Raw genomic sequence first — 72,089 nt, forward strand, 5'->3', positions numbered from 1 at the left:
AAAAGCTGGTTCATCAAAAAGGTAAAACTGACAAAACTTTATTAGCCAGACTTAGAAAAAGACATAAAATTAGAAATGAAAAAGACCATACAACCGGTAGTACAAAAATACACAGGATCGTAAGAGACTATTATGAACTCTACGCCCGAAATTAGATAACCTAGAAGAAATGGACAAATTTCTAGAAACAACCCACCAAGACCGAATCAAACGCAAAGAGAAAATGTGATAGACCCATAATGAGCAAGAGATTGAATCAATAATTTAAAACCTCCCAGTACAAAAAATAATCTAGGACCAGATGGCTTCATTGGCAAATTCTAATAAACACTCAAAGAATACCAATCTTTCTCAAACTCTTCCAAAAACTTGAGGTGTACTTGAGGTGTAGGGAATACTTCCAAACTGTGCTTAACAGGCCAGCATTATCCTGGCACCAAAGCAAGATAAGAACACAACAAAAAGGAGGTGTCTGGGTGGCTCAGTTAAGCATTCAACTCTTGATTTCGGCTCAGGTCATGATCTCAGGGCTGTAAGATAAGAGCCCCGCACAGACGCTGGGCATAGAGCCTGCCTAAGATTCTCTCCCTCTCCCTCGCCTTTCCCCAGCCCCTGCTCACATGCACGCTTTCCCTCTCTAAAAAACAAAACACAAAAAAAGAACTATAGACCAATATCCCTGATAAACATAGATATAAAAATTCTCAGCAAAATATTAGCAAACTAAATTCAAGAACACATAAAAAAAGATCACACACTGGGGCTAAATGGGATTTTTCCCTGGGATGCAAGGATGGTTCAACATACACAAATCAATACATGTGATACATGACATTAATGTAATGACATGATCATCTATACATTTGACAGAATGCACATCCTTTCATGATGAAAACTTTTGGCAGACTGAGTATAGAAGTAACACACCCCAACATAATAAAGGCCATGTATGACAAACCCACAGCTAACATGATACTCAATTGACAAGAACTGAGGGGCGCCTGGGTGGCTCAGTTGGTTAAGCATTTGCCTTCGGCTCAGGTCATGATCACAGGGTCCTGGGATTGAGCCCCGCATTGAGCTCTCTGCTTGGCAGGGAGGCTGCTTCTCCCTCTCCCTGCCGCTCTGCCCACTTGTGTTCTCTCTCTGTCAAATAAATAAATAAAATCTTAAAAAAAAAAAAAAAAAAAAGAAGAACTGAAAGTGTTCCCTCACATCCAAATCAGGAAGGAAGAAGTCAAACTGTCCCATTTGCAGTTACATAATTTTGTATATGCAAAATCCCAAAGACAAAACCAAAAAACTGCTGGAACTAATCAGTGATTTCAGTAAAGCTGCAGGACATGTGATCAATGTACAAAAATAAGTTACATTCCTATACCCTAATGATGAAATATCTGAAAAAGAAAATTATCCCATTCACAGCATCAGAAACAATCTATTTAGGAATAAATTTAATCAAGGAAGTGAAGAATCTGTACAATGAAAACTGTTAAGACTTAGCTGAAAGAAATTAAAGACACAAACAAATGGAAAGACATCCTGTGTTCATGGATCAAAAAGTTAGTATTAACAAGTCTATACTAGCTAAAGCCATCTACAGATTCAGTGCAATCTCCATCAAAATACCAATGACATTCTTTACAGAAACAGAAAAACAATCCTAAAATTTGTATGGAACCCCCAAATAGCCAAAGCAATCTTGAGGGAAAAGAACAATGCTGGAGGTATCCCACTTGCTGATTTCAAACTATACCACAAAGCTACAGTAATTAAAAACAGCATGGTGCCAACACTAAAACAGACATACAGGTCAACAGAACAGGGAGCCAAAAACTAAACCCGAGTATGTAAGTCAACTAATATTTGACAAGGGAGCAAAGAACACCCAATGGGGAAAGGACAATTCAACAGATGGGTGTTGGGAAAACTTACTATGGATAATAAACACAGAGCAATGAAATTAGACTCCTTTTACCACTCACAAAAATTAACTTAAAATGGATCAAAGACTTATAAACATAAGACCTGATACAATAAAACTAGAAGAAAACATGGGGAAGAAGCTCTTCAACAATGATCATAGTAATGTTTGAGATATGACCTCCAAAGCACAAACAAAAGCAAAAAAATCAACAAATGGAACATCAAAGTTAAAAGTTTTTCACACAGCAAAAGAAGTAACAAAATGAAAAAGCAAGCCACAGAATGGGAGAAAATATTTGCTAATCATATATCTGATAAAATGTTAATATCCAAGACATATAAAGAACTCCTACAACTGGATACAAAAAAATGAAAGAATCCAAAAAATGGGCAGAACTAAACAGACATTTTCTAAAGATGTCCATCCACATGGTCAATAGGTACATGAAAAGATGCTCAACTTCAATAATCAGCAGGAGAATGCAAATTAAAACCACAAGGAGGGATGCCTGGGTGGCTCAGTCTGCCTTCAGCTCAGGTCACAATCCTGGGATTGGGGTCCTGGGATCAAGTCCCTCATCCGGCTCCCTACTCAGTGGGGAGCCTACTTCTCCCTCTGCCTGCAGCTCCCCCTGCTTGTGTGCATGCTCTCTGACAAATAAATAAAATCTTTAAAAACACAAAAAAACACAAGGAGACATCACCTTCTATCTATTCAAATGGCTAGCAACAAAAAGACAAGTGCAGCAAGGATGTGGAGAAAAGGGAGCCCTTGTGCACTGTTGGTAGGAATATAAATTGGTTCAGCTACTATGGATAACAGTATGGAAGTTCCTTAAAAAAATTAAAGAACTATCACATGATCTAGTAATTCTACTTCTGGGTATATATCCAAAGAAAATGAAACCACTAATTCAAAATGATAAATGTATCCCTGTGTTCACTGCAGCACTATTTACAACAGCCAAGATATGGAAAGAACCTGTGTCCACTGACAGATGAATGGATAAAAAAATGAGGTTATGTATACACACAGACACACACACACAGAAATATTCACTCATGAGAAAGGAGGATATCCTGTCATTTGTGACAACATAGATGGACTTAAGGCACATTATAGAAGTCAGATAGAGAAAGACAAGTGCTATATGCTGTCACTTATATGTGGAATTTAGAAAGGCCAAAGTTGTAGAAACAAAATAAAATGGTGGTTAGCAGGGTACAGAGGTTGTGGGGTCAAGAACAGATGTAGTTTCAGGGTACAAATTTATAAGAAGTAGTTAATATGCCCTAGAAATATAATGCCCAGTACAATGAATAAAAACAGCAAATTGTGTTATTAAATTCATCCAACTTGCTAAGAGATTAAAACTTAATTATTCTGACTTCCAAAAATAATTACCAAATATAATAATTATGCGATAGAGGTGCTAATTATTGCTCCAGTGGCAACCGCATTATGATATATAAATGTATCAACTTAACATGTTACAGACTTTAACTTTCCTTAAAAGCAGAGGCCTGTGTGGTTGGTCAATTATCAGCACAAAGAAGTCACTAAAAAGTGTTTTTGTTAAATGAAATAATTAAGCAAAGGGATGGCTACACAATACTGAAGATGCTTACCAACTTTTAGATATTAAAAATGTTAATAAAACTTATAAATTTCATACCTACCAAACTCAGAACTTTTTGGAGAAAAACTCAAGAAAGCTAAAACTCAGCTAGTCTCAAGATTATCTGGCAAAGCATAATACATGAAAAGTAAATCACCCATGTATGCTAGAGATCTCCCTTTGGAAGAAGGGCCCTATTATTTATAATATAATTTTACATGTGGTTCTTGATTCATTAAATACTCTTAGGGTTCAGGTTTTAAAAAAGTCTTTCCTTTGTAATTTGATGGAACATCTTCCCTAACTTTTCACAAATGAGAACCCATCCAGTTTCACGTAATTGAAAGAAAGAGTTGGTTTGCATAACACACCAATAATTTTAATGCTTCTTTCACCCTGTTACAGTGACGTTATTTGCCTATGTACTTAGCCTTTCAATCATCCATATCTAAGTATACAGAGATGCACAAAATCGTTCCAAAGTTCAGATGATAGTAAGGCCAACTTACATGCACAAGACTTTACAAGACAAATTCATTGCCATGAGCCTATTACTTTCATTCAGTCCTGCAGACTCCATCCCTAATTCTCAATCGCCCACATGCCCTTTAAAGGTCCTTACCAAGTATGTTAGTGGCTCCACTGAATAAAAAACTGAAAACCTACTATCTTTCCATGATAATTTGGTCATCTGATACTAAGGAAAGACTAATAAGCAAAGGGCAGTTACAATTTTAGGTTTCGCATGGTGACTTAGATGTCTTTAGATGACTTGAACTCATGCTAAAGGGTTTAAGGACTTAGGAATCAAAGTTCCTCAATTTAAAATCTAATTTCACCATTTGCTACTTATGTGACCTGAGGCAATGTATGTAGTTTTCCTTTGCCTCTGCTTTTCTATCAGTAAAATAGGAGTAATAGTATATAATCATATAGAGGTGTTCTAAAATTAAATGAAAAGCTATTAAAAACACTTGAAGTGCTTGGCAACCTCTAGGTGCCAAACTCTTGAAGGATAAAAAATTAGCTATAGGGGCGCGTGGGTGGCTCAGTTGTTAAGCATCTGCCTTCGGCTCAGGTCATGATCCCGGAGTCCTGGGATCAAGCCCCGTGTCGGGCTCCCTGCTCGGCGGGAAGCCTGCTTCTCCCTCTCCCACTCCCCCTGCTTGTGTTCCCTCTCTCACTGTGTCTCTCTCTGTCAAATAAATAAAATGTTAAAAAAAAAAATTAGCTATAGTTTGGTCTACAGTTTTGAATTACTTGTAACTGATACCTAAATTCCTAAGCCTCAACTGCAAAATTTTTGTAATCTAACCTAATCACAAGTGAATTATATGGTCCTGTTATTAGACACTTTTCCTGACGGTTTTAAATTACCTGCCTGAAAAACTGAACTAGAATTCCACCTAAGTGAATACATTTCAGTTCTAATATTCCTTATCCTGATATTGGCTTTCTGCTTCCTTAAATTTGTTCCTCCCCTCTGCCTCCAACTCAGGCTTTTCCTGCTAATAATTTAGGGAGTTTTATGGGGGTGGGGGCGTGTCCTGGAAGGAATCCTTAAGGTATCAAAACCAGTCCAAGTTGGCCTCTAATATGAAGTGTGCAGTCTGAGATCAGTCTATTAGAATCTAGCTCTCATTAGTAGGGAGCCTTTTAAAGTTTTACACACAGTTGTTAATTTCAAGAAACCCATTAATTCTAATAAGCCCAATGTAGCAAACGTTTATAATTTGTGGATTTTATTTGGTGACACACATAATCTTTACATTTTCCTCCACCTTAAGAATATACCATGCCTAACTAAATTGTTTAATCACTGAACCGACAATCAAGCAAGAGATAGTCTGTGGTGAATTTATGTTGTTTTGTCACCCAGCAGCTTTCTTTCCCCATTCTGCCAGCAAAGAACTTTTCTTTCATACAGGGGACTCCGTACAGGTGGTTTGGGTGGCACACACTGCATATTCAGGGTGTAAGTCTGAACAATCTTTTATTGGACAGTATGTACCCAAAATACCACCAATGAGAATGACACTTGACATCTGTGGTTTTCTCAATACAACCCTAAGAAAATCACCAGACAAATCCCAAGTGAGGGTCATTCTACAAAATACCTGGCCAGTCAGTACTCCTCAAAACTGTTAGGGTTTTGAAGGAAGTCTGAGAAACTGTCAAAACCTAGAGGAGCCCAAGAAGACATGATGACTAAATGTAATGTGGTGTCCTAGATAGGATCCTGGAACAGAAAACGACATTCGGTAAAAATTAAGGAAATCTGAATAAAGTATGGACTTTTGTTAATAAAATGTATCAATATTGGTTCATTAATTCTAACAAATGTATCATACTAATGTAAGATGTTAATTATAGAGAAATTGGATGTGGAATATATGGGAACTCTCTGTACTATCTTCAGTTTTTCTTTAAATCCAAAACTGTTCTAAAACAGAGTAAATTTAAAAGAAATTAAGTTGATAAGAAGAAAAAAACTGCAAGCCTAATCACACTTCCATGCTGCTAGTACAAACTTTATTGTACATCAACATTTTTCTGCAAATTTTTGGGCCCCATTCCCAGAGTTTCTGATTTAGTAGGTCTGAGGTTGGGGACCCAGAATTTACATTTCTAATAAATTCCGAGACGTTGATCCTGCTAGTCTAGAAATGGTATTTTGATAGCCACTGGCCTAGCCTAGAAGATGAAATGATCCCTTGCTATCTGTCCTATATTTACAGTATTATCTGTCTTTCCTATGCAGGCATCTTATGTTGCAGACACTTTAAATTATGTAATTGCTTTAAGCAGGTCTCATACTAATGGGGAAAACAAAGACAAATCTGATGCTGTTTCATTACACATTTTTCTAACATGCAGATATGAATTCCTATCTGTAAAGCTACATACAGGATACATACCATTATCAAAAAGACAATGGAAACTTGTTTTTGAAACTGAGGATTCTGAAACTTCTTTGGAGGCTGTTGAGAGAAACTAGAGATCTAAGAGTTGTCAAATCACAAATGATGAGTTTGTAATCGAGCTATTATTATAACTAAAACCACTCAGACAAAAGGACTACATATTTTATTTTATAAACTTATTTTCTAACAAAACATATGAAACTAAAAATTTGTTCCTGGTAACCAAACACAGTGTTACCAATTTTCCATGCTATGTGCCAACGTTTTATGGAACTTATTAACTTAACTGACAGACAAAAGCAGCACAGAGTAGTTAAGAGCACAGAACGCAAAGCAAGGCTGCTTGAGCTTGAAATCTCTACTCTCTATAAACTCATGAGCTTTGACTTAGGCAAGTTATTTAACCTATGCAATAAATCACTTTCCCCACCTATAATATAATGATAGAACCTACCTCATAGAGTTATCATTAGGATTAAATTCATATTCATTAAAGTCCTTAGAACAGTGACTGGCCCATAAGAAGGGCTGTGGATCTTGATATTTACAAGAGCCAATCAATATGCCAAGCACTATACCAGAAAATGGAGATACTATGGTTGGCCAAAACACAGTCAAGGTTATTGTCCATCTATAAGAGTATACAGACATTAACAAATCAATCATACAAATAAAATATGAATATGGAACTGTAAACTGTAATAAGCATTTGAACGAAAAGATCACACTGTTTTAAAAGCATTAACACTACTACACTCATCTAGTCTCATTTGTGGAGGGTGACAGGAAAGTACTACAGGTTCATGGATGTTTCCCTCTTCCAGGCTTAATAGTACTCTTACTTCAGTTAGCAAAGTCTTAAAGATAATTTAACAATCCAATCATTTGAGCAGTATACCTGCTTGATCAAAAAGAAATGGAAACCAAGTTATTTTGACACAATTTTTAATCAACATAAAAATGTTTAAGGCTGGGCGCCTGGTGGCTCAGTTGGTTAAGCGACTGCCTTTGGCTCAGGTCATGATCCTGGAGTCCCTGGATCGAGTCCCGCATCAGGCTCCCTACTCGGCAGGGAGTCTGCTTCTCCCTCTGACCCTCCCCCCTCTCATGCGCTCTCTTTCTCTTTCAAATAAATAAATAAATAAAAATCTTCAAAAAAAAAAAAAATGTTTAAGGCTGGAAGTTTTATTTCACTTTAATGGACATTAAAGGTGGCCTACTAAATTAGAAAACTAAGAAAGGTCATTAATTAACATTTAATTAAAACATGCCCTTTAGAGAAACTGTTCTTGAAGGAATTCTTCAAAACTAAGAATTATATAAAAATTTAAAATCAAATAGTAACTATGCAGAAGAAAAACACTGCAAGCTCAGTACTTCAGACATAATACTATGTGTATAAAGCCCCAGGCATCTACACCTAAATAAAAAAGGCAAGTCATGCAACAACTCCAGGTGAGTTTAAGTTCTAAGATACTTAGGCAGGAAGGAAGTAATCAGGTAAAAAATCAACTGCCTATCAACTCAACAATTTAAATAAATGAAAGGAAATATTAACAAAACCTAAAAACAAGCTAGACTTAGCTTGCATTTCAGATCTGAGGCCACAGAATTATGATATAGGCAAAAGAATAAAAACAATACCAAATATGAATGCCTAATCAAAATTAATATGCAATAAAACAAAACCCTGTTAATGTTCTGACAACTTACAAATACCTGGTAGTTATAAAAAAAAAAGAATATATAATCAAATGCCTTAAAAATGGTAACAGAACTCATAAATGAGCTTTTAAAAATGTACTCTGGGTGTCAGATTGGGGAATGGCTGACTTTTTTTTTGAAAAAAGCAAGGAGTGGCAGAGCAATACCCCAAAGTCATCTTAAAATATTTTCAACAAGTCTTTAAGGTTTTCTTCACCCTTAAATGGTTAAAGAATTGTCTAAAGAAAACCAAACAAGTTACACTTAATAAGAATTAAAATCTCTAGCATAAAATGATAAAATAGATCATTAGTCCTTTGCCAGTATATGGTCACAAGAAGTTACATCACTGACCTATATAAACATGGCTCTCTAAGGTAGGCTGATTTCAATTTATATTTTTAATGGTTTACAAGTTACTGTCTGAAATTATTACAAGAAAACTAGGGTAGGTTTTAAGAACTACCCTTCAAGTGTTCCACTAAAAAAAGATGGTCAAAATCAATGTTCTGCTTTAGGTAGTAGTATTGTACCTACTGTACTAATTCTTAGTTTTGTACGTGTTCTATGGTCACATAAGATTTTAATACAAGGCAGGGCGCCTGGGTGGCTCAGATGGTTGAGCGTCTGCCTTCGGCTCAGGTCATGATCCCGGGGTCCTGGGATTGAGTCCCGCATCGGGCTCTCTGCTCCTTGGGAGCCTGCTTCTCCCTCTGCCTCTCTCTCTCTCTCTGTCTCTCATGAATAAATAAATAAAATCTTTAAAAAAAAAAAAAAAAGATTTTAATACAAGGCAAAGATTACTATAGAAAATAAGACTTCTCTAAGTACTTTTTTTGCAACTCTTATAAATCTAAAATTATCTCAAGAGGTTAAAAAAAATAAAAGCTCAACTCTTAGGACCTTACTACCTTTATACTAGCAAAGGTACTGAACAAGAAAAAAATAGTATTTTCTATTTCCCATGTTGAGTTTAAGCTGTCAGATTAGTTACCAAGTGTATAATAAACTTAGTTTTGACTGCTTTGCTACAAGTAAGTACTCTGAATGCTGAGAAAGACAAAGCATATTTCTAGAGATACAAACTTGACATTTTTAATTTTCTCGACAGTTAAAGTAACACATATTCTACTGAATAATAACTCTTTCCCTTCATGTACGAACCTAAGATAAAAATATTTAGATATTTATTTGGGCAACAAATCAGAGGATCATTAAGAGTAGAGAGAAAACAGAATGGTCACTAATCACTAATGTAACTATATAAGCTACATCTCTCACACAGGCACACACACACACACAGTTAGTGCTTTGTAACTAACTCTCAGGTGAATAATCCACTTGCTTTAAATAATAGTTCAACTGCATGTAACACATTAAGACACTGCTTAGGGGAAAAAAAGTCTCAAGAAGAAAACATTAAAAAAGGTGTATTAATCATTACTTCAAATCAAATCAAGTATCAACCTCTCCCCTAAACAATAAACAAGACTTTATGTCTCCAAATGAACCCAGGTCTTTAAATTATGAAAGATAATTTTTAAAAATTTAAATACAACCCCAAGTACTAGAAACTTACATACTCTATTTTGGCCCAATTGTACTAAAATGTTTACATGGCATGTCATTAAAATACCATGTGTCATGCAAGCCCAGTTGCCAGATTTTTTATGTCTTTATTTGTAAGAGCTAAATCATTTAATAATTACTTAACTACCTTTAGTAGTTATTTGCTAAAAGGATAGTTGAGTGAGACATACTCTTTATTAACCTACACTTCTAAAACTGTACTTATGCAAATTTTTGTTATAAGAATAAAAAAAACACTAAAGGGGCTTGGGAAATAATTATTTTAATCTACATTAGCATAATTCATACCCAAATTTCTTAAGTCCTGCCAAACTTTTGGCCTTCAAAACATTTCTTAATTTTAGTTTTCTTGGTGAGCTCTGCATTGCCTCAAAAAGTAAACTATCTTTAATGGGTTCAATTAGCATAAACAATCTAAGTCTCTGATACCTGTATCCAATGAAGTGTAATATATAATCAACATTGTATCACCTAGAATTGTCAAGCTGTTCATGAAAGCCTAAAACAAAACTCCAAAAGAATTCAGCTATTTTATTTAACATGTAATAGATATTTCTCATAAAGCAAAGCTTAAATATTTCATTTTTTGATACCGTAATGTATTTCCATAAGCCTTTAAATCTATGGTTTTATACATACAGTTTTCCATCAGGGAGGCCAGATATTTATATATATATATAATATATATATATATAAAATTATAACATATATATAAATTTCTCTTTACATGTAACTAATTAAAGATTTTAAGAGGGTGTAGGTTATGAATCAGGTACAATTTAGTCATAACACCATACAAAGACCTTATAAAATAATCAGGAAACAGATATTTAACATTATTGCTTAGTCTTAATAAAACGGCAAATTTTAACCAAATTGATACCTCTCTACTCTTATTTATAATGTTTTCTATACATTTAAATCATAGCACTTGGCAAGTAATATAGGTGCTGATATGTTTTAATTTAATTAGCTGTAAACAAATTCCAATTTGTTATTCAATGCATATATTCCCCTTTAACTAGCTACTACACTACCTCAGAATTATTCCTCCTAGAAAAAGTAACCTTCCCTAGGATAAAACAATGCAGAGCTTCATCTCCTTCTTAAAGATTTTCAAGTATTATAGGAACACAAACTAATGAAAAAACTAATTAAAAATCTGACATTCCATCTTGTTTTACTAATTATGGGATAATAGAAAAGAGATGTGAACAAATGTTTTTTTACCCTTCTCTGCTAAACATAATATTATACCAAGAAATACTGTAACTGTTTATGAGCTACTTTCTAGCTTTTCAAGTATAGGACATAACTACAGTTCTGCCAAGTGAGGAGAAATGAATAATCAGACTTAGGTAACTCAAAAAGACGACGGGAGGCATGAAAAGATAAACTGACTTTGGCTTTTAAGAACCTACCGTTGACCCTGAACTGCCAGATTCAACAACAGCAACAACAACAATGACAACAAAAGAGGACAGCAGCAAGCCACCATTTTACCACATAGTAAGAATTCTGAAATAGGCAATAACTTTCTTTCCCTGTCATCTCATTCTGTTGTTTCTTCTTTTTGTTTTTCCTGCTTTTTGGTAACAGGCAGTTCAAGGCTTGCCCATTGCATAGCTTCAGCTTTTCTCATGGTGATCTCAATCTTTGTTGCAGTCATAGTTACATAACTTCTTGTTACATCAATCACCTGCAACGTAGCAGAAAATGACGGTAAGCCTTGATGTTGTTTTTTAAGTCTTAGGGGAAAATATTGGTCTTGTTTATGCTAATAATCACAACTCCGAGCTTCTAAGGCCATTTTTATACCCAGATTTAAAGTTTTTAAAAGAATTAATGGTAAGTTATATTCCTACTTTGCATCATTGGTTTCTAAAGTATGGTCTTTTTACTGTACAAATTGGGTTTTTAAAAAAAGTATTAGAAAAAATTCTGGATTCATCGATACTTACACCCCATAATTTCACATTTTGATGAAATTCCTTCTCTCCTTCAAATACAATGTGCACATTTAACTGAAAAACACAGAAACCGATCAGACCCAAATTGAAGGAATAGGATTTAAAACAATGATTATAAAAATAAGATACTGATATAAATCATTCAAGCTATTTCAACAGACTTCCAATATTGTGTATTTTTTTTGAGGAAACCATTAACAGAAAATTTAACTTGTCATTTCATATTGAGAACGAGGTATTGTATTATTTGATAAATCTAAGCTACCATAGTATCTCCAGAATGCTTCAGAAATAATTCATTATGCAGAAATTTTCATTTAAAATAGTTTCTGACAGTAATTTCAAGCATTTTTTCCAAATGGAAAAGATTTAAAAATCTTAAAATTGACCCAAACACAGTATTTATAATACATTAATATAGAGAATAATGTATGAAGACAATTTTTTCTCAAAGACATTTAGTGTACTTACCAATGTACTATTTGCTTCTACTTGGCTAAGTTCTGGAAGTGAATTTTTAGCATATACTGAAATGGTGACCTCACCCCCAGTCTGATGCCAGTCATGTCTACATGGAACAACTTTTTTCCCCTATGAAAGAAAAACCTTATGAATTTACCAAGTGCCACATAACCTCTCAAAAAAAGAGGAATCTGAGCCAAATAATTAAAAAAAAAAAAAAATTTACCGTGTGCAACTGAGCCCTTAATGTTTTTAAGGGCAAACAACTTCAAAAATTCCCAGCTAATGAAGGTTTAAACAATAAACTGTATCACAATAAAGATAACCTTTATAGTCTTATGGCTGAGAACACGCTTATTCTTCCATTTGATTTTTTTCTTTAAGGGCCATAGCATTAATATACACTGAAAGAACTCCTACTAAATTTTATCCTATTTTAACATTTCTGAAATCCACTAAGCACAGTCATAAAAACGTTCTATGAAGACTAAAATAAGACATTTGCTTAGTGAAATAATCCAGAAAACATCTTAACCTCATGCATAGAAATCTTCCATTTATTTTCTGTAAGTTGGAATCTGACTACAAATTGAAATTTCCAATTTCTACAAATTGGAACTAAGTGACTACTTACAGCTATCTGCTATCTGTTAGAGAATAGTTTATTTTCCTCTAATAATAAAATGAAGAAAAAAGTGGTAATTTGTGGAAGTAATGTTTTGGTTATTATTATAGAAATAACTATTACCTACAAGTGGAACATGGCTTTATCAAGGACTATTTAAAAAAGAGACAAATTCTGATTTGTTTTGTAAATTTACGAGAGCAACTTAGTTACATAATGCAGGAAACTGTGAGACATTACTGTTGAAAATGCAGTATTTACATTTTGGTATAAATATGCTAATAGAATTTAAATTACTTACATCACTTACATTTTTTGCCCTTAGCTACTAGCTCAGACACTTAATACTTGATAGGCGTACGCATTAAAATATAACAAAACATTATTTCATCAAGGGTTATACTCTGAAAACTTCTGCATATAATAGAAAACAACATTTTAAGCTAAAACTTCCAAAATTTTGGTCCCTGGAGAAAATACAGGGAGACTTTACTAAGTCTTTTTGTTAATAAAACATTCGTGCCAGTTTTGTGGCAGATGAATTATAACTTGAAGGACATATTTATAATACCAAAGCATGTTATTAAAAATCAGAAACTATGTTAAAAATCAGAAACTATAGAATACTTAAATGTAGAATGAATCCCTAAAGCAATCTGAAAATTTACAATTATTTTATAAGTTAAAAGACACATATAGTGAAAAGGTTTGTTGTTAGTGGGGTTGTTATTGCCAATATAGCACATAAAACTAATACATTATAAAATACATTACAATAGCTAAGGTGCACTTACTGAGCAATAAATTGCTTGCCTTCTTACAATTTAATGGGATTCTGGACACTTATTTGCATAGTCTATGTCTTTTTAAAAAGCTATCCAGTGAAGCTGGAACCAAAGCTTTTTTGGTTGTTCTGATAAACTACCCCGAAGCAAGCAGAGGCATTCAAGACAACTGGAACAAGTTTGCCATCCTTCTCTTTGGCCGCTAGGTGGAGTGATTTTGCATTGTAAATGGTTGCATGAAGTTTTAAGTGGCCAGAAGAGAATCCAAGGTCTAAGTGATTAATATCATTGAAGGAATAGAAAAATGATTTTAAAAAAACAAAAAGTGGGAAGAGCCTATGGAATTACAGAAACACATGCTTCAAATTTGGCAGAGGCTTTAGTATTTCACAAAAGCCTGTATATTTGCATCATCATACACAATGGCTACTTGGGATCAAAGACAGTGCTCTGGGAGCTTGACTCAATTTTAATTTTTAGGCACATCAAACCTTTACTGTATGAGAGACAGAAAAACTTTTTTTTTTTAATTTCTTAAGAAAGAATAATTTTAAATCTTAAAAAAAAAAAAGACAGATAAATATATCCCAATATGTTATTATGAAAATGTTACTTACAGCATCCTTTTTAGTCCACATGTGTTTCCCTGTTGTACAGCCCTCTTGGGCTAAGAATGTATTGAAATCAGAAGTTTTTTTTCTACAACAGCTCCAGTATTTCATCCTTTAAATTATCATAGAAAAACTTCAGAAATAAAATCTTACAACCACTTAAGTCCAAAAGTACAGTGACAGTGTGATTTTAAAAGATAAATGTGTGCAACGTTAGTATTCTACAAAGTGTCTAAGTTACTAAACAGTTAAAACTTTCAGAAGACTAATCATTTTAAAACCAGAATGGCATTTATTGTAGTAACTCTGGAGCTCCTCAGTAAAGATGCTTAAAACCATCACAAAATTCCAAATCCACTTTTCACTAATAGTTTTTTTCACTAATAATTTTCACTAATAATTCCAGTTTCCTCATAAAGCTCCCAAAAAGTGATACAGACTGGAAGATTTTAACATGGTACTGCATTTCTATAAACCACAGCACAGTACGGAAGAGGGGCTAGATCTCAGTGAGGGCTGCAGAAAGTGTGGATTTTCTTGGATGACACAATATTGGTGTCTTAGTGCCCCAGGGCCAAAAATTCTAACTGTCCAGCAATGCACAGAACAGTCCTTCAAACTAAATAAGAGTAACCACCCATTGAAAAATAAGGGAATAAGGAAAAACATGAGGTTTGAATCACAATGGCCACTCCACTGTAATAATTGTTTCAGTTTTCTCATATGTAAAAAGACAAAGCCCATATTCTAGGTTATTCTAAAGATTATATGACAATATAAGTAAAATACCTAATAATGCTGCATGGCAAATAATGTTTATAGGCATATTAACTTTTCTAACCTCTACCATGAAGTTTTAATTAGTCATGTATAAGTTACCCTTCATGAAAAATAGGTACTCCAGAATGATATACACAGACTTCTTCTAGACTCTGTGGACCCTGATATGTCTAAAAGAGAAAAAAGAAGAAAAAATTAGCTTCACATCTCAATGTCATATTTCATAAACATTTGTAGAACTGGTGACCTCTAAGAACTATGAAAATGCTCAAGAAATAGCAATTACCTAGAATATTCATAAATTCACCCCAGGCCATTCCAATAAGGAATGAAAAATGATTCCTTTTTAGATACGCTTAAGTATTAGTTCCCTGTGAAAAAGGCAAATAGAAAAGTAGGCAATGGGATCTATTAAGATGCTTTCAGACTTTCAGGTACGAGGTCACAATTCAAGCATATTCAGGTATTTAAATTTATAGGACAATACTGAAACCAAGGAATTAGTATTCTCAATGGAAATACAGTTACAGCATGATTTATGTGTACAGGAAACTCTGTGTGGGTATTACAAATTAATAAAGCAATTCTGGAAGTTCTACAGTGCTGTTGACTTCTTATCCCTAGGAAGGGTAAAATGAGCTGCAGACCTATAAATATATCCAGGGTTTGTCTGGAAGATCCGGGCCCCATTGCTGCTGTAGGTGAAGGCTCTACAGATGAATTCACAAAAAGTTATGTTAATAAAACACAGATGCAGCCAGTAGTATATTTTTTACTTTGGTATTTATAGCAACCACCTACAAGTATAGAAAATAAAATTCTGTGTATTTACTTTTGGTAAATCCAAATACTGCCTGTGTACAGCTCCTAAAGAGATTCCATAAGCTCATAAAAATCAGTTATGTTAGATTCTGATTTTTTATCACTATTGCCCCCTCAACTCCTACTCTTCTTCCTACCTTATTTGATGGCACCATATCCATGTTTTCTATCATGAAATCCTGTCAATTTAGTTTGAAAATATCAGTTTAATTTGCTCACCTTCCTCATGATCACTAGCAGATTTTAGACAATAAGACTATACTAACAGATTCTAACTCTTTTCTATCCCTTCCATTTCTGTACTCTACTCTCTAACTAAAACATCACTCTCTTGTAATAGTTCTTTAATTAAATCTACCTCACACCTTACACAGTTATCAGTTCCAGGTGGTTTGTGTATTTTAAACGTGCCTCTACATATGAGAAAATATTCATGGCCTTCAAGTAGGCAAACGTCTTAAAAAGAATATGAAGAACAGTAGCCAAACAAAATGGACAAATTGGGTTTCATTAAAATTAAACAGCCTCTGTTTATCACAAGTTGTTATTAAGACAGTGAAAATGTATAGTGTCTCTCTCTGGTTAAAAAATAAAAAGAATTCCTAAAATCAGTAAGAAAAAGCCAACTGATAGAAAAATACATAAAAGATTTCGGACATTTCACAAAAGAGAATATCCAAGGGACTAATAAACATACAGAAAGGTACTCAACCTCATCATCAGGAATGTGCAAATTAAAATCACAATGGGAACACTACACACTAACCAGAATGGCTAAAATATAGAAGACTGATATTACAAAATGTACCAAGGTGTAGAACAAATGGAAAGCCTCATATACTGCCGGCAGATGTGTAAATACAACCATCTTCAAAAACTATGAGGAAGTATTTGTTAAAGCTGGACACAGACACACAATGATCTGGCAATTCCATTTCTAGTCATATACCTAATAGAAATGTATCCACGTGTCCCAAAAGTCAGGCACAAAAATGTTCAATAGTAGCATTAAACAAAAAAAGTTAAAGGATAATAAAAAGGTAAGCTGACTGGCAACATTCACACAGCAGCACATTTTAAAACAATGAAAATGAACAAACTATGGCTACATGCAACAAAGATAACTCTAACACACATTTCGTTAAGCCAAGGAAGACAGGTGCAAGAATACCTGGTCTACGATTCTATTCACATTAAGCTCAAAAATAGGCAAAACTACTCTATCTTGATAGAAAAACATGGTTACTTTTGGGAGGAAATAATAAATGGGAGAAGGTATAAGGAGGGCTCTGCTTTGTGAAAATCCCTTGAGCTATAAATTTACTTACATCTGTATACTTTTTGATGTTATATTTCAATGAAAAAGATCAAATAATGGCCTCTCTAAACTACATCATGTGAGATCTAACTTTCGAGCACTATAAAAGCCTTTAAAGATCTGGTCCCTACTTCTCTCTTTTAATCTCCACACCAACAAGTTTTATACACTATTAACCGTTTCTTGTTTGCTGTATACGGCTATCACCTCTGCTTGAGGAATCCTTTCCCTTTTTGTCCATTTATGGAATTGACATTCATGTTTCAAAATCGATCTGAAATTGTCTCTCTCTGATCTTCCTGCACCTCCACCCCAGTACTCAGTCACTCTCTTCTATCTACTACTTCTACCTTACATACATGTAAATCCATTTCCATTTCCATCCCTAAATAAGCAAGGTGATCTCAAACTTAACATGAAGGAAAATTACAAACCTTGCTCCCCAAACCCTGTTTTTTCCTTCTTGGTTAATGGTGTCACCAGTCACCTAGCTGCTGGAGCCCCAACTCCCCTCCACTTAAAGTTCATTAGCGGGCGCCTGGGTGGCTCAGTTGGTTAAGCGACTGCCTTCGGCTCAGGTCATGATCCTGGAGTCCCGGGATCGAGTCCCGCATCGGGCTCCCTGCTCGGCGAGGAGCCTGCTTCTCCCTCTGACCCTCCCCCCTCTCATGTGCTCTCTGTCTCTCTCATTCTCTCTGTCTCAGATAAATAAATAAAATCTTTAAAAAAAAAAAAAGTTCATTAGCAAGTTCTGCTAATACTTCCAAATAGTATTCATTCTGCATGATTTGTCAGGAGCCAGGCAGGCACTGTTCTAAGCATTTAAGATACAGCAAAGAACAACAAAAAAAATTCTGTCCTTGTAAACCTCGTATGAGTGGAGGAAGGGAAGGGAAAATTAGATCATAAGCAAAATACATATGCAAAAGAAGTAGCATGTTATAAGGGGATTAGTGTCCTGAAGAAAAAAGGACAGTTGGGAGTGGAGATGCTGGAGGGCATGCAATTTCACACAGAGGGGTAGGAAAATCCTCAGATGTTCGTGTAGATCCCATATTTAACCACTTCTAAAAAATAAGCTCCAATCCCCACTGCCTGCTCTTCCACAATTGCATCCTAGCTGGTTTTCCTTCCTCCAAATCCCCAGTGCCCCATTATATTTGCCAGGTTATCAGTCAAAGAGGTCTTTTTAGAACCCCTCCTTAAAACAGAGACTATCTTCCCATTATACGAAAAAAAGCCCAAACCCCTCAATGTGCCCTGTAAGGACCACCATGATCTTGTCTACCTCACTTACCCCTACCTTTCATATTTCACACCCATGACCAAGCCCCACTGACTTTTCTCATAATTTCTTGAAAAGCCAAGCTTTAAAGGCTCTACACATACTGCTCCCCTATCGATTGGAGGTTTACATAGCTCACCTGCTACATTATTTAGATTTCTGATTTAGTGTCACTTCCCAAAGGGCTTTCCTGACAGCCTTATTTTTAATAGCTTTATCACCTTGTTTACTATATTTTCTTCGTATCTACCTAAATTCATAATATTTAATTGCCTATGTGTTATCCTTCTCCCTAAATTAAACTATCAGCTCCACAACAGCAGAAATTTTTGCTTACTTGATACTGTGTTTCCAGCCCCCCAAACACTGTCTGGCATACAGTAAGTGCTCAGTAAATACTGACTGAATTAGAATTATTTATTCCATGATTCTGTCAGATAGGATGTTCGTCAGAGACAGAGTCTCTTATCCATGTTCACAGCCCTAGTCCATAGCACACTGACCAACACATAACAGGCACCCAAATGTTTGTTGAACTGAATCAGTAAATTGCACCCTCTTCTTCAAAAATTACAATTCTACTTCCATGACACAACACAAATTTTACAATATATACCTTTGAACACCCTCCATTTTTACATGACGTCCCAATCTTAATTTCATCACTGTCCTCTTCTAAAACAAGAAAAGAAAATCAAATTAGAAACATTAAAATAAATACTTTAGTGTCATTCTTAAATAACCTCTTTCATAAAACAAGTACTTGAAAAAATACTAAATCTAAAAACCACTGATATTTGAGAACAATTTTAAGTTACTAAGTTTTCTACGTGACCTTTCAGGGAATATATTTAAAAAGCTGGTAAGAATTATTGTGATTAAGTTTTGCCCATGTCCCCAAATGGTATATGACACATTTCTATTCTATAATGCAATACAATATCCAACATCTTAACCCAATAAAAGAGAAATCATGAAAGGGGTAACTACTTTTCTCCATGGTATTGAGTGTAGGTCAGAATATACTGAGAATATTTTATATTACGCAGAATGAAACATTTAATAAAGACATTTTAACGAAGACATTATGGAATAAACCACCAATTCATTTTGTGGTATTACTGGTATTTAGAAAACAAAAATAAATTCTTTACTATAATGTGCTACCTTTTCATATTTATATTCAGTGAACCACACTGTGGTCTCTTTTAGATAATTGGTTAGTTGTACAGAAAAAAAATACAAAATAAAATCTTACCTTTCTTATTTTCTTCATTCCCCGAGGATAGTTTAAGTTTATCAAGTGCTTGTTTTAGGGAAGCAGATATTTTTAATTCCAATTTTGTCATTGGTTCATCTGGGCTGGAGAATTTTTAAATTTTATTACCATTATTGATATACCAAAAAAAATATATATATATATATATATATATTTTAGTAAAAATAAACACTAAGAATCTATAAAAAGCCAAATGCTTTGTGAATCAAGTTTTTCTATTAAATAGTATTTTGCAAATAACTGTAATATGTATCTATACTTTCAAGTGTTAACAGAAAAATTCTGATATTAAAATATTAAAACTCAGGCACCTGGATGGCTCACTCAGTTAAGCATCCGACTCTTGATTTTGGATTAGGTCACGATCTCAGGGTTGTGAGATCGAGCCCTGAGTCGGGCTCCACACTAGGTGTGGAGCCTGTTTGGGATTTTCTCTCTCTCCCTCTGCACCCTCCATAAATACATACATACATACATACATAAATACATAAATAAACATATTAAGTCTCAAATAATCATACTATTGCCAACATGGTAAATTACTAATCAGTAGGTCTAATGGGAAGGAAGTAAAGAATAGGAATCCACATTTGCCAAGAAGGAACCATGAAGTACTTTTGCATTCCACACCTAAGCAAAATGCTGAGCATACAATTAACAGGCAACAAATATGTACTAAGTGAATCCATATTCCTACCAGTGGAGATAACTTACTTTGTGTGGACACTGGTTATATGCATCCATACATTCAGATAAAATTTTATCACAAGGCAATTTCAGTAGGGTTAAAAAATCAATAACACCCCCCAACACTTCATAATGGTTAAGTGTTATGTGTACAATTTATTTAAAGCCATTCAATAAATATTAAGCATATTAATAAATGCAACAATAAAAACAGAAATTATTCATTCCACATCCTTAATGAAAACAACTATTGTAGAAAGGTGTAGGAAGCATTAACAACAGTACATAAAAACCTATATTCCCATAATCTCTACAATACTACCAAATAAATTTATGGAAAAGTACTTAAATTTCTCTCAATTAGTAGTCCATTATTAAAGTAAATATTAACTCATACTGCTAATTACAGTAGACACCATTGTAATACTTAAGAATGAGCCATGCCAAAGTTGTCTTTTCCTCTTAATTTTTTTTTTGTAACTGGCAAATCAGCCAGCAAGGCATCTGATAAAGTCTCTCATGATTATGAATAAGGTGGAGATGGAATAAAAATCAGTGTAAGTAGTTTGGTTAAATGAACAAATGTCAAAAAGTCTCTCAGGCTTCTTATATTGGTCCAGTATTATTCAATATGCTATAAATTTATTTAAGATCAATAAAGAGAAAAAAATCATGAAAACCATTAAGTCCATTATGGGAATAACATCAACTCAGGGGGCACCTGGGTGGCTAAGATGGTTAAGCATCGGCCTTTGGCTCAGATCACGATCCCAGGGTCCTGGGACAGAGCCCCAAGTGTACTCCCAGCTCAGCAGGGAGCCTGCTTCTCCCTCTGCCTCTGCCTCTCCCCCTGCTTGTGCTCTCTCTGTCTCTCCCAAATGAATAAATAAAATCTTAAAAAAAAAAAAAAAAAACCCAACTTGGGCCATATTTGAGACCAAAAACCATCTGTTTTCTAAGTCTTATATCCTGGTTCTAAAACAATACTCAAGGGCAAAATGAAGGATGCCTGGTTTAACAGTGGCACCCAACATGCATGTGTGAGAATGTAAAACAGAGTTTAGTTGACCAGAAGGTTAAGTACAAAGAATCTGGGTAATTCTACTGCATAATGAGCAAAAGGTATTTTAAAAGTACTTTAACAGATCTGCCATCTAAATCAAATAAATAAAAAAGTTTAATAGTAATAATAAAATTATCAGTTTTCAGTTATGTGAAAGTAAAAGGAGTGACTAGGCTTGTTCTAGTGACAAAATATGCAAATAAAGGAGACAGAATTTGGCTCAATATGAGCAAAAAAATATACACTTAGTAACAATAAAATGGACTAATTTAAAATAAAAGTAAATTCCTCTTCACTAGAATTATTTGAAAGGAAACTAAATATCCTTCTGTCAGGAATGTCCTAGAAAATATTCAAGAAAACAGCAGAGGAATGAAGAGGAAGGTGTCTAAAGTTCTTTTTCAACTCAAACTGATTCTATGACAACAATTCCTTTCTAGAATTTCACTATGCCACAGTGAAAAAGACATGTCAAGTCACAAGACAGATGGAGGCTTTTCTGCTTTTGACATATTATGATGATATATGAACAAATATGCAATGGAAGTTTACTGTGTACATGCCCTCAAGTTGAAGGGGGAATAAAAATGGAATGTATACTTAAGAGAAAATCAAATAGATAAAAAGTTGGTGACCTACATAATAGCTATAAATGGTATTATGTAAAATCATAAAATACCAAGAATAAATGCTATTATTCACTTGTGACAAAAATATACAACTGTATAAAGTGTACCTTGGCCTTTTTATTGCTTCTACTGGTTTAGGGGCTTGAATGATGTGCTCCTGAAACTTGGGTTTCAATTCAGAAAGTTCTTTCTTCTCAGTAGTCTTGACTTCAGGTTTGACTGGCTCAGGTGGCTTCTCACTATTATGCCTGCCTTTTGTACAGCCCTGTTAGGAAAGATAAGAGTTATCCTAGCATCTGTTTCACATGCCATGATAGAAAAATTAGTTTTCTTTATTAATAAATTCTACTGTTCGCTTTCTCCACACAGACTTATTTTAAGAAACTAAAAACAGAACTCTAAATTTGCAATATCTGTAAATAAGTTCTTATATCTTAATGTATTTTAAAAGAAGTCTCTGAATTACACTTCATAAATATCAGCTTATACTATAAACGCAGCATAAACTTTTTTTTACAGTAAAATTCTGGAACTCTCACACGGAAGTCTACAAATTATTAACACAAAAGGACCTTGATTTAAGCCCTACTTCTTCTACTTATTAGCTATTGGACCTTGAGCAAGGGAATCTTTTTAAACTTCAGTTTCCTCAAAATGGAGGTAAGGTCACTTAAGATATTTTCTGAGAGGATTAAGTAAAATAAGAGTATTTGTCAAAACTGGCAGGTGAGTCAAACATGCATTGTAACATCTCTGAAATCATAACTTTAATGGCATGTCATTTCCTTAACAGTTTTTGTTTTCTTTCTTAAGGGTATACAGAATAAATGGTACATCGTGGTAGTATCTTAGATTTGATAAATATCTATTTTTCCTCACTATATAAATGCCTTAAATCGCTACCTACTACTTCCTTCTTGATGTACTTTAAAGACTACTCATATCAAGGACAAACCTGTATTGACAGGTGGCTAATTAATATCGTGAAACTTTTATCTCTAAAACGGATAAATTCCTTATATTAAAGGCTGTCAAGAGAGGTGAACTCCACTTGCAAAGAAAGGCTCTATGTGCAAATTAACAGACCATTCAACAGATGTCCCAAATCAGACTCCTCAAATCTGGAGCTTCCCATTATTTGTACTTTCTCAGGAGATAACCTAGGAAAAAAATTAATACTTACTGCAATACTTAAAAAATCAGAAAAATCGGTCGTTCTTCTCTTACAGCAAGACCAACCCTATGAAACAGAAAAAAACTGAAAATTGAATTTGCACAGAACCACAGCCCACTAAGAGTCTACTTGCATATATCCTTGAATCTGGCAGTGACTTGCACATATATAGATTTCACAGTTGTGAAGTGTTATAAATGATTCATCAAATCAAATGAAATGATCTTTAGTTTTTGATTTAAAAAAAGCTAATTAATCAATGTTAAAGGTGATTTGTATTGTGACTGATCACAAAAGGAAGTACCTTAAAATGGGAAATAAAAATCGCTTATTTTTTCAAGACTAGTACTTGATTTTTAGAAGAGAAACATTTTCTAATTTCTAAAAATATCATATATTTTAAAGGATCTGGGGAGTAAGTGAAGTGCTTTACTTTAAAAATCCAGTAAGTCAGAGACATTAATTATAATTCAGCTTCTAAAGAACTCACTGTAGGTGTTCCCCAACAATAAGCATTCTATTTTCAGACAACATAGATTGATTAGCATAGTAGCCTAAGGACTGTTAGATCTTTGAAGGTTAAATGATCTTTTTAGCAACAAGCATAAAAATATAGAAATTGCAATGCTGTGTGTGATTTCTAAACAAAATATCAAGTGGCTTACCAAAAAATGGCTTTTAGCTGTCATCTGTAATTTCAATGTAGTATAAAGAATAAGAAAATAAAAATGCAGCAGTTTCAAGACTTGGAATGTCCTAAATTAGACTAAAGGCTAGGATTTGCACATATCCATCTGGGCCTCACTGCTTTTCTCAATACACTATATGAAGAATTTGGTAGTGATTGTTTTCACACTACTTTCTTACAAAATTATTTTAAAGAAAATGTTAAATACGCTATAATTTAAATTTTCCTTTATTTTGAAACTGAATTCTTTTATTCTGAATTGAGATGTATAGATGAAAACCTACTATAACCTTAAAATATAATATTTAGTTAGCATTGATAATACAGTCAGAAAAGTTATTCTGTACAAGAAAAAGCTTTATCATCTTAATCATATATAAAGAATTACGGCAGATATTCTGGGGATACTGGGATACATACATGATACATACTAGTTGTTCCCAAATGCCAATCTGGGATCTATGGCAGTCCTCAGTAAAATAAAAAAATGAAAGAGCACCTAGGTGGCTTAGTCAGTTAAGTGTCTGCCTTTGGCTCAGGTCATGATCCCAGGATCCTGGGATCTAGTCTCGCATCAGGCTCCCTGCTCAATGGGGAGTCCCTCTGCCCCTCCGCCCCCCCCCACTTGTGCGCATGCATGCGGGTCTCTCTCTCTCTCTCTCAAAATCTTTTTAAAAAATGAAAGATAAATTTAAGTATGTGAGTATAAGGTTGTCATTTCTTAAGAAGGATTGTCTCTCTTCTCTGTCTATGCCACTTCTAATTTGAATATTAAAATGTTCTTTCTTTTGTATATGCAATGTTTAACTTCTTATTTGCCAATTAAACCAGCAACAGTAGACATTACACTGATTTACCTATTTTGTCTGTCTACATATTTGCGGTGTGAAATCCAATAGTCTTAAAAAGTACAGATCTTCAAGAAATGTTTATAGAGACAATAATAAACAGAATTGGAAAAGAGAAACAAAAATACTTCAGAGTGAAATCCTTAAGATTAATTCAACAGGGTGATTAATAGTTGGGTTGTAAAAAAAAAAAAAAGCAATGGACTGAATGACTAGAAAGTTTGTGGTATCATTACTAGCAGCAGCAAAGTTGAAATGCAGGCTATTTTTGGAGTACGAGTTCACTTTAAAAACTGGTTTGCAGTTGCAAATAAAATGGAAATATTCTGCAGAAGCCACTAGCACAGAGATGACGTTTAAGGACAGAAATGCATGAACTAAATGAGAGAAAATAGGAAGCTAAAGACAAAGGTGAAATACGTCTATGGTTAGGAGATAGAAACATATCATAGGAGAAGAAGAAGAAAAACATACGTAAGAAAAATAAACATAGAATAAATGGCAATCCAGGAAAGATAAAATCCCCTCACTCTTCTGCAAAAGTAAATATACCCACAGAACCACAGTTTCCACCCCCCAAAAAGTTTGTAAAGCAGCTAAAAAGATATGAGAAGAGTCATCTCTCAACTTGCCCTATCAAATGGTTGTTCTGTTTTCCTCACTTAGAACTAACCAGACTAACACAAACTTGTTATCTGCTTACACATCTTTATTAACACTTGGCCATCTAACAGTTAAATACCAAAAAGGGTCCACAACTACTCCTTGGAAGGTATAATTAGAAATTCATAAGGCATCAACAATACTTAAACATGTAAGACTGCTTATGTTCCTAAAAACAAAGTACCAACACCTAAAACCATGGCAGCCACACCGCAACATTTTCTTTTGAGATACACATTAAACAAATAATCAAGTCGAAAAATGGGCAGAAGACATGAACTGACACTTCTCCAAAGAAGACATACAAATGGCTAACAGACACACGAAAAAATGTTCATCATCATTAGCCATCAGGGAAATTAAAATCAAAACCACAATGAGATACCACCTTACACCAGTTAGAATGGCAAAAATTGACAAGGCAAGAAACCACAAATGTTGGAGAAGTTGTGGAGAAAGGGGAACCCTTTTACACTGTTGGTGGGTATGCAAGTTGGTACAGCCACTTTGGAAAACAGTGTGGTGGTTCCTCAAAAAGTTAAAAATAGAGCTACCCTATGACCCAGCAATTTCACTACTGGGTATTTACCCCAAAGACACAGATGTAGTGAAAAGAAGGGCCATATGCACCCCAGTGTTCATAGCAGCAATGTCCACAATAGCCAAACTGTGGAAAGAGCCGAGATGCCCTTGAACAGACGAATGGATAAAGAAGATGTGGTCCATATATACAATGGAATATTACTCAGCCATCAGAAAGGATGAATACCCAAGTTTTGCATCAACATGGATGGGACTGGAGGAGATTATGCTAAGTGAAAGTCAAGCAGAGAAAGTCAATTATCACACGGTTTCACTTATTTGTGGAACATAAGGAATAGAATGGAGGACATTAGGAGACGGAAGGGAAAATGAAGGGGGGGAAATCGGAAGGGGAGATGAACCAGGAGAGACGATGGACTCTGAAAAACAAACTGAGGGTTCTAGAGGGGACTGGGTTTGGGGATGGGTTAGCCCGGGGATGGGTATTAAGGAGGGCACGTACTGCATGGAGCACTGGGTGTTATATGAAGACAATAGATCGTGGATCACTACATCAAAAACTAATGATGTACTGTATGGTGACTAACATAACATAATAAAAGAAAAAGAGATACACATTATCTTTTGAGATAAACGTTACCATATTATCATAAATTGTAAAAGATCAATAAACACACCAAGAAAAACCTGGTCAAACAACATTTTATTATTTCTCTAACTCTCCGGAACACCAAGGAAGTACAGGTGGAAAACAGGTGGTGTCTCAAACAGTTTGGCACTCTTTACTGTTTATAACAATCTTTCCTAAAATTCAGAGCCGCTCTTATTATACAGTAGCTGCCTGATAGATTAAGAAACTAAGATTCAATACACTGCTTTCAATTCCCCTCAAGATTAAAAAGAAATGAAGAGTACAGAAAATGGGAGTTGGAATGGAAATAACATAATTTTATAACTGAAAAAGACCTTAAGATCACCATCTACTGTCTTTGCCTTTAATGGAGTACTTGCTTAAAGCACCCCAAAGTGGTCATTAAGAAAGCAAAAAGTCACAGGCTGAGAAAAAAAGATGAGAAAATAAAGATTCAATATTACACCTCTAAATTTTATGTACAAATATGAAGAGACTGAAATATACCCAGTTCTTACCTTTAAAGCATCATGAAAGACTGGAACACCTGGGTGATATGTGCAAGCATCTGGTCAAAAACAAAGGGGAAAAAATACACTTTATTATGAAGGAAAAAAAAAATCATTTTTTTCAGGTGTTAACATTTAATCCCTTTTCCAAATGCAGGTAATACTCTGCTTTTCCTTAAAAACTCACAAATGCTAGCATCTGATGCATGGCACACAGTGCTTAATATAGTATTGCATTACAATATCAATAGTTAAAATTCTAATTCAAGAGTATGACAGCTGTAGATAAGAATAATACAGAATACTGCAAGTATAACAAATTGTATTCTATTCCTTTAATCTTTGTAGTTAAACTTGTTTAGTACCAAAACTTCAAGCTCCATGATTTTATCACCTTCCAATTCTATTTACAAAAATACTATCAAACTTCTAAAATATCTTTTTAGAGAATCTCTCGGGCAATCTGTGGATCAATGCACATAAGAACACTTTTTAGAAGGACAGGTTCAAAATTTTAAAAACTGATGTTAATATCTAATTGCTAATTTAACTTTCCTAGACAGGTGTCAATAGCTAGATACAAACCTCATTAAATAGATGTTTAAGTTCTACAGTCTATTTTCAGGGTTGCCACTGATTGTTTCTCTGTATTTCTCTGCCACTCCCCATTACACCATCAATTTTCACTAACTCTTATGAAAATGAGCTTAATACAGTTTGCAATATAAAGTATTACATTTTAAAAAATCAGATAATAAAAAATTTTTTTCCGACTAGACACAACCATGAGCTTAGAAAAAACTGGTCGGCTCCACATCTGTGCAATTTTCTTATAAGGCTACTTTGCCCCAGCTTTTATTGTCTGTTTAGCTTTTAATTGGCCACAACCTCTGATTCTTGGTGTTGCCTTAAAATGATTAATTCCTGGTTCTTACAGAAATCTTCCTACGCCATATTAATAGCTAGTATGGTTTCCTTAGCAACCAGGTGTTACACAGATACTATGTTAGGCTAATAGAGCAAGAAAGTGTCGGGTATTTTCATGGTACAGTAAGTAAACCCATGGAATAAGAAGAAGCTATTAATTCAGGGAAGTAATGGAATTAAGGGCTGAAAAAGGAGATTCAAAGTAGAAATGAATATGCAGAGGGCTATGAAGTTGAGAACAGAATTAAAAAGAGAACAAATAGAGTATTTTCAAACATCAAACTTACATATAGTCAGAGGCATAAAATACATAATGCATAACACACTAAGAGGCATAATCATCATAATGGTCAGTTTGGGCAGAATGGCGGTAGGAATGAGTCAGGTCTTAACCCTACAACTAGTAGCAACAAAATTTGAAAATTACTGCTTTCAAATGTAAATAACAAGCAGATGGTTATTTTCCTCTCTAGCCTTTTTCAGGTTTACCAGTTTAGCTCAAAGTTGTATTTTATGGGTAACATTGTAGCAGTTAAGAGCCAAGGGCTTGTCATACTGGGTGTGACCCTGGCTCAAATTCTGGCTCTGCCTCTTAGTAACTGATTCAGTTTCTATATACTATATATATATGTGTATATATATATATACACACACATATGGATTTAATAAAAAACTGAAGAGGTGTTTTTTCCAAAATAACTATTTAATATGTGAAAGATACCAACTGTGTCTTCCATAAACATTGTTAGCTTGTGTTTCAAACTAAAACCTGGTATCAGCTTAGAAGGAAGGCTTATTTTTGTCCATACAAAGGTCAAACCTCTCCCATTCCAAAAAACTTTCTCCTAACCAAGTTCACAGTTTACTATTAGCTCTTATTTTCTACTTCCTATCTCCATTTTCTTAACTTACCATTGAAACAACTTACTTGGAGTTAAGTCTCTAACCCCCATTTTGCAAAAGCAACTAAACTTTCTACCACCTTATTGAAGCTCCCTGCTGAATTTAGTACTGATAACACAATCCTTGAATGTCTACTCCTCTCACTTTCCCACTCCCCCCACTCCCATCTCTTTCCTAGGCATTATACCATCTCACTCACACACACACACACACTCGCTGCTGACTTCCAAAAACTGGCTGTATCTCCCTCATAATTTCAGGCTGGTACAGAACATTCTATAAACAAACATATTTACTTTGGGGCATTAACTGTCGTAGGCAACAAAGCCTCAGTCTTCCCCTTTATTTAATATTAAAGTAAAATATAGCAGACACTAAGGCAATTTACTTTTTGCATAGGTTACCAAAAGCAAAGGCTTTAAAACCTCTTTTCTTCGATTCTGTCATCCACTGAAATCACAATTTTCTCTCTAACTTCATATCAATATCATAAAAATGTCAAGGACAGAAACATGAATATTGTACAAAGACTGAAAGACTGGATTCTACTTTATCCATTGAATCCTGCCAATAGTCTTATCATTTTAAATTATGTCACCAATTCAATACCTGTGCACTAAGTAAGTACTTCAGACAACTCAGGGATGGAAAAGATTTTAAAAGGCACAAATTTTAATTTCCTTCACAATGCAGGAACATGCTGCTACCATGTTGAACCCGGCTTCTCTATAAAATACGTCTAATAATACCTACTTCATAGAGGTGTTGTGAAGATTAAATAGATGATGTAGTAAGTGATCAATGTCTGGCGTATAGAAAACACAGTAATTGCTAGCTGAATTTGACAAAGTGGTGTCATTTCCCACAATATTCAAGAAACCAACTCCCTTTACCCCATTCACCATTCAAAATTCAAATTGATTGTTCACCTAGTCTAGTCACTTTCACTTTACATCCTTAACTGTACACGTAGGAACAATGACTTTATCCTGAAGATGGCACGTTGTTAAAACGGGAGGACCACAGCAAAACTACGCAACAAATAACGTTACTAAGTAAGACAAGGGTAACAAATGCACCATCCATCCCGCCAGATAACATCAAAACTTAGTGTAAAGACACAGAGTAATTTTCCTAACCCAGGACACTTAAAAAAAAAAAAAAAAGTAACTTTGTAACAGTTGGGGGACTGAACACGCGAAAAACAAGACTTTCAGAAAAATAAACTTCTAATTCAACGAGCCGAACTTAAACGCTAAAATAACTCGCCCGCTGCCCACCCCTCCCATCCCTCTTCGTCTGTCTCACTCACAGACACGCGCACACCCGCCGCTAAGCGAGCCCTGTAGCACCCGGTTAACTTTTGCTCCCCCAAAGAGACGGAGCGGAGGGGGGCAGGGAAGGGAGAAAGAGGTTCTAAATTCCAGGCGAATCGGCGAGTGAGCGGACGGCCGGGAAACACGTGGGACCGGAGCGTGGGTCCGTGGGGCTGCGCGGCTGCGGGGAGAGGGTCGGACGCCTCTGCCGAAAGCTCGGGCGGCCCGGAGGGACCCAGACCGGGGCAGCGCGGTGACGGCTCGCGGGCGGACCCCGGGACGCCCTTGGGCCCAAGGGCGTCCCCCGGCTGAGGTGGAAAGGGGAGGAAGGGCTGGCGGCGCCCTTTTTCTTACCGTCGGAGTTGGTCTCGGGATCGAAGCGCTGCCCACAGCCCCGGTTGTAGCACAGCAAGGCCATTTTCTTTCCCCACCGTTAAAGGTCGGGTCCAAAGCCCGTGAAGAGCTAGAGGCTGCGCGTACAAGCCCAGTGCCGCAACCACCGGTCTGACGGCTGAGGCGGCTGCCGGCTTCCGGAAACGGCGGGCTCAGCCTCAGGAACCTTCGCGAATTTTCCGGTCGCGCAGGCGCAGAGCAGATGGGAAGAGGCGGAGGGAACGGCAGGAGGCCCGGCGGCAGTGGGGCAGCTGTGGGTCGGGCTCCTGAGGCTGGCGGCAAGGCTTGGCGGTGGCGCGGGATATTTGAAGAGGAGAGACCTAAAAGCAGGAAGCCATGGCATATCCGAGGGACTGACGTGCTCTGTCCAGAATTCGTCACTGGGTAGCTCTTGCAGCCAAGCGGCCGCCCTGCCGGTTGGGCCCCAGCACTGCAAACTTCGCCTTGCTTTTGAGACTTAACTATAAACACGGCATTGTTAGTTCGCCTCTTAGCTGCTCGAAAGGAGGTGCAGAACCGCACAATATTTGCGAATCCTCTGCCTAGAACTTGGTCACTCGCTAGAGCTGAGGAACGGGACGAAATCTCCCTGGGTGGTTATGCCTCGGTTGGTCCTGATCTCTGGAGCGCTGGAGAAATGTAGGCATCGGGAGCAGTTGTGATAACTGAATGATTGAGGCCAAAGCACTTTGAAAATACAAAGCACTTAAAATCAAGGTATCCTTAGTATTGATGAAATACAGTGCTAGAAATGGCCATTGTTGCTCTAAGACCCGAGGGTAAGTTGGTGCTGTTTCATGATAGCCTCCGTTTGATCGGTTTGCCGGTACTTAATTCTTCAGTCCTGGAAGCGCTAATCACATTTCATCAAGTGCATTATAAACAGCGTGGTAATACACTAACGAGCGCACGCTAAGGATACCAGCTGCAACTTGTGTATTTCCCAAACTCGGGACTTTTGAAATAAAAGCAAACACTTCTTAATAGCAGGTATACTGACAGTCTTAAAATAGTAATTATCAGTAGTTCTTAAAGTAAAAAGCTATACAATGTTTCTAGTGATACCAAGTCTGTCAGTGAGAGAGGGTCTCAAAATCTTCCCACCCCAATAAAAAAGTCATTTTTCCATATTCCCTTCCTCTTTTTATACCTGGAAGTATTACCGTTTTATGTAGTAATCTCAACAAGGATATATGCAATATATTATTCTTCGCTTAACCTAACCTGAGTATTTTTGTTTCATAATCATAAATGAAGTAATATTCTGTTGAATAAATTAGCACCATGACCATTCTTCCTTTAATCTCATCAACTTTATTATACATAAGCTTCAATCGTCAACTTATTGTACGTTGTTTTTCTTGTTTTAGATTTACCTCCTGGCTAAGTTTTGATAAGTGGCAGTACTGGAGTAAAGGGCGTAGCCTTTTAAAATAAATTTAAGATTTTAAGGATAAATATAGCCAGTTGTTTCCAATAGGTGGTACCAATTTTCAGTTTCACCAGCCATGGATTGGAGGAACAGACCATGGAAATTAATTTCACACAATTAGAAATGGATTGATGAAGACGTTTAGAAAGTTTAGGTTGTGGTTAAATTCATGGTCTGAATGTCCTACTATTACTGCAGCATTACCAGGATTATTAGTAAACTCTTTCAAATGCTTTTAATATTTGTCATTTTTTCCAGCTACAGCATTTTATAATTAAATTAATAAATACTTTTGGAGATAATTTGAAAATGCAGAAATATATTAAGAACAAAATAATTCTACCACCCAGCTATAAGTACTGAATCACTAAAGTAACTCTTGGATAAATTTATTTCCAGGGTTTTCCCCCCCCCCCCCCCGGGGGCATTTTTTTTTGGTATGAATATTAAACAAAAAAAACAGCAACAAAAAACCCCAAAGAATTGGAGTCGTAATGTATATGGAAGTTTATGTTCCTCTTTTGGGTATTTTAATAAACTACAAAATTAGATCATTCTTTTTTTTTAAGATTTATTTATTTATTTGAGAGAGAGACAGAGATAGAGACAGAGCAGGAGCAGGGAGGAGAGGGAGAAGCAGGCTTCCCATGGAGCAGGGCGTCCAATGCGGTGCTGATCCCAGGACCCCAAGATCATGAGCTGAGCTGAAGGTAGGCGCTTGACTGAGCCAACAGGGCGCTCCTAAATCATTCTTATTAAGAAAACAGAGACAATACATTACACTCCATTCCTAGCCACACTTCTACTCCATCCCCACATTCCAGTGCTGACTACCACAAACTGAGAAACTCTGTGGTGGTAACATTACAGAATTTATATAGCCTTTAAATCCAGGTCCCATTCCCCCTCCCCAACACACACATACTGTTACACAGAATCTTCAGATTTTTCCCATGTTATGAAAACAATGGTATAGAATAGTTAAACGTGGAGCTTTGGACTCAAACCAGGATTCAGATTCTAGCTCTGCAATGTAGTAGCTAATAATCATTTCAGGAAATCTCTGGGCTTCCATTATATCCTTGACCTGGCTATCCATCTACAGTAGGAAGTCCAATCTCAGGGCTTAAAAAGTGATATTAGTTATTTTGATTAGTCATGTAGTATTGAACATATACATTTATCTCCCTTTTCAGATCCCACTAAAATTGTGGAATAAACAACTAAAATTAAATAATATATAAACCCATAAGGACAAACTTGAATAGGGTATTGCAACAGACATATTAATCAACAAATTTTGTTTTCTTTAATTTTCTCTTTTTTTGGTATTTAGGAATATTTGTGTTTTTGTTCAATTTGTTCCCTGTATACTAATACCTAATTACCTCTTGCTTTTTACTTAGGCTTTCCTACTCTGTCAGATTTAATTGATTTTGACTTTCAGTTTTTTCCTATAGGGCAATCAATGAGATTACTACTCTTTCTTCTCCTCTCATTTTATTTGTTTTTTTTCTACTTTGTTAGAAAATGTAGCATTTGCATAAGAGTCTTCCACCCTGAATCCTAGCTTTATTATTTATTATATAAATGTATTTATTATTAATATATATGTTAATATATAAATGTATACTTCAAATCTATCTAAATGTATTTACTTAAAATAAATATATTAAGAAATATTTTCACTGGTTACTACTAGTCTTTCAGCTTAAGTTTCCTGGCTTTCTTGTCAGATGAAGCTTATTTTCTAGTAGAGTTGATAGGAATTATTTATGAAAACAATATTCCCTGATCTTTTTTTTTTTTTAAGATTTTATTTATTTATTTGACAGAGAGAGAGATAGCCAGAGAGGGAACACAAGCAGGGGGAGTGGAAGAGGGAGAAGCAGGCTTCCCACCGAGCAGGGAGCCTGATGCGGGGCTCGATCCCAGGACCCCAGGATCATGACCTGAGCCGAAGGCAGACGCTTAACGACTGAGCCACCCAGGCGCCCCATTCCCTGATCTTTTACATGTTTAAAACAGCTTCTTCTAGAGACCTGAAACTTGAAGGAAGACTTGAATGGCTATAAAATCCTTATTTCATACTAAGAGTTCAGAATTTGCTTAGTTCATACTAAGTTCAGAATTTACAAATATTTTTTATATATAACTGAATTGAATTTCTTTTTTTGTGACCAAGCCTATGTTGAATCAATGTAAAACAGAATAAAAGGGGAAAACCTCATCATAGCAGTACATGTTTTTCTTGTTGCTTCCCTGCAGCAATCAAACTTAGAAATGTCCTGAACTTGGGGCACTTGGGCGGCTCAGTTGGTTGAGTGTCTGACTCTTGATTTCTGCTCAGGTGATGATCTTAGGGTCCTCCTCCGTGGGGGTCTGTGATCTGCGTGGAGTCTGCTTGAGATTCTTTCTCTCTCTCCATCTGCCCCTCCCCTCCCTCGTGTGTGGTCTCTCTAAGAAAATAAAGTTCTTAAAAAGAAAAAAAAAATGTCCTGAACTTATTTCACTACTCTGTAAATCCATATAAATGTCCTACAACAGTACTGCATATTTTGTAAACGATTCTTCCAAAAATTGTTTACATTTTTTTCAAGATAAACTGAACATCTTTAGTTGAAATAGTTAATAAATTTGGATTGCCGAAAACCCTTCAGCTTTTGAAGTCCTTAGACTATTGCAACTAAAAAAAAAAACCCTAAACATTAAAAAAAATTACAAACAAGAATTACATTAAAATTTATGCCTATAAAGCAAGGGAGGAAATAATAATAAGAGAGACTAGAGATGATAATTTTGTATGTTAAAAAACATACATTGATGTTTATACTCTAGCATGCATGCACACAGTTATTTGAAGAGTACAACTTTTCTTATGTTACCCCGTTTGATTTTTTGCTATAGGCAGCAGTCCCAATGGAAGTAGTTTAGTAAATTGTGAAGTACATTTTCTTCTGATAAATTCTCATTTATGTTTTCAACTTTTAATTCCAATCTAAGATAGTGTCCTTATTAGTTTTAATAACCTAAAAAAACAGGAGGTAAGAATCATACACATTTTGCATCCCACCTCACATTCTCATGGCCCACCATTTTACTCCAGTCATTGTGGATGTAACCTGACAACTCATTTCATCTGCATCACATAACCTTCCCTCTGTCCAGTCCCAGGCTTCTCTGGTGCCAATGTGTAAGATGCCTGTTAGCCATCCTGATACCTACCAAACTTAGAAGTGGGGGGAGTAAACATGCATGGTGCAACCCTTGACCAATTCTTGGCTGGGACTGGTAGATTAATGCTTCTGATTCTGTGTCTCGGGTAGGCAGGGAGGAAAATATGAAACAAGATGAAACCAGAGAGGGAGACAAACCATAAGAGACTCTTAATCTCAGGAAACAAACTGAGGGTTGCTGGAGGGGAGGGGGGTGGGGGGATGAGGTAGCTGGGTGATGGACACTGGGAGGGTATGTGCTATGGTGAGTGCTGTGAATTGTGTAAGACTTTTGAATCACAGACCTGTACCTCAGTAACAAATAATACATTATATGTAAAAAAAAAAAAAAAAAAAGAGAGAAGGTATTAGGAAGGGAACAATGAAGGGGGGGAATCAGAGGGGGAGATGAACCATGAGAGACTATGGACTCTGAGAAACAAACTGAGGGATCTAGAGGGGAGGGGGGTGGGGGAATGGGTTAGCCTGGTGATGGGTATTAAAGAGGGCAGGTATTGAATGGAGCACTGGGTGTTATACGCAAACAATAAATCATGGAACACCACATCAAAAACTAATGATGTATTGTATGGTGATTAACATAACATAATAAAATTAAATTAAAAAAAGATAACTACCTAAGTAAAAAAAAAAAAGACTCATGAATCACAGACCTGTACCCCTGAAACAAATAATACATCATATGTTAATAATAAAAAAAAAGGAAGAGAAAACAACAACAAAGAATTCTGAAGTGTGTTCTACAAGGCTTCTTAGAGGAATTGACTGCCAGCTACTTATTGCAGTAATAATGCTGCTCAATAATTTACCCTAGGAGTCAATTTTTCTTCCCTCTCTTGTCTTCCCAGTTTCCCACTCCTCTTCTTTGGAATAATTTCCTAAAATAAACTATTTTCTAAAATAAACTACAAGCTTTTGTCTTCAGCTCTGCTTTTGGAGAGGACCTAGGCTGAACAAAACTGAAATATGTGCCTTCTTACTGAATATCTTTTTTAAAATTAAAACTACAAAAAATGAAATTCATCATATCTCAGAATTTTATTGCCTAAATTCTATTAACAGAAAAAAGAAAAGACAACTTCACAGACTGTAAGTTTGAAACTATCGTCAGTTAGGAAGAATTGATTTCCTTGTACAATAATTGCTGGCATTTCCATAACATTACATTTCCTTTACTGTCTACAATGCTGGCTTTTCCAAACAATTTCAACTTTCATTAAACTTCGGCTCTTCAGTTGGTGCATATGGGTGCCAAATGACTTGTTCAGATTTGAATAAGCAAAATTTAAAATGTTGCTGACTCATTTATTTGTAGCCCACTTTTCTGTCATCCTATAAATAAAGAAATAATCACTAGGACTTCCAGTTTCTACAAAATTTTATATGCATGGTCCTGATTTTGGAATATTCTACATTTTTTTCTAAAGAGAAAGCCCATTTTTGTGATAGTTTCTTGTATATCTTCTTTCCTTCCAAACTATAAACTTATGCAGTTTGTCAAAGTGGATTACAAAGATTGTTTTTAAAGAACATTAAGACATACAAATCCCCTTTATATATCCAAGTAACATGTAAGATCCTTGAAGGCAGGGATTTTTGTCTCTTTATTCACTATTATATCCTGAATGCTTAAAACAATGACTGACATAAGATAGGCACTCAATAAGTATTTGTTGAATAAACTGAAGGAATGAATTTGTATGTGCTTAATAGGAAAAGAAAAGACAATCAAATCAAATTCAAAAGATGGTCAACTACAACCAAATTTTTTCTTTAGCTTGTAGAATTTGGAGAAAAGTGAACAAAAATGTAAATATAGAAATTAATTTGGAGATATTTATATTACAATAAACAAAACAGTATTTAAAAACATACGAAGTCCATGTAGACTGAAAAGTTAGTTTGCATGAAAGCAGCAGAAGGAAACCTTTAAGTTGGAATCTATTTCTTTCTAAAAAACAGCTTAACTATGGTTAATTATGGACTCAAGTCTCCCAAAACTTATGCATTGTTATGATATAAATATTTTGCCACAAGATGGCAGCAAAGATTTATTTTAGAATCACTGGCAGACCAAATGATGTACATCTTTAAAAGTTACAATGTGTAAGGAAAGTGGGGGATACATTTTTATTATTCCTGGGAGGTACCTCTTCATTAGAAAGGTTGTATCATTGGTACCTAGAGTTTCTGTGACTCTTTACACATGCCCCCTCTTTTTTATACTCTCCAATTTCATTTTCTTTACGTCCTTCCAGATTAATCTTAAATTACAAATCTGAACATGTCACTTAACTAAAAAAAAAAGAAAACTTCAATAATTTCCTAAGCTATATGGAATAAAGAATAATAGTTTTATTTATTTATTTATTTTTTAAAGATTTTATTTATTTATTTGACAGAGAGATAAAGAGCACAAGTAGGCAGAGAGGCAGGCAGGGGGAGAGGGAGAAGCAGGCTCCCCGCTGAGCAGGGAGCCTGATGTGGGGTTTGATCCCAGGACCCTGGGATCATGACCTGAGCCGAAGGCAGCCGCTTAACCAACTGAGCCACCCAGGCACCCCAATCTTTTTAGTTTATTCACTCAGCCTATTCAGTAACTATATTCTATGTACAAGTTGCCATGATAGGCACTAGGAGTAGAAACGTGAATAATGTTTGGAGCTTTTCATTTTGGGAATTACAAACATGTAAAGATACAGCTGCCACAAAGCACTTACCTGGAGAAAGTTTGATTGAGGGACTGATGAGGCACAAAAAGGGAAGAAGGTGAGAGATGAGTTTGACTGTGGGGCATCGAGGTCTGGAATTCAGGGAAAATGTCTGGGCCGAGAGAGCAGTTTGAGAATCAACATACAAGTATAATTGAAGGGCATATAAATATAACTGGTGAATTTTTTCATTGAGTCCCCTTTTAAAAAATGTATACATTATAATTACAAAAAATACTTAAGAACAATACAAATGATTAATGTGAAATTCACCTAGAATTAATGTGAAATTCACCCAGAATATATATATGAATATGTGAGAGAGAGAGAGACTTATCTTACACATGAACACAACTTATCTGTGCATACTCTGTATATTTGTCTATGTATATAAAACAGATCATAAATAGGGTCATAAAACACATCTTGTTTTTGTAATTGCAATTCACTTCATAGTAAGTCGAGGTGGGGAAGCTGGGGCGGGCAGCAAATGAGACTGAAGAAGACTGGCTGCATAAAAGGAAAGGCAAGCTGTGTAAGAATCCGGAGAAGAGTACCACGTATGACAAGAAATGAATGACTTTTAGGAATGGAATAATTTAGTGTCAAGTTCTACAGAGTGATTAACTGAGAAGAGAACAAAGAACAATCGATTGGATTTGGCAATTAGTATCCTGGATGGTGACCTCTGCCAGAATAGCTTTAGCCTGACTGCTTTGTGACAATGAGGGATGAGAAGCAAGGAAGGGGTGGCAGTTGTCGTGAACTTTCCCTGTGAGAAGATCCCCTTGAAATGGAAGAGATTAAAGCATAAGTATAATTTGTGAAGAAATAACCTGGTGGACAAAGAAAGGTCTAAAATATAAGACAAATAGGAAATAACTAATAGAACAAGATTCTGGAAATGGTCAGGTGTGGTTTAAAACAAAAACTAGGTGAAGTATTTGTTTATACATAAAGAGAGGGGTTTTTTTTAAGATTTTTTTTTAATTTATTTGAGAGAGAGAGAGAATCTCAAGCAGACTCCCCACTGAGTGGAGAGCCCCACTTGGGGCTCGATCTCATGACCCTGAGATCATGACCTGAGCCAAAATCAAGAGTCGGGCATTTAACTGACTGAGCCACCCGGTGCCCCTGTTTTTGTTTTTGTTTTCCTTTTGAGTATAGTTAAGTTTTTAGGTGCAGAAGTGGAAATTCACATTCAGGAATATTCACACTACGGTCTCAATCCTTTATTGATACATTTCATGTGGCTTACACATGAATCCTGATATTCCACCCCATGATTTCCTTATTGCTTTGTTTACTTCATTCTCTCTTCTCCAATCGCTTCTTGTTTAAAGCTTATACATTCCTTAAGGTCCAAAACAAATTATACTTCCTACTGGAGCTAAGTTGACAAGCACAAGTTGACAATTAGAGTTCCTCAGCAGGGTGGCTCAGTCAGTTAAGCATCTGCCTTTTCAGTCATGATCCCAGGGTCCTGGGATTGAGTCCCACATTGGGCTCCTTGCTCAGCAGGGAGCCTGCATCTCCCTCTACCTACCTCTCTCTCTCTCAATATTGCTCTCTGACAAATAAATAAATAAAATCTTAAAGAAAATGTAAGAAAAAAAGAGTTCCTCAGCAGGGGCACCTGGATGGTGCAGCTGGTTAAGCAGCAAACTACTGGTTTCGGCTAAGGTGGTAATCTCAGGTTCAGGGTGGAGTCCACTTGGGACTCTCTCTCCCTCTCCCTCTGCCCATCCCCCCCATACTTGTGCTCTCTCTCTCCTTCCCTAATAAATAAATAAGTCTTTAAAAAAGATTTCCTGGGGCGCCTGGGTGGCTCGGTCGTTAAGTGTCTGCCTTCGGCTCAGGTCATGATCCCAGGGTCCTGGGATCAAGCCCCATATTGGGCTCCCTGCTCAGCGGAAAGCCTGCTTCTCCCTCTCCCACTCCCCCTGCTTGTGTTCCCTCTCTTGTTGTGTCTCTCTGTCAAATAAATAAAATCTTTAAAAAAAAAAAAAAGATTTCCTTAGCAAATGCTTTTGTTAAATGAAGTAATAGTGAATAATTGGCCCTATCGTGAGTCCCTTTAAAATAATTTATTTTTGGTTTTAAAATCAGAAAGTCTTAATTACATGTCTTAAATATAGATACAGAATATTTTGATCTATTTTTCACCAATGAGTATTGAACTTTAGATTTTGATCCTAAAATCATTTTGCCTTTTGTTCACACATATTAAATATTTTATTTTATTATTCTTTTAAAGATTTTTTTGAAGATTTTATTTATTCATTTGATAGAGAGAGAGAGCACAAGCAGGGGGAGCGGTAGGAAAAGGGAGAGGGAGAAGCAGGCTCCCCGCTGAGCAGGGAGCCTGATGTGGGGCTCGATCCCAGAACCCTGGGATCATGACCTGAGCCAAAGGCAGATGCTTAACCATCTGAGCCACCCAGGTGCCCTCATGCATATTAAATATTTTAATCAAAATTATTACAAAACTGATTATTTTTCTGTGTGAAAATATCCTGGGGAAAATAAAAAATATATATTTGGGGGACTAGATGCCATTGTATCAGTTTAATCTGTTGATCAATTTTTTCTCCACATTTCACAGTTTTGCCATTTTCATTTTAAATTTACTGACATTATTTTCATTAATATGATTTTTTCTTATTAAGTTTTTAACTAACATTGGATCCATTGATTGTTTTTCCTATATAACATATTATCATTTATGATTTATGCTACTAGAATTTTCTTTGGTGACCATTATTTCTACCAAATCCAATGTGCTTGCATCAAATTTTACATAGCACAGTGTTAACACCTAGAGTTTTATCTATTTACAAATGTATTGGTCTTGCATATTTGTACCAGTTATAGTCATCAAAATCTTAAAGGCTGAAAGTTTGTATTCATTTGTTGGTTAATCTTAGAAAAAAAATATAGAACAATTGCTTTCAGATAGTTTAAGATTGAGCTAATGTCCAGGGCTGGCTTGTTGTATGGATCAAGTAGAAACATGATGTTTAAGCTACATTTATAATGTACTTTTTCTTTTCTTAGAGTCTGCAAAATGAGTCAGCTTAAGAGATATCATTTAAGTAGATATTTAAAAATCATATATTTGGTCAATTATCTGTGGTTCTGAATAATATATGCTTAGGCTTTTTTCCATTTCTTTGAATAACTAAGGCAATACAAATTATTTTGTGGGAAATATTAGTATAAAACCATCATAAGTTGGTCATGAGATAATTGAAGGAGGAATTCATAAAAATCAAAGCAGAATATGTTTGAGAACTGAAGAGAAACGGTATTGTAATACAAGAACAGAAGTTTTAAATAAATATAGTTTCAGGAAAAATGTTCCAATACCAAAATCATGCTATGAAATATCTTCCCATGGGAAGTGTGAACACTTCAGCTATTCAAAACCAGCCTGGAAACAGCATTAAAAAATATATCCTTGGGAGTAATTTTATACAGTGGTTGAGTTGACTAGGAGCCTAATAGGCCTCTACCATATTTACTTGGTATGGCTTAAATAAAATAGCAACTTCTACACAGTATTTGCCATTGGAAAGTAGAAATTAAAAAATAATGTGGCCAGTGCAGGTAACATGATTCTTTTAATAAAATACAGTCACATTTTACTGACCTATCAAATAATAGAAGTAATGATGATTTTCAAAGAATTTTGGAAATAAAAAATGTTATGAAGTGTTGTCAGGCTCTATAATATATTTTTATTCACCCATATTACCTCTCTGGAAAAACAATTCTATAAGCTGAGAAGTGGAAAAGCAAGGGGGCTAATATAAAGAAAAGGAAAAAATAAATAAGAAGGAAGCAGAAAACATCTGCTAGGAACTTTAAGGACATCAGACTTTAATGGGACCTGTTCAGAATATATTTGTATTTATAGTAAAATAAAAAAAAGAAATCCAGATTTTTCAGTTTCAAATGTGTTAAGAAGTAAATAATTACTCTGTTTTTATGAATACTAATCTTTTACTGGTAGCATTGTCATTTTCAAGATCTAATGTAAAGAATACTTCATTGGTTAAACTTTTGAGTATCTGTTTCCTAATGTTTCAGTTCATTTTTCATCATTGGAAATAAGTAAACATGTCTGAAACTAGCTACATAAACTGTAAGTCCAGAAGTTAAGAGCAGTTTGACATATATTTCCATAATAGAGTATTCCATATTTATTAAAAACTGACAGTCCAAGGCTCTTTAAAAACAGCAAAAGTCAACAAAATAATGTCTAAATATATGCATGTTTAAACTTGTCTATCTAAATATGATTTCATACTTTTTAATAATTGCTGAAAACATGGGATCATTCTGTTCTTTTACATTCATTAAAATACGACAACAAGAACACTTCAGTCCTTACCCTGTTCCAGCTTTTTCCATTAATTAATTCTCACAAGAACTGAGATGGGTACTTTATTATTCCAAGTTTTCAGATTAGGAAAATGAGGCATAAAAGAGTTAATTAACTACCCTAAGTTATCACAGCTTGTAGGTTGCAAAGACTTAATTCAAACCCAGCCATCCTAAATCCAGAGCTCATATAATGGGGCTCTGTCTAAAGCATTTAAAATAAGTTTACTTTATAGTATTTGGGCGTTACAGAATTAACACAACAAAATACTAAAATACATTGTAGTAGTTGTGCAATTAATTGCTATTACCTCCTCAGTAAGTGTTGTCTTGTAGCTAAATTTAAATCTTACTTTCCCTTCTAAGTGCCTAATACAATGTCATTATATAATTCTGTGGATGCCTGATGCATATTTGTTAAGTTATATATTAAAGTTTCACAGAGGAAGTTGCTCAGAAAAAGGAGAGGGGGCAATATTTGAAAGCTACGTTTATTCTATAGAGGAAGTTTTTTTTTTTTTTTTTTTAATTTAAACAGGGCCCTTGGGTGGCTCAGTCGTTTGAGCATCCAATTCTTGGTTTTGGCTCAGGTCATGATCTCAGGGTTGTGAGATGGAGCCTGAATGCCTCCAGCTCCAAGCCCCAAGGCCTCCAGCTCCGTGCTCAGCAGGAGCGTCTGTTATTCTCTCTCTCCTCTCCCTCTGCCTGTCCCCACACTTGCACACATGCTCTCTCTCTCTCTCTAAAATAAATAAGTGAATCTTTAAATAAATTTTAAATAAATTCTAATTTTGTGATGATTGAAGATTCACATGCAGCTGTAAAAAGATAATACTGAGGGATCCCATGGACCCTTTATATGGTTTCTCCTCACATGGTGATATTTTGTAAAACTAAATACAGATACCATGATGAGGAAATTGAGATTGATACAACCAATTCATCTTTTTCAATTTCCCCAGTTTTACCTGTACTACTTGCATGTGTTCATTTGTGTGCGTGGATTTAGTTGTATGCAATTTTGTCACATGTATCAGTTCATGTAACTGCGATGGCAATCAAGATACAAAACAATGCCATCACTACCAGAGTACCTATTGTACCTTTTTTTTTTTTTTGAGAGAGAGGGAGCGGGGAGAGGCAGAGGGAGAGAAAGAATCTTAATCGCAACCCTGGGAACATGACCTGAGCCAAAATCAAGAGCCTGATGCTTAACCAACTGAGTGACCCAGGTGTCCCCCACTGTACCCTTTTAAATGCCCTCCAGTTCCTCCACCGTCCATAATCCTTAACAACCACTAATGTGGTCTCTATACTTTTGCCATTTCCACAATGTTGTGAGTGGAATTTTATAGCATGAAATCTTTTAGGATTTTTTTTTTCACTCATAATTCTCTGGAGACTTATCCAAATTGTTGTACATATCAATACTTCATTGCTTTTTATTGATGGGTAGTATTCCATAGTACGTATGTGCCACAATTTGTTTAACCTTTCACCCGCTGGAGCACATCTGGGTTGTTTTTGGTTTTTAGCTGTTACAGGTAAAGCTGCTAGGAACATCTGTCTATAGGTTTTTGCATGAACATAAGTATTCATTTCTCTGGGATAAATGTCCATGAGTGCAACTGCTGGGTCAAATAGTAGGTGCGTGTTTAGCTTGTAAGAAAACGGCCAACCTGTTTCATGGTAGCAGTACTATTTCACATTCCCATAGTGATGTATGAGTGATCCAGTTTCTCTGCATGCTTGCCAGCATTTGGCATTGTCACTATTTTTAATTTTAGCCATCTGATAGATATGTAGTAAGATCTCACTGTAGTTTTAATTTTCATTTCTCTAATGGCAAATCACGTTGAACATTTTTTTACATGCCATCAGTCTATCCTCTTTGGTGATATATAGATGGCACATTTTATTTTATCCCTTGGTGACATGTCCATTAGTCTTTGTCTATATTCTAGCTGGATTATTCTTTACAGTTGAGTTTTGCAATTTGTTTATATAATCCAGATACTTATTCTTTGTCTTTTTTATAGTCTAGATACTAGTCCTCTGTGTGGTTTGCAAATATTTTCTCCCAGACTGTGGTTCATCTTATAAATCTCTTAACAGAGTCTTCTGTAGGACAAAAGTTTTTAATTTTGATGAGGTCCAATTTATCGATTTTTCTTTTATGGATTGTGTTTTGTTTCTCTTTAAGTTTCCCAAAGGTACTTACAAAATTTTATTAAATTGTTTATATAAATGTGAATTTTTCTCAATATATAAGAAGGATAAAATTAAGAAGTATAATAAAAGGCAGTTGGATATTAATATAATAATCATAAACACAAACTGGGTATTGAGTTTATAAGGCAGTTCTTAGATTTAAGGTTTAAGATGGTCTTCAGATAATCTAGAATATACTTACATTAAATATCTTAACATATAAATTAAGTCATAGTTTTAAAAAAATCTTATAGACAATAACCCCATAAATATGTCCACAAAACATCATTTAGGAAATGCTGATCTTGAATTTTTCTATTTAAAAGCTGGCAGCATGGTCTTGTGAAAGTTATATCTGCCTAAACATATCTATAGACTTTTGAAAAAATGGGTATATGTAATTTATCTACAGTATTGCTTTGGTATAATTATTTTATTCTGAAGGATTCACATAGAATCCTTACCATCTAGAATCTGAATTCTAGTTAATACTATAATGTTCTTCTAAGATATAATGCATTTTGTGTTATTTTCTAACAGGTGTTCACTGAATACCTACTGCATGCTAATATTGGAAGTGAAAATAAAATTAAGGCTTCGTCCTTGTCCTGGAGCAATTTCTTAACCAGTTGAGGAAAGAAAACATTCACTTTAAATTTGTAATATCAGTATCAAAAGTTTTTTCCAGTTCTATTCTAGGTTCTTTATTTGTATTACATCATGTGCTCATACAAATAATCTTATAAGGTAGGTTCTATTATTTTCCCTCTTTTACAGAAGTAACTAAAGGACAGAGACTGTAACTTGCCCAAGATCCCACAGTTAAAAAGGGCAAAATTACCATTGAAACTAGGCAGTCTGACTCAATAGTCTATGCCTTTAATCTTTCTTCAATATTGTTTCTTTAGAAGGGAAATAATATGAGGTTGGCTGATCAGGGCCAACCTTTGTGTCAATTGATTCCACAGGTTATATTTTACCACCTCATACCGCTTTGCCAATCCAATCAGTAAATTAACACAACCATTTTTGGAAATTATGTAACTGGGGGAATTATTTGGTCATTACAGTAGCCAAATTTGATTACATAGGTAGGAAAACTCCTACTGTGTAAACATCTTTAACTTAATTTTGAGAATCTCTTTCAGAATGGCTGTCCCTTTTTTGGACTCTCTTTGTTGGACTGGTAAAGGCACTGCATTTACTGGGGAGGTTTTGTTTCTTGACTAGCCATGTTGAAACATAAAAAGAATCAGGAGAACAATGTATTATGATCAAATAAGCCTACTAGAGTTGAAAATTATTTGGCTTATACTGATGTATTTTAAAGGGTGTTTCTGTACTCAAGTCAAATTTTGATTGTTGTTTCTTTTAACATACATGAATTAGTCCAATCACGGATAAAAGTCATTTTTTTGTTAGTAACTTCAGTAATAATTATTAACAGGACTTGATGAAATGTTTTTTTTTTTTTTTTTTTTAATAAGTGTACTTTTACTATTGAGTAAAACATTCCAAATATAAAATTCAGTTAACCCTTTTTCAGAGATGACTCAATAATTTGGGCTCTTTCTTCCACTAAGTTTAAGCCATTTAATTAAGAGCATGTCACTATAATTTTATAATTGCTTCTCCCCATAACAACTAAACAATGAAAACCGAAATGTATGGGCGCCTGGGTGGCTCAGTTGGTTAAGCGACTGCCTTCGGCTCAGGTCATGATCCTGGAGTCCCGGGATCGAGTCCCGCATCGGGCTCCCTGCTCGGCAGGGAGGCTGCTTCTCCCTCTGACCCTCCTCCCTCTCATGCTCTCTGTCTCTCATTCTCTCTGTCTCAAATAAAAAAAAAAAAAATTTTAAAAAAAAAAAAAAAAAAAAAAAAAAAAAAAGAAAACCGAAATGTATACTAACTCTTTGCTATTTTATTAATTAATTTAATCAGCAAATTTTAGTGAGGGATGTTTTTATTTGATTCAGAGATGGATTGTCTCCACATTTTAACATTTTGAAATTGAGGTACATTGTATAATCCATGTTGAATTTTTTTTAAGGTAACATCATTTATTATTGGTTTGTGGTGTTGCCATTTTCATTACACTGTTGTGTGTGTGTTTTTTTTTAGGATAATCGATACACAATGTTACATTAGTCTCAGGTGTACAACTTAGTGATTTGACAAGTTTAAACATGCTATGATCACCACAAGTATAGCTACCATCTGTCCCATTACCTCACTATTACAATATCATTTATTGTATTCCTTATACTCTGCTTTTTATTTCCCTGACTTACTCTTTCCATAACTGGAGAACTGTATTGCTCTCTCCCCTTCACTCATGTTGCCCACCCCAACCCCTACCCTTGGCAACATCAGCTTGTTCTCTGTATTTATAGTTCTGATTCTGCTTTTTGTTTATTCATTTTTTTAAGATTCCATTTATTAGTAGAAACATATGGTATTTGTCTTTCTCATTCTGACTTATTTCACTTAGCATAATACCCTTTACGTCCATCCATGTTGTCTCAAATGGCATGATCTCATCCTTTTTTGTGGTGGTGTAATATTCCATGGTGTATATATACCACATTTTCCTTAACCATTCATCTATTGATGGACACTTAGGTTGCTCCCATGTCTTGGCTACTGTAAATAATGCTGCAGTAAGCAGGGGTGCATATATCCTTTCGAGTTAGTGTTTTCGTTTTCCTTGGGTAAATACCCAATAGTGGAATTATTGGATCCTGTAGAATTTTTATTTTAAATTTTTTGTGGAACCTCCATACTGTTTTCCACAGTGGATATACATTCCCACCAACAGTGCGCAAGGGTTCCTTTTTCTCCATATCCTTGCCAACACTGGTTGCTTGTTGTCTTCTTGATTTTAGCCATTCTAACAGGCATGAGGTGATAATTCCATTGTGGTTTTGATTTGCATTTCCCTGATGATGAATGATGTTGAGCATCTTTTCATGTGTCTGTTGGCCATCTGGATGCCTTCTTTTTTTGGTCCTCTGGCCAGTTTTTAATCATAATCCTCGCTGAATCCCAAAACTTTGGTAAAGCAGTAAGCTGTCACGTGGTCCTCCCTGCCTGTGAACATAACTATGTATAGGTGAATATTTATCTAATTATCAGTTCAGCTAGGTTACTTGCAAATCGGTAACCAAACAGAAAATTGATTTTTTATTTAATTTGGAACCGTAATTGCAGCCCAAAATTCATAAAAATTATTACATTGGGATGCAACACTGAGTTGAAAAGACAGAAGAGCATAACGTGGATCTGCAAGATGAAAATTTATAAACCAAGCAAATATTTGTTACTGGGGCATTATCTGCACATTTTGAAAGCATCAACCAAGTGATTTATAGTACCTAATCAGAGAAAAATACACAAGAATATAAAGACGAGTTTCATTTTCTCATTGAGACATTTGTAAAAGGATTTCTGGTCACACTCCAGACAATGCAATTAAAGATAGGAGAAATTGCCAAATCTCTTGGAACAGAACACAGAATTTTCAAAGCTAGGAAAGGTTGGTGTGATGATTCATACATCACGAAAATCTATGCCTCAGATACTGAGCATGTAACTTTCAAAGGCTTCCAGCTGACTTCCAAGAGAAGCTGTTAACTTCCAGATATACGTAAGTCTTATAGGGAGAAAAGGAAACCTTGAATTTAACTAAATAGGAAATGCAGATGAAATCTTGACATTCTTTGATATGCCAAAAATTATACAGTCAATCCTAAATGTGCTAAAGCAGTCAGGATCATGAGCATAGAATATAAAAAGCAGTAGTTCTCTGTTATGTAACTGCATATGCCTGGAAGTGATTCAGGAGAAGATTTGGATTCCGAATTATTAAGGACATTTGTATATTCTCCAGGGGAAGGAAGTCTTATTACATAGCTAATGTCCGGAGGCCTCTAGCCTATAAATAGGACATCTCACTTGTCTCCTAAATACAGATGGCAATTCCAACAATGAGAGCAAGAACTAGAGCAAGAACTAAAGGAGTGAGAGAGAGATGCTGAGAAGAGAGAAATGAATAGGTGGCCTTCAATATTTCAGAGTCCGACAGAGGAGACAGCAAAAAGACACTGAAAGAAGGTAAGCAGAGAGAAGGGAGGAAAACCAATGGAATGTGGTAAACTAGGAGGCCAGGAAAAATTCGTCTTTCAAGAAGAAGGGAGTGGCCAACCATTAAATGCTGCTGAAATATTGAATAGGGTGAGGCTGAAACTTGTCCACTGAATTTAGTTGCTGGTAGTTAATGGAAACTTAAGGAAAGTGGTTTTCATGGAGTAGTGGGGCAGAAGAGAGGTTAGAGTGGTCTGAGAAGTTAATGGTACACAAAAGTGGAGACTAAAAGTTATTTAACTTTTCTTGTAAGTCAAAGTGTGTAGAAGATATGAGCTGAAGGAGCACTTGGGGGTGAAAGCTTTTTAAAAATTTCAGATGAAAGAATTCCAATATAAAGTTATAGGGGAATAGAATAATTCACTGTGGTTCAAACTGCAAGTTATGACTCATTAGTGTGTTGTAACATTAATTTAGTGAGTGGGGACCAGCATTAAAGAAAAAAAAAAAAGGAAAAGAAAAGAAGAAAAAAATATCAGTGTATCATGCACCATAAGGTAATCTTAAGAAATTTTGTTCTGGTTATTTGTATAAATTGTCCTCTGAAATCCACAATAAGATATGTTTTGTATGTTTATACAAGATACTTATATCTAGTGTATGTATTATTTATGATACATATAATACATATATGTATTGGGTTGCAATGTAACATATATTTCTTATTATGGGTTACAGCAAAACTTGTGGTCACGGAGGCTCTGAAAGCTAAAGCATTAAATGTTAGCATATTTTCTGGAGAATGTGAGAGGGATGGGACACAGATAACATGTAGACATACTGGCCTTCAAGGAGGAGAAACATGTACTTTTTTGTATCAGGAAAGCAGGAGGAGAAGATTGGTCCAAATGCAGGTTAGTGATATATTTGGCAGCAGAATGTTGGAAGGAATTCCTTTCTGATGGTTTCAATCACTTTAGTGAAGTACAATGTAATCATCTGATGAGAGTGAAGAGTATACAAAGAGTATCATGCTTTGTAAATAATGGATAAAACGTGAAATATTTGTTATCGAAATTAGATCAAGATTATTAGAGAATTATATTAAGATTGTGGGTAGGTGAGGTTGTTTACTGAATTCATAGGAATACCAGTCCCCTTAAAGAGTGTTCAGGAATCTGAGTGTAGACACAGACATAGGTAATAAAAATTGTTGGGTTTAGGGTTTGGGTTTTTCTCACTGGAGGCTTTGAAAGAACAAATGGATAAGGGAGGTTAGTGTACTGGTACCAAAATAACTGAAATGAAAGGTTGTAGAATAAATCAAAAGTATAAGGAGTTTCATATTTTGCAAAAAAAAAAAAGTGAAAAGGTCAGTGGAGGTGAAGGCTCAAACACTGAAGAACAGTGAGAATTGGGGTTCCTGAGCAAGCACATGGAATTTTCACCAGAGAGTAAAATGTCTGTGATTTTGGAAGTGGAAATTTTTTTCAGTGACATGTTATAGGGGATTGGTGGGAGATGATGTGAAATATACTGGTAATGATAAGGAAGTCAGGGAGCCATTAGAATATGATGTTGGGTAGATTGTCCATGTGGACATTGAATTTTCCAAGATGATGGCAGGAATTGAGGAGGAAAGGGATCCCCTGGGCTAGGTACCAAAATTTTTAGTGGATGAGTTTGGCCAGGAGTTTGGTGGATGAAAATAACAAGGAATGGGAGTTTTTGGAAGTGTATGGAAGAGCTTTTGTGGAACAAGGCAACAATGAGAACTCAAGCTCCATTTCTAACCCATGAGCTATCAAAGAAGTGAGTATTCCCCAAGAGCATCAGCTCTGTAATCAGACTGTCTAGGTTCCCTTGCTGGCTTTATCTCTCTGTACTTCTGTGACCTTGAGAAAGTTACTTAATCCCTTTCTGCCTCAGTTTCATATCTCTAAAATACGGATAAAAGTATCTATCTCATGGGAGTGCTGGAGTAATTAAATGAAATGAATTTATGAAATTTATTCATGAAATAAATTCTTGTACAGTCTAGGTTAGTGCTTGTATATAGGAAATGCACAATAAATCTGCTGTTATTATTGGTTATTGTTTTTCTAGAATGTTAAATGAACAACCTCTATTTGGGAGAGCTGTAAAAGTTTTCTCGATAGTCACCTAGTTTTCAGTTAAAGTAATGTTGGGGGAAGCTGGTGGGGTTGTAGGGAGAGTTCCAGAAAGCCCAGTGGAATTATTTTGTAGGAAAAGAAAGTATGAATGGGATGGTAGGTGAGGGAGCAGACATACTGAGAGTCATAGACATGAGAACAGAACTAGAGATAGCTAACAGAATTTAGATCCTCACAGTGTCCCTGCCACAGTGGCACACAGATCACACAAACTCCTCATAGAAGCTGGGGTTGAAGACGAGGAGATGAGGCATATAGTGAATTTAATAGCAATAGTTTTTTGAGGAAGGAAGGATATTTTGGCCTTATAGAATTCATGCATGTGTGATCTGGAAGAAAGATACTCTGAGTGAGGTATTTCCTTTCCTTCTCGTGTCATCAGCTACAATGAGAGCAACTGTGACCAGCAACTATGGGTAAATGAGCACAAGCCACATGGTCTCTCATGGAAGTAAGAGGATGCACGTTGACTGTAATTCCCAAACATACCCAATTGGTATAACTACCCCCCCACATCCCAATCACTATGGTTTTTCTATTTTCATAAGGGTCATTATCATTATCTAAGCTACTACCATCTTTATTTTTTTAAGAAGATTTTATTTATTTGTCAGAGAGAGAGTACACAAGCAGGGGGAGCGGCAGGCAGAGCGTAAAGTAGGCTCCCTGCTGATCAGGGAGCCCGATTCAGGGCTCAATCCCTGAGATCATGCCCTGAGCTGGAGGCAATTGCTTAGCTGACTGAACCACCCACGTGTCCCTAAGCTACTACATTCTTGTTTACTTCTTTGTTTAGTTTACTTGAATTTGAAGTCAATAAGAGCAGCAATTCTCTCTTATTTACTATAGCATCTACAATGCCTAGATAGTTTTGTTAAATGGAGACTATCTCCTCTTCCTTTCAGTCCAGCGGACTTAAAGACTGTAGGGTGATATACCTCAGCCTAATACATGGAGTTACTTTGACTTATAAAAATATCATATTGCTGTTAAGTGCCTAGTACTTGATGTAATTTGCCATTTTGAATCTTTCTTACGATACAAAAAATGGAATCATGATGAGTCACTAAAGTACCAACTAATGGTTTTGTTGTACAACAGTATAAATAATTATATTCTGTCTAAATGTAGACTTATTTTTGTGAAAACTCACACTTTTTTTTTCTTTCTATTTAGTCCTCAGCAAGACAGAACATTTGGTTCATCCAAAGTGCACTTGGAAAGAGGCAGGGGAAGTATGACAACTTACTGATGCATCCCTTGTTCAGGTGGCCTCTGCTCTGTAACAGCCCTCCTTGACTTTCACAGCCCTCAAAATGAAGGGAAATTAGTTTCTGGATTAGAAAGATCCAGTAGCTTCATGAGGAATTCAGAATCTTTGGCATTTATTTTTTTCTGGGAACAAATGGTCAAGTGGAAAACTTTCCTCAGTAGAAGTGAATAGATGTTTCAGAAAGCACAAATTTTTAAATGACAATAAAGTGGTAACTTCATATAGACATTTGCTTTAATGGTCCTAAGGGATTGCAGGTGTTTTTCGACAGCAAAGGCCATATTCAGCATTTTTAAATTAAGCGTCTACTAAGATTCTTCTTCATGAATCATATTTGTAAAGGGAATATAATGAATATTTGACAATTGCTATCTTTTGTCTTATCCTCTGCTCCTTTTCAGTTTACTTTGTTGGAATTTCTTAAGGCTTGATCTGGGCCCCATTAAGTTCTTTGTGCTTACTCCATACCTATTTCAAATTCAACCTATATATACAGTTCATATACTCTCCTAAGATTCAGATTCATACATCCAATTGTCTTCCTGACATATCCACTCAAAAGGGGCAATGCTCTCTCAAATTTGACAAGTGCAAGAAGAGATTTGTTGAGTTCTTTATTCATGAAACTGAGTTTCTTTGTCTTTCCTCACACTATTTGGCGTCACCATCCATTTACCCTGACTCATAAAGGAAAAGTTGAAGGTCAGTCAAATCTACTTCAAAGATATGTTTGCCATATCCCTACTCCTCTCTATCTCCTTCCACCCATCTAAATCAAGTCAGGCATTATCCTTTTCTAAGTACTTCAAATGTTTCATAACTGCATTGACTTCATTTTAGAAAAGCTCTCCATCCCAGAGAAAGATCACTTCTCTTTTCCAATTTTTATGCTCTAGTAAAAGTCTAAGGTAGGGCTCTCATGAACCTGGCCCGGGTCCTATGGGCATCCCAGAACCAGGTGCTGGACCAGAGGGAGACACTGCTCTCATTTTTCAAAAGCAGCTATGTGAAGTTCTGGTTCAAGTGGGGCAGCCCCACCCAATCCACAGGGACAGAGAGATGGGAAAGATCATTCCCTAAAGGCACTATTTCCAAGAGATGAGGAAATGGATGTTGGGAAGGAGAAATAATGTATGTCTCCCTCTCCCACTGTTGCCTTCCTACAATACGATCTCCATGTATCGGATCATATGCTTATTTTGAAAATTCAGGTTATATTACTTCCGTACCTTTTAAAACTCTATTTATTCACGGTTACCTCTTTTTTGCATATGCTTCTTGCAAGCTCTAAATATGAGTTGCTATTGCCTACCTTCCCAAATGGAACAAAAATTCCAGAGGAGCTTTTTTATCACAAACTCAAAACTTCCCACAATCTCTCTGGGTCAATATAGTCTGAATCGCCGAATCCTTAAGGGCTATCTCTGCCACTGTTCATTTTCTATATTTACTTACACATCCCTGGGTACCTGGATACCTGCCGTGCTGCATCGGCTACTATAATATCTAATCGTTCCTGCCACTAATGCTCCATAATGCTTATTCTATATCAGCATTAACAAAGTTCTTTAATTACTCAAATATTTTCCTATGTTTAAAAAATACCTTTATTTATATATTACTCTTCTCTCTCCCTTCCTGCAATATTACATTACTTTCCCTCCCTGCAAGGAAATAGACCTAATTTTATCCATTTTAAAATCAATATATCCTCCAGTTACTGTGTCATGTAAGCTTTATTTTTCTGGTTTCTTTACATTTTCAATCCCTTGCAAGGTCTGAATAGGTTATATTTAGAGTCTAGGCCATAACTCATGAAAATGTAAGATGAAGTGATAGCATAGTTTTTAAAATACCAAATAGAAGGGACAGAATACAAATGTTTCCATTTGTACCACGGAATAAAATCAACTAAGAAACACATAAACTAGCAGTATTCAATGTATGGACAATATTTATCTACAAATATGTCAAGAAGAAGAGGCTAGAGATTTTTTTTACTAGACTGAACAGCAAGATCATAATCATATAAGGCTATGCCCATCCCCTTTTTCAGGCATAAGACTTTATCACATACTTTTGGCATATAGAGCACATGATTTTTGTTGTGTGATAATACAATTATTAGTAAAGATTGAGCAATCAAATGTTTTTGAATGAGGATTAAATAAATTATCTGGCATTCAAAATGTTTAATGATAAATCAGAGTATTAAATTACCTTTTTAGAAGTGAATTATGTATTAATTTATAGTTTTTTGACTTAAAATTTAATGTGAAAGCTATTACAATGTAAAATTTAGCATTATCATTAACATTTGTATGATCTGCATTCTTCAGCTGGAAATCAAATTGTCAGGGGCTTTGCAACAGACATGTGGAATCAAGTCCAGCGGCAAGGCTATGGAAGGATCAATAACCAGTATTCTCAACAAGGTACCAAGAATTGTTACAGGCATGGAATCAGATACAGAAATCAAGGGAACAGACAGGTATTGTAGGGGGAAAAGGGTGTTCAGCTTCACGGATATTAAAAATGTCTTTTAAATGGTACATTTTGCCAGGCATTTTGTCTTTTAAGTACCTTTCCACTCCTTTCAAAAATAGTCATATAATTGTTGGGAGGCAAGTCACCTATTTGCCTTACATGGATCCTTTTTTTTTTTAAATATTTTATTTATTTATTTGAGAGAGAAAGAGAGAGAGCAAATGACAAGGGGGAGGGTCAGAGGGAGAAGCAGACTCCCCGCTGAGCAGGGAGCGCGATGCGGGACTCGATCCCGGGACTCCAAGATCATGACCTGAGCCGAAGGCAGTTGCTTAACCAACTGAGCCACCCAGGTGCCCTGCCTTACATGGATCCTTATATTCTTCCATAGATCTGTGTTTAGGATGTTTCAGATCTTATCAATAACAGTACTACTGGGACATCCGTTGGTGATTTTTTTTTTTTAAGATTTTATTTATTTATTTGAGAGAGAGAGAATGAGAGAGAGCACATGAGAGGGGGGAGGGTCAGAGGGAGAAGCAGACTCCCTGCCGAGCAGGGAGCCCGAGCAGGGAGCCCGATGCGGGACTTGATCCAGGGACTCCAGGATCATGACCTGAGCCGAAGGCAGTCGCTTAACCAACTGAGCCACCTAGGCACCCCCGTTGGTGATTTTAAGGGATCTTCAAGAGAAAATAATACAGTTTAAAAAAATTAACAGACTTTAATTTTTAGAGCAGTTTTAGGACTACAGAAAACTGAGCAGTAAGTAAAGAGAGTTCTCATATACCTCCTCTCATCCTGCAGAATTTCTCCCATTGTTTTTCATTTTTTTTTTTAATGCTTCAATTGTTGTACCAGAGAACTGGCAGAATTCAAATATGACCTCCATAAATAAAATTTATTCTAAGCATCTCTAGATCTACAAACTTTAGTGTAATGATTAAAAGTATGGTCTTTAATATCAAATAGCTGCATTTGTGGTCAAATCCTGTTTTTTTTTTTTTTTGAAAGATTTTATTTATTCATTTTAGAGACATTGGGAGAAAGAGAGAGAGAGAGAAAGAACACGAGTGAGAGGGAGGGACAGAAGGAAAGGGAGAAGCAGGCTCCCCACTGAGCAGGGAGCCAGATAAGGGGCTCAATCTCAGGACCTGGAGATCAGGACCTGAGCTGAAGGCAAATGCTTACCCATCTGAGTCACCCAGGTGGCCTCAAATCCTGTTTGTGTTGCTTGCTAGCTATGGGACCTTGAGCAAATTTGTTAACTCTTTTGTGCCTTAATTCTATTGTCTGTAATGTAGAAATAATAATATCTATCTCATGAAGTTGATGTGGGGATTAAATTAGATTGTGTAAATATAGCATTGATATAACATCTATCATAATAAAGAGTAGGTGCTATTATTTTTATTACAAATGAATAAATGTTACTTTTTTATAGCAATGGTGTGGAATTTGAGAAACATCTAAGGAAAAATTTAAGGATACTTAATTTGGGCAGAAAGGTAAAGTACAAAAGGAAAACCCTGGGCTTTGGAGTGAAACTATTCGAATCTCAGTATTGCTACATAAAGTATTACTACAAAAACCTGGGTGACTCTGGACAAGTAGTTTAAATTACCTGATCCTCAGGGACACCTGTGTGGTTCAGTTGGTTAAGCGTCTGCCTTCAGCTCAGGTCATGATCTCCAGGTCCTAGGATGAAGCCCCATGTCAGGCTCCCTGCTCAGTGAGGAGCTTGCTTGTCCCTCTCCCCCTCCCCCTGCTCCTGTGCTCTCTCTCTCAAATAAATAAAATCTTAAAAAATAAATAAAATAAGTAAATTACCTGATCCTCTGTCTTCAACTTAAAAATGGAAATGTTACTTACTTATATTTTGTCTTGAGAATTAAATGAGATAATATATGTTCCCAAATGTATTTAACATAATTGGCCAAAGTGTATGATTGTACTTCTAGAAGGAACATGCATATGCACAGTAACCTTTTCTGATTGTGCGAGATGATAAAATATAAATATGGTAAGCGTGAGCTATTTGATATAAATTTTTTGGATGTTCAACACAGTTTTTGACAAATTTCTATACCAAAAGTTACCTAAATAGAAAGTTCTTAACAGATTTCTAATTATGATTTAGCATAAATGACTTTACTAAGATATTATAGGTAAATAGAAATAGCCATGTCTCTGCACAGTTGTTTTGTCATACACCCTCACCCTTTTACTCTAAATTCAGACAGCTCCACAGTTCTTAATTATGTGATCTTGGGTTAGTTACCTATCTTTCTATGTTTTTATAATTCATCTATAAAATATTTATTATGACAGCACACTTAATAGGGTGATTATATATAAAAGACATGTGTGTGTGTGTGTGTGTGTGTGTGTGTACATACATTCGAAGCTCTGGCATGACACCTGAAAGGTGAACAAGTTAATGACCAAACAAAGTATAGAATTTAGTTGGGAGTGAAGGGATCAGGGTTCTCTTCTCCCTCACAGTGGAAGATTCTTCTATCTTTTGAGCTGGAGTGTTAAAGCCAAGTGTGCGTTCTTCTTGGGAAGCTCTCTGTTTAGAAAGGTCAAAACAGATCTATGACAGGGCCAAGAGTAAAGGAGATATGGAATAAATTGGTAGAGTTGATCCTGTCTAGGACCTAAGAGTGAGAGTTGAAAAGGTTATTGTTTTGCAGAAGAGAATAGATAGGGCTTGTAGAAGGCTTAGCTAGGAATTAAGAATGTGCATACAAGCGGTATTTTTGACATCATATTTCTTAGGAATACTCTTGGGAGTGTAGAAGAAATATATCCCAGAGGCTGATATTTGAGGGAATCAAATTTCTGCTGAGTACCAAAGCAGCTTGTTTGTTTTGTCCCCTACAGGATCCAAAGTAATTTAACATTTTTAATGACAATACCTGAGAACATAAGTTGATTTTTGCTTTGTTTGTTTTGTTTTGTTTTACAAACTGCACTGAGTTATGAAGTAGTGTAAAATCTAAGTTCTGAGAGATTTAGAGGCAGAGGAAGAGGCTGACTTTTAGGTCCGTGAGCATCCTGCCCCAAGTCTTACGTTTAGTGACACAGCTTGGATGGGTAGTCAGGTTTCCCAGCTGACTCCTCTTCTCAGGACACCATGTTGAAAAGTAGTAGGTGGGGTTCTAGGTTGTGAAGTGCAGAAATACATCCAAACAATAGTTACATAACAGTAAGCATTAAGACTTAAGTAAACATTTCATAAAGAGTCTTTTACAAGTGTTGGTGACATTGGAAATGTCGTCACCCATAGGAGCTTTCTGATGGATCTGTCTTTGTAGGACTTGGAAGCAGGTGATGGGGAGATTTCTACAGGAACAGGCAGATTTCTACAGGAACAGACAGAGGGCCCTCTGCCTGTCTTTTCAGCATGCTAAAAGTTTCCCTCCTTTTCTGTCTGGAAGCTACACATGAAAAAATATAGCTCTGAGTCATTCTAATACGATCATCTTTTTCTATTTTCCAATCGGTTCAACTGTTTGATAGTACTTTTAAAAATATACTTATTTAATGAGCTGTACAATTTCTCCAATACTGAACATTTTTTGTAATATCTAACAAAAGTATGAAATTAAAGGCATTTATATATTTAAAATATGTACAGCATGTATTTACACAAATCTAATTAGTTTAGATGTGCAGAAATGGATAAATACATGAGGAAAGGAAGTGAACCATAAACTCATTGACAAATCATGAAAAATCAGTTTCACATCAGTGCATATTACCAGAATATATTTTTTTTATTTCCTAAAACACAATGATTTGTAAATATAAAAAGGAACAGTGAAAGAAAAAAACAAAGCATTGAATATTTTATAGATGAGATTTTCATAATCTACAATGACAAATACTAGAGTATTTTCTGAAGCTAGATTGTTGGCATTTCTTAAAGTACCTGACAGAGCATCTTCTTTTAGTGGGAAATAAGTGCTTCCAGTTGACCAGTAGATTTACTATTCTGCTGGTTTATTTCCCACCTAGTACGTTTACATGGTGCTTGAATTTCAGGTTACACTTAGTGATGCATTTAAAACATTCTCATTTTGTATCAGTCTGATTTTTCTGGGTATATCATTTGTTGATAAAAGCAGAGAAAATTGCATATTAATAAATTACAACTTTTTCAGCATCAGACAAAATTAGTCCTCAAATGCTCCTGCTCACGCTGATCAAAATTGCACTTCTATGTAATCTAGGTGATTGATGTCTCTGGTCACCTGACAGCATCTTTTATTTAGAAAAGATGGTGTCCTCCAGTGCCTTCCTGCTCAGTCTTGACCACATGGTCAAATTTCAACTAGACTCTTTTGAGAATCCTTGATTTCCCTATTCTGTTTTTCTTTACACCTTACCTAATTTTCTAATGTCCAACCTAAGGTAGACCATAAATGTGTACTTTTTAAAAATTTCTATTCCCCATCTTCCAAGCATTTACAGATACAGCTATGAAATTGGCCTGATCAGTGTTGAGTCCAGTTTTATCTCCCTTGCTAAGTATGGCCAGTTCTAAAGAAATCAAAAGGAAACTATATGTATTGAGTTCCTATCACGTGACTGTTTGAGTTGATATTTAATATATATTTTTCACCAATTCTACCTGCATGATACCTATGATATTCATCTCCTTCTCTTTTTTTCCACTGTTTCTACTCAAATTTAAGACTCCAGTTATTCTTAGATTACTGGCTTATTGAAAAAAAACAAAACAAAACAAACCCCAAACCCTTACTTAACAAATTGCCTTATTGCCAGTATCTATATAAATTCATTTTATATGTTGCTTTCATATGGCTCTTTCTAAGCTATAGTTCTTATCATATGATGCTCTTGTTTAAAAATCTGCAGTGGCTTATCATTGTCCCACAGTAGATTGCAAAAAGGGGTGAGCATATTTAAGTGAAAACACAAGATGAGGCATTACAATATGAGAAGAACCATATTAAAACTTTCTTTGTATTATTACAGTAAGAAAGAATATATACTCTATAAATAAGTGAATAAATATAAAAGTGTGGGTGAGATATCTTTCTAAAAAAAGTACATGGTTATTAATAATTAGAAACCACTAGTCTATAGAATGATATCCAGGTTACTTAGCCAGACGTTCATTTTCTCTAGAACCGTTACCTCAAACATCCCTTTATACTGTATCCTTGTTCAGTCTTTATTATAGTCAAACAGAGATGCATTTTACCACAGAAAATTCCTACTTTCTTTCTACCTGGAATGTTTCTTTTCATCTCTAGGCTCTAATCTTAGCCAGTTTTCAAATTCCAGCTTGGATGCTAATTCCTTTATAAATATTTGGGCAGTTAGAACAGTTTGATTATAAATAGCAGAGAACAACACAAAGTGCTATGATTAATAAAGGAAATAAAGGCTCATGCCACTGAAAAATGAAGATAAAGGGAATACTTCAAGGGCATTCATCAGGCCCCAAAGCCATTTATACATGATTCCCTTGGCTCTCAATTCCTGCATGTGGTCTCTTTCCTCAGGTTGGTTTTCTTAATGGTTACACAAGGTTGAGGTAGTTCTAAGCCTTATGTTTGCATCCCACATCATGGAGAGCAAGACAGAGAGAACCCTCCCCCACCCCCCGCCCCAATTCAATAAAAGTCCTTGGCTTGGCACTAAATTAATGTAGGTCATCTGCTCACTCATGTGGCCAGAGAAATGATTAGACTAGGTCATACAGGGCCTACTTTTGAGTTAAGCTAGTCAAGGTCCATCCCTGGAGCTGGCAGGTCAGTAACTTCATGGCTGCTTCATAATGGAGATAAAAACTATATTCTGAGTAGGTAGACAACAATGTACACCATAACCCTTAAAAGTCATTTACCAGCTAAAAGTAGACTCTTCATCTCCTGAATTACTATGACATTTTATGTACTGTCTTTTACTCTTTTTTCCTTGTATTATTGCAACTTTCTTTCAATCTACCAGGGTTTAAGCTGCCTGAGGGGCAAGTACCTGGATCTGATTCATCTTTTTATCCAATTTCCTCTTGTCTAGCACTGAGCATAGTGCTTTGTTAATTTACCATTATGTAGAGCAAATGGATAAATGAAAAAATAAATAAGAAATAAGTGCATGATTGAATGATTGTGTAGAATCATTACCTTGAAATATAGGTTTCCTTTCATTAGAAGATTTCAAGCAAAGTTTGTCATAACATATTCAGATGTGGAAAGGATTTATTATTTAGAGAAAAGCTGGATACAATTATCCCTAAGACAGTTTCCATTTCAACAGTTTATATATTTCATAAAGATTTGATCTTCTGAAAGAAGGAAGTGTCTTTTACATGGTTTCTTCTCAACTACATATGCTTTGTAATCCACAGGTAATCCATAAAAAAATTCTACTTGTGCAGAAAAAACAAAGGAAAGTAAAAAGTGATTGGGAGAGACAGCATGTTCGCTTGCCAAATATCATGCCTTTCTGTATAGGAAGAAACTTGATCTTGGATATTTCTTGCTTGCATTTAAATGAATAATAATCACTTAATGCTATTATTAGACAAATTAGTTGACTTTCTTTTGAAAAGATAATTTCTTTTCATCAGAATTTTAATTAAATGAATAAAATGTATGTAGTTTTTAAGCTTCCAGACTCATGTTGGATGAAGATTTTGTTTCACCTAATAAAGAAGTTATAGTTAATGAAAATTTTTACATAACTTTACTTATCAGAACTATCCCCCCAAATGCTTCAATCAAGTATTAAATATGAAATCCAAATTGATCTCAAGACCCATACACACAGTGGCCTACCTGAATATTCCATGTTGGTGCCTCACCATCAGAAACTGAACCCATGATCCGCCCCCACCAAAGCAGCTTGTCTTCTAATGTTAGCTGTCTTGGTAAGTGACTTTTTCATCCACTGAGTTGTTCTTTTCAGAAACCTGGGAGCCATCCTTGACAGGCCCTCTACCTCATTTACTCATATCCAACTCATGATCAAATCTTGTCAATTCTACTTCCCATATGTTGAAAATATGTCTTGAATGTGTTCACTTCTCTCAACCTCTATTGCTACTACAACAAGCCACCATTAACAATTGTCTGGACTTGGAAAAATAGCCTCTTAATTGGTTTTCCTGTTTCTGATCTTGTCTTTCTTCATTCCAGTACCCGTACCCATACTTTCACCAGATCATTAAAAACCCCCAGTAAAGGCCTTTAATAGCTTTCCGTTGCTCTATAGATAAACTTACAAGTTCTGTGAGATTTAGACAGTATGGTTCCTACCTGTTTCTCCATCCCCATCTTTGACTCATCTTTCTCTCTTCTTTACTTTGCTCCATCCACACCAACCTCTCTGTTCCTGAAATACACAAAGTTCTTTTGCCTTCACAGCCCTTGTGCATCCTGTTTCCTGTATGTGAGATATTCCTTTCACCTCTTCCTCTCTTCCCCTCTCTCTTCTTCCCTTTCTCTGTCTGTCTGTCTGTCTCTCTCTCTCTCACACACACACACACACACACACACTTTCTTTCTAGCCTAGCTAACTCCTACTCATCCTTCAAGTCTCAGATTAAATATTAATTTGTCAGGGAATCTTTCTCAGAACCTCTTACCAGAACCTCTTACCAGATTAATTCCTCCTGCTATAAACTCTAATAGCCCTCTATCTTTTTAGCATGTATGATAATAGCATGTATGATAATCACATTAAATAATTATTTGTGCAATTATTTGTTAAATATATGTTTTCTCCTTCATACTATAATTATTATGATGGTAGGCACTGGGTCTTTTCTGTCTATCATGGTATCCCTGCTACCCAACATAGGGACTAATATTTAGTATGCACTCAATAAGTGTATGTTAAATGAATGAATAATAAAAGAATTACAGAAGAAAAAGATTTACTGAATGATTCTATTTGCCAAAGGGTAGGTCAAAACAGAGAAAGATAAGATGTGGCCATGTGAGGCAATAAGCCACAGCCAAAGTGTTGTCCACTTGAGTTTTTAAAAATGAGATCTATAACATGGCAATTTTTCTCTGCCTTCTACTTCCAGGCACTGATCTTGACTTTGCTTTGTGTACAAAAGTTCATAAACCAGCATTTTTTTCTAGTCTTAGCCTCTCTCCAAATTACTCTCTATGTCACTCAGAAATTTCTATTGATTTTTCTTTGTAATATCCCTACACTTAAAAAAACTCCCACTGGCACTACCATGTTACAGAGCACAATTATCTTATCCTTAGTCTTCTACAAAAATCTCCTAAAACATCTTCCTACCCTCAATCCATAAAGCACTCTGATGCCACATTAATCTTCGTAAAACAATTCTCTGTTCATGTTACCCACAGTTCAAAAGTCTCCATTGGCTCTTTGTTATTCTATAAAATAAATTGAGGCACTTTACTTTGGCATTCATGGCCTTACTCCCAAGTTTTCTGTTTCTTATGTGAACGTTCCATATATTCTCCATATAGTCTTACCTCCACAATTTTGTTCATTCCTTTTCTTTATTAGAATATCTTTCTTTCCTACTTTACTTGCTTTTTACTCCAAAATGTATTTCTGGACTACTCCTGTTGACAACAATCTCTCCTTTCTCTGAAATTTGTTCTCACCTACACTCTGACAATCACTTGATACTATATCATAGTTTACATTATTTATTTTTATTTTTATGTAAAGGAGCTGAAACCCAGCTAAATTGTGAATCATTGAAAGCTTTATTGTAGTCTAAGCATTCAGGATAGTACCTAGTAATGTAATTGCTGTCTCTTATAACTCACTGTAGTGCCAGCATTTTGAATAGAATTTAGTACCTAATATAGTTTAATGAAGACTGATTGCTGCTGCTGCTGCTGGGTGTTACTTAGAGACAGAGAGGTGGGCAGGCTGAACAGAATGTCTTGTGAATTGCCAAACATGCCGAGTATTGCTAGTAGAGAGGCTAACTGAATTCACTGGCCTTGATATTGCTAACAGTTTGTTGGTATCAGCTTGAGTTGAATGGTTCCCTGATGCAAGAGAGCATGAGGAAAGGGCATTTCAATAGAAAGAATGGCATAATCAAATGGGGCTGCAAATATGTACAAAAGATGGGCTAGTTTGATAAAAAGGTGAGATTGCTCACTCCATGTGGAGACCATTATCTTTTAGAGATAAAATGAAGCTGCATTTATGTGAAAAATATCTTGAAAGTGCATTAAAAGAATTTTTCTTCCTATACTAGCCTATCTTTTTGAGAAATTAAGAGAATTTTGATCAAGAGAAGAGTAGAATTGGAGTATTTGTAGGTATTTAGCAAAATAGGTAAGAAAAATTATCCAAACTGAAGAAAACCTGAGCCCACTCCCATACTCTCCCAACACATATGGAATTATGGGTTATTTGCTGCACAAATAAGTAAATGATTTTTTGATACTGCTACATTATAAATATTATTGCTTTACACATCCAAACTGTTACTTTTATAATTTGGATTTTTTTTTCTTCTTCATTGAGATGTTGGTATTGATCAATATTAAACTGGAAAGGAGTAAAAAGGTTAAAATCGATGTGCTCAATACTTACTATAAAAATCTCTTCTATAGTCTTAAATTTGGGGATGAAAAGAGAGTCTATAAATTTAATAATTATATAAGATTATTTTCTAGTTAATAGAATTTTACCACATCTAAATAATATAGATTGGTTTCTGAAAGATAAACTAATATCTTGTTCTGATATTCAGAGGAACATTTGAAACTTTGATATACCCTGTTCCTTGGTCCTTAATATAATTTTATTTACATACTTATATACTTTTTAGATGTTATCATGTTAATCTGAGAGGCTTGAATATTAAACTATGCACTCTGTAAATAACTTTTAAATAAACTTTTAAGATTGCATCCTTGTTTTTTTTTTTCTTTTACGTTTGTTTTGATTCATTTTGGTTTTGATTCTGCTTACCTGAAAGCACTCCTAGACCTTTGCTGAAGGACATACTAAGTAATGAAAGAGTTGGTTATGGAAAGTAGACAAACAGATTACTTTCATTTTGTTTCAGTTTTGCTTAAAGTATGAGCTTGGAGGCTTCCAAGGTGTTCAAGTTATCATGCTGGTTGTTTTACCATAGATATAAAGTATCTAAGATAGTTACCCATAGAAGCATTCACATCATCTTAGTATGTCTCCATCTTCCCCTGTAGTGACCAAAGCTACCTGTGATGACAAACTTATATTAGATATCATTAGCCTAATTATTCATGCTGTGGCCTTAGTCAAGAATATAATCAGGTAGGGCAAAGCAGGGGGAGTAAGGTACATGGGCCCTCCCCAAGCTCTTTTCTTTGTGATCTGGTGACCTCTCAATCTCTTTTCATTTTGGAACAGGAAATGGTGACATTATAATATCATTTGTGTTTAGGTGGTAATATTGTGTGTCTGATATGTGGTCATATGAAGTTGACAAGTCACCTCCTAAAAGGTGGGATGGTGACAGAGTGAGGTGATCTTGGGAAAATCTGAGGCTTCCCTGGCAGATGAATTAAGTCTTTCTGCCTCCAAGTATAAGACTACTGGAAGACAGAAAAAGTGTATGATTTTACTTTTTGTCACAAGCACGCATTGCTAGTTGAGTAAAATCTTTTCTTTGGGTTGATTTTAAGAACTTGAGCAAGCACTGGAAACGTACATTGCATTTCTAGTGGCCTAGCTGATATTACTACAGTCTGGAAAGTTGAATGCATGGAATGGCCTTTTTAAAAGGACCTAATGGTTCTAGAAAGATGGATCACTGTTTCTGGTTGAAGTTACATTTTAATAGAATTCTGACAGAAACGATATGCATTTTAATAAGTTCCATGAAATGGCAACATTTTCAACATACAAAATAAATAGCAAGAGGGATGGCGGTGTTTGAATCAGCACATGTAACTGGAAAGTTCTGGAATATTATGAGAAGCTACAGAATGTATCAATCAGATCCTGGCTTTATGTTTACAGTAGTAAAGGAGGAGGTTTCAAGATTTATAGTCAAGGTCTCAGAAACACGAGATATACACTATTAAAAAAGGTTATCCTAACCCTGGGGTTAGGTTATGTAGGGAAGAATGTAGGGAACAGACCATGAAGTAGGAGAGCGATGAACTGCATGTGGATCATCATGGAACACAAATTTGTGGTCTGAGATAATGCTTTAGATATTTTACTTTTCCAGCTCTATCTCCCACATCTCTACATATGTCTAGATCAGGAGGTTGGCAAACATTTCCTATAAAGGGACAGATGGCAAATATTTTACGCTTTCCAGGGTATGCAGTCTCTGTTGTCACTGCTGCTGTAGCCACAGCCTGTACATAATAAAATGGGAGTGGCTGTGTTTCCACACGGCTTTATTTACAAAGCTAGGAGACAAGCCCACTGACTGCCATTTGCTGACTCCTTATCTAGATGCTTAACTTACCAAGTTAGATCTTGGCTGGACCATGACATTAGCCTCCTTCCTCCCTATGAAAAAGGTCTTTATATCTTCATTCATTTGTTCGAGAAATTCTATAGAACATGTAATACATACCAGACATTATATCATACAAGGTAGCTACGGTAGTGAAAAAGATAGATGACTTTCTTTCCTCTAGGAGTTTGTCTAAGAAACACTGAAAAATAGACAAGAAGCAAGTAAACAAGATAATGAAAACTTCTTTTAGGTATTATAAAGGAACTAAATACCATGACATGAAAGAAAGTAATTGGAAGTTGGAGCTCAACTTTAAATAGGTGGCCAAGGATTGCTTTCTGAAGAAGGTGACATTTAAGCTGAAGCCCGAATGACAGAAAACAAACAAACAACCATACTGTAAGTGTAAGGAAAGAGCATTCTAAGAAAGAGAAATAAAAAGTATAAAGGCTTTGAGGTGGGAAGATGCTTGATATGTTCTGAGAAGAGAAAGGAAGCCTATGTGCCTAGAATGGAGGAAAAAGGCGGTATAAAGTGAGGTTGGAGATGAAGGCAGCATCCAGATCTAGAAGAGCCTTGAAGGTCATGGTCACATGTGGAATGTTTTCTAATTACAGTGGGAAGCTGCTGAAAATATATTATCAGGGAGGTAACATGATCTTATGTATAGTTTACAAGAATTAATCTGGCTACTAGATAATGAATGAAAGTGGAGAAGCGAGACCAGATGTAAAGAGATTAGAAGTTTCTTGGGGAGCCTGGGTGGCTCAGTCAGTTAAACCTCTGACTCTTGGTTTTGGATCAGGCCATGATCTTAGGGTCGTGAGATCGAAGCCCTGCATTGGGCTTCATGCTCAGCAGGGAGTCTGCTTGAGTTTCTCTCTCCCTCTGCCCCTCCCCTCCATGTGCTCTTTCTCTCTCTCTGTCTCTAAAATAAATAAATCTTAAAAAAAAAAGTTTCTGCAATAGCTCAGATGAGAGATTCTGAAAGTGGTTTGTAGTGTAGACAGAGACAAGAGGTTGTATTTGATATGCATTTTGAAATATAACAATAGGATAAAGTATTGCTAATGTATTATGGATATGGCAGTTAGAGGAAGAGGGGAGTCAAGGATAACTCCCAATTTTTGAATTGAACATCCAGGGGGCTGATGGTGACATGTTCTGAGATTGGGAAGAGAAGAGAGAAACAGATGGGAAGGGAGTGAATCACAAGTTCTGCTTTGGATAAGCTGGGTTTGGAATGTCAATGAGAATTTAAGGAAAAAAATACAAAATAGAAAATAGGATATGTGTGTAGTTCAAGGAGAGTTCCAGACTGAAATTTTAATTTTTGGTGGCATTAGCACATGGATGGTATTTAAAACACTGGACCAGGCATCTGTTTCTGGCCACATGGAGTAAAGGCCTGGATTTACCTATAACCTTAAACAAACAAAAACAAAGACAAAATATTTTTAAAAATGGTTTTTGGACATTGAACAACCAGTATTTGAGAGAAGGAAAACAAATGAAGTGAATCCTACTATTGATCCAACTTTCTGCCTTAAGAGAATTTCTAGGACTCAGTACAGGGACAAGGAACCCAAACAGAACCTCACAATTTCCTTGAGTTAAGAAATAGAGTTGAGAATGCAGAGAGAAATTTAGAGGGCAACATGCTGGGCAGGAGAGATGTGGATAGGGCAATAACTATAGAAGTTGAAAAGGATTCCCCTCAAGTCTTCAGCTGAATACTGATTGGCACTTGAAGTGAAAAAACTACCTGAGCCTGGAGGAAGAGTAACAGATTCTGTGATACTCTCTCCTCCTTCCAGGAGGTAGAGTTTACAGTGGAGAAAACTGGCAGATACAATCTTTGTCAAGTGATTAAAGTTAACATTGTCATAATAAGACATATTGATATCATGTACCTCCCAATATAAAGATTTATTTATTTATTTTAGAGGGGAGTGGAGAGAGAGAGTGAGTGTGTGAGTGGGGGGAGAAGCAGAGGGAGAGGGACAGAATCTCAAGCAGACTCCATACTGAGCACGGAGCCCAATATGGGGCATGATCTCACAACACTGAGATCATGGCCTGAGTCGAAACAAGAGTTGGATGTTCAACCGACTGAGCCACCCAGGTGCCCCCGTACCCCCTGATATAATGTGATGAAAAGTACACCTCTCCTTTGTGGTATTATTTCCAAAAATCAATAATGCCTGTGTAATTACGAGAAAACATCAGACCAACACAAAGTGAGGGGCATTCTACAAAGTTTATGACCAATATTCTTCAGAAGTGTCAAGGTCATGAAAAACAAGGAAAGACCGAGGACTGTCACAGATTGGAGGGGACTAGAGATGTAACAACTAAGTCCAATGCAGTATCCTGGAATAAAAGAATGGACATTAGTGAAAGCTGGGGAAATCCAAAGTACATTTGCAGTTGAGTTATTAATAGTACTGTAGTGATGTTAAATTCTCACTTTTAATAATTACACCTTGGTCAACTACATTTGTATCTTTGGGTACATGCACCCCGATGTTTAGAGCAGCAATGTCCACAATAGCCAAACTGTGGAAAGAGCCAAGATGTCCATCGGCGGATGAATGGATAAAGAAGATGTGGCACACACACACACACACACACACACACACACAGGAATATTATGCAGCCATCAAAAGAAATGAAATCTTGCCATTTGCAATGACGTGGATGGAACTGGAGGGTATTATGCTGAGCGAAATAAGTTAATCAGAGAAAGACACGTATCATATGACCTCACTGATATGAGGAATTCTTAATCTCAGGAAACAAACTGAGGGTTGCTGGAGTGGTGGGGGGTGGGAGGGATGGGGTGGCTGGGTGATGGACACTGGGGAGGGCGTGTGCTATGGTTTGTGCTTTGAATTGTGCAAGACTGTTGAATCACAGACCTGTACCTCTGAAACAAATAATACATTGTATGTTAAAAAAAGAAGATAGTAGGAAGGAAAAATTGAAGTGGGGGGAATCGGAGGGGGAGACAAACTGTGAGAGACTATGGACTCTGAGAAACAAACTGAGGGTTCTGGGGGGGGTTGGGGGGATGGGTTAGCCTGGTGGTGGGTATTAAAGAGGGCACGTACTGAATGGAGCACTGGGTGTTATACGCAAACAATGAATCATGGAACACTACATCAAAAACTAATGTAATGTATGGTGATTAACATAAATAATAAAATTTTTTAAAAAATTTAAAAAAATAGAAAGAAAACAAAAAATAATTACACCTTGGTTATGTGAGATATTAACACTAAGGAGAAGCTCAATAAAGGATATAAGAGAACTCTCTACCATCTCTGCAACTCTTCTGTAAGTCAGAAATTATTTCACCATAATTTTTTTAAAAGAGCAAAATTAAGACTCGGGAAACAATAAAGCAGAGCACCGACACATCACTGGTTGGAGCCCTTCTAATTAACCACATACAAGAAAACCCAGTGATATTCACTCAGTCCTTTAATATAAATGTATTGGGGAAATATAACAGGCAAGCACTATGCTATGACTAGGCTTATAGAATCAAATGAAAGATATGTACTTTTTTAGTTTCCAAAGAGAATTATGAGTTTTATAACTACGGGTAGAGAGAGACTGAGAAAGTTTGAATTTGCAATAATGAAATTGAGTTGAGGGTTCAGTCATTGAATCATCTTCAAAGTCTGATTGTCTTCAAAGTTAATGTGTAGTGGGAAAAGCAAGCTTTCATAGAAAAATAACAAAATGGTACAAATGAAATGCTTCTAATTTCTAATGTTTCTACAATAATCCTTTCTCTTTTACTGGTCTTTTATAATCATATGTATTGTGGGCTCTTTCATCACCTGAGTGAGTTTTGGTTTGATCAGAATCAGGAGCATAGGTATTAGAGAAAGCTTGCCAAAGCTTCCCAGGTATATGCTGAATGTTCTTGATGTATCCATCAGTATTAATGTTGTGAAATCAATATCTGTGTTTATTGTGTAGCACTTCCAATATTCCTATTCTGTGTCCCCTATTAAGGAACACACTCAATACAACTACTTTTCTACTTTTTCTCCATTCTTTTGTGAATGGTAATATTTAAAGGGATTATTAAATATATTAAAATAAGTAGACTGAATTTTGAATGAGTGAAGAAAAGGTATTTACAAGATTTGTATGTTCCTGGAGTCCTCCTGAGATTTTTTTGCTGGCAACATAGCCTGTAAATATTTAATATTTTCCAGAAATTATGCTCAGAGGCTCAATCCATTAACTCAAGTGCATGTTACAAAAACAGATTTGTATACTATCGGCAGTACATGAACAGAGGAGGGAAAGAAAATGAAATGGTTTTTCTATCAAGTACCATGATTTAGAAATCTCTGGGTTTTATGGCTTTAGCTCAGTGCTTGGCACTGGAAGTTCTACATTCAATTTTGTTGAAATCAGTAAATGAATGAATGAATATATCAACCAGGGTTTCATTTAAAGAGCTTAAAGCCTCACAACCTTTTCTTCGTCTCTGGCAATGTCCTTGGTAAAACCATTACAATAGCTGGTACTGTTCAACTATTTCAGAAATGTTTCCTATACACCAATAGATGGCAGCCTCTCTTCACTTCTCATCTTCATTTAGCGAGAGAGGAAAAAAAAAAGAAGCAAGGGATTGAAAAAGAAAGGGATGGAAATAGAAGCCGATAAAGATAGATATTTAAATTAAGCACATTCTGTTTAACTTTTATGAATGGATTTTTAAAAGTGAACTGTTAAGAAACAGGGAAAATTAAAATACGTCTTAAGTTAATTGGAAATAAGACATCAAACAATTGACTTTGTGCTAGCTCATCAAATTTCATACCAATGTGTTACATTTTGATTAAATGACAACTGTATTTCATCAATAGCCATGCGGAATATGTGGTTTTCCATGTAAATGTCAGCCAATTTCTTGTCATGCTGAGTACCCAGGTAAGGCAGGCTTCAATTTTTAAGGTTTTTTGGGCTGTACTTTGTTATCAGCTTGGTACTTTGGAGAGTGCTTAGGGAAAGACTCAAACTATTTTTATCTCCAAAATGTTTAAAATTTGTTGAGCAGCTCAGGATGCTACAGACATCCGGACAAATGCATGCCCTAGCACTGAAGCATAATATGGAAAACTGCCCCAACAGGAGCTCATTATACATTTCCACAGAGATTCCCAATATGTGAAACACACTGATGCATTCAAATTGCATCTCTGCTACAGTAGTTGCTAGGGAGCAAACTGAGATCACCAATTTTATTTCCTTTAGAAAGTATCTTTATTTGAAACCTAAATCATGGGTTCTAGAATAATTTCCTTAACCTCTTCCCCTCATTACATTCATCATTCCTCCATCTACTTCAGCCCTCTCACCCTGACCCTACTGCAACGGGAAAAAAATGACTAACGCCTGGAGAACAATTCAGAATTTGAAATACTGGGTCCCATTTCCACTTGATTTTTTTGTATCCTCCTATTTAGTCTATTCTACAATTTGTCAACAGGTAAAACCACAACAACCTTAAATGAACTCTAATTCATAACCACTGTTAACTGGAGAATACAGGTCATAGTAAAATACATTTTTCTTGAAAAGGGTATCTTCTCACGTATTTCTCATAAAACTCAATCCTCTGAAAATAAACCATATGGATAGTTTTACTGATTTTATATTATAAAATTGTACTCAGATCTATGTTTGTATTTAGCTTATTTTATTTAGGGGATATATAAAACCAACTATCTAGCTATAGTAGAACTAGGAAATGACAGGAATGATCTAAACAAATTGCAAAAGACACAGAAAAACACTTCTTGTTCACAATGAAAGTGTGTATTTTCCCTTGACCTATCCAGAAATAACAGAAGGCAAACAAGTCAACCATTGCAGATATATACTCTATTATAATTTTTGATGTTTGTGTATGTTTCCCCATTAGGCTTTGAAATG

At 35.7% G+C, this 72,089-nt stretch overlaps 1 protein-coding gene across 3 annotated transcripts; it reads right to left on the reverse strand.

Moving 5' to 3' along the window:
- Positions 1-10,009: 10,009 nt before the first annotated feature.
- Positions 10,010-30,854, reverse strand: CHORDC1 (cysteine and histidine rich domain containing 1). 3 transcript variants are annotated; one of them, XM_021679089.1, is made up of 11 exons: positions 30,636-30,854; positions 27,145-27,194; positions 23,263-23,319; positions 22,187-22,344; positions 19,680-19,783; positions 19,038-19,096; positions 15,096-15,166; positions 14,223-14,328; positions 12,205-12,324; positions 11,725-11,787; positions 10,010-11,462 (listed from the first exon to the last, which is right to left on the reverse strand). In XM_021679089.1, the coding sequence occupies exons 1-11, from the start codon at positions 30,697-30,699 to the stop codon at positions 11,316-11,318; spliced, it is 999 nt and encodes a 332-aa protein (XP_021534764.1). In that variant the 5' UTR covers positions 30,700-30,854; the 3' UTR covers positions 10,010-11,315. The 3 variants fall into 3 exon arrangements, with proteins under 3 accessions (XP_021534764.1, XP_044775244.1, XP_021534765.1); XM_044919309.1 differs by lacking the exon at positions 23,263-23,319; XM_021679090.1 differs by lacking the exon at positions 12,205-12,324.
- Between the last annotated feature and the right edge of the window lie 41,235 nt (positions 30,855-72,089).

The sequence above is a fragment of the Neomonachus schauinslandi genome, chromosome 11, assembly GCF_002201575.2.
Source record: "Neomonachus schauinslandi chromosome 11, ASM220157v2, whole genome shotgun sequence".
In the NCBI taxonomy this organism is placed as follows: Eukaryota; Metazoa; Chordata; class Mammalia; order Carnivora; family Phocidae; genus Neomonachus; species Neomonachus schauinslandi.

Coding starts and splice junctions, on each gene's coding strand:
- CHORDC1 (XM_021679089.1), bottom strand. CDS start 30,699: ATGGCCTTGCTGTGCTACAACCGGGGCTGTGGGCAGCGCTTCGATCCC. Junction 19,784..22,186: donor GAAGCAATAAAAAGGCCAAG/GTACACTTTATA, acceptor AAAATTCTCCAG/CCCAGATGAACCAATGACAA. Junction 14,329..15,095: donor GTACCTATTTTTCATGAAGG/GTAACTTATACA, acceptor GATAATTTAAAG/GATGAAATACTGGAGCTGTT.